General features: G+C 46.6%; 2 protein-coding genes across 5 annotated transcripts in view; both read right to left on the minus strand.

Annotated features, from left to right (window-relative positions):
- Nucleotides 1-12,226: 12,226 nt before the first annotated feature.
- On the minus strand, nt 12,227-49,609 carry LOC140202307 (muscle, skeletal receptor tyrosine-protein kinase-like). 2 transcript variants are annotated; one of them, XM_072267210.1, is made up of 5 exons: nt 49,518-49,609; nt 23,812-24,156; nt 15,703-15,812; nt 13,536-13,651; nt 12,227-12,978 (listed from the first exon to the last, which is right to left on the minus strand). In XM_072267210.1, the coding sequence occupies exons 1-4, from the start codon at nt 49,567-49,569 to the stop codon at nt 13,583-13,585; spliced, it is 576 nt and encodes a 191-aa protein (XP_072123311.1). In that variant the 5' UTR covers nt 49,570-49,609; the 3' UTR covers nt 12,227-12,978; nt 13,536-13,582. The 2 variants fall into 2 exon arrangements, with proteins under 2 accessions (XP_072123311.1, XP_072123310.1); XM_072267209.1 differs by having other exon boundaries at nt 15,555-15,812.
- Nucleotides 49,610-59,234: 9,625 nt separating this feature from the next.
- Nucleotides 59,235-72,089, minus strand: part of LOC140201656 (HEPACAM family member 2-like) — an 18,677-nt gene continuing 5,822 nt past the window's right edge. The window contains exons 3-6 of one of the 3 annotated variants that reach the window (XM_072266107.1): nt 69,969-70,313; nt 68,624-68,893; nt 67,603-67,725; nt 59,235-62,755 (exon numbers count right to left, since the gene is read on the minus strand). In XM_072266107.1, the coding sequence (XP_072122208.1) occupies nt 62,715-62,755; nt 67,603-67,725; nt 68,624-68,893; nt 69,969-70,313 (779 nt within the window). In that variant the 3' untranslated portion in view covers nt 59,235-62,714. Of the gene's footprint in view, nt 67,726-68,623; nt 68,894-69,968; nt 70,314-72,089 lie in introns of all 3 variants that reach the window. The other 2 variants (XM_072266105.1, XM_072266106.1) reach the window with 2 other exon arrangements.

Consider the following 72,089-nt stretch of genomic DNA (forward strand, 5'->3'; position numbering starts at 1 on the left):
GCCGGAAACTTTCGTCAGGACTGAAGAGGGAGGTGGTCAGAGGCCTTCCTCATGTACTGTCTGGGATGTCTCCAGCCCCCTGGTATGAACATATAATTCTCCAGCATCCGGATGTCCCCTCCCCCTCCCTTCCCCTATCTCTGTTTCACTCTGCCCCCTCCCCCAGCTGCCTATCACCTCCCTTATGGTTCCGCCTCCTTCTACTACCCGTTGTGCTTTCACCTATTCCTTCTTCATCTTTCCTGTCTATCCCCTCCCTGCTTCCCCTCCCCCACCTCTTTATCTTTCCCCTTACTGGTTTTTCACCTGGAACCTACCAGCCTTCTCCTTCCCACCCTCCCCCCACCTTCTTTATAGGGCCTCTGCCTCCTCCCTCTTCAGTCCTGATGAAGGGTTCCGGTCCTAAACGTTGACTAATCGTTTCCACGGATGCTGCCCGACCTGCTGAGTTCCTCCAGCGTGTTGTGTGTGTTGCTTTGACTCCAGCATCTGCAGAGTATTTTGTGTTTATAGTTGCATTAGACCACCCAGGGAGGGGCAATGAGGACTGATGATGGCAGGATGCGATGGGGGGAGGGAGGAGAACATTTCAGGTTGTGGGCACAGGACAATCTCGAGTCATTCACCCCTTAGACAACTACACGCTGATCAGCTTTGTGTGCAATCCTTAAATTCAACATGCTATAAACTGTTGGAAAGCAATAAAACTGAAGTCCTTTGACTGCAGGAAAAAGCAGAACTGGAATAACTGCTTCAGATCACCAAAGCAAGTGCATTACCATAAGACCATAAGACAAAGGAGCAGAAGTCGGCCATTCGGCCCATCGAGTCTGCTCCACCATTTTATCATGAGCTGATCCGTTCTCCCATTTAGTCCTACTCTCCCGCCTTCTCAACCTTTCATGCCCTGTCTACTCAGATACCTATCAATCTCTGCCTTAAATACACCCAATGGCTTGGCCTCCACTGCTGCCCATGGCAACAAATTCCATAGATTCACCACCCTCTGACTAAAAAAATTTCTTTGCATTTCTGTTCTGAATGGGCGCCCTTCAATCCTTAAGTCATGCCCTCTCATATTAGACTCCCCCTTCATGGGAAACAACTTTGCACATCCAATCTGTCCATGCCTTTCAACATTCGAAATGTTTCTATGAGGTCTCCCATCATTCTTCTAAACTCCAAGAAATACAGTTCAAGAGCGGACAAACGTTGCTCATATGTTAACCCTCTCATTCCCTGAATCATTCTAGTGAATCTTCTCTGTATCCTTTCCAACGTCAGCACATCCTTTCTTAATTAAGGAGACAAAACTGCCCACAGTACTCCAAGTGAGGTCTTACCAGCGCCTTATAAAGACTCAACATCACATCCCTGCTCCTATACTCTATTCCTCTAGAAGTGAATGCCAACATTGCATTCGCCTTCTTCACCACCAACTCAACCTGGAGGTCAACCTTAAGGGTTAACAGTTCAGAGTTTTGTACAGCATCAGCTTCCCATGAGCTTGTCTTTATTCCTCCAGTATATTTTCATCTCATTGTGGGAGTTTGAGAATACATTGATTGTGGAATGGTATTTCATTAGCAAGTGTCCAAGTCAGAACTGTGATCATCATTCGGGAATCATGAGTGTGGCAACAATCACAACACCAGCCCAAGTTCCTGAAACGTTATACGTGAACATGGTTTTGTGAGAGTGTGAAGAGTGTGAGTGTTATTGTGTTGGTATGTCTGTTTGACGATGTATGCATGCATGTGTATACGCACAACAGATTCTACAAATGGTAAAAATGCAGCCTGACCTCTGTGTGTGTGTGTGTGTGTGTGTGTGTGTACGTGTACGTCAGTATGAGAAAAGTGTTTAATTTTCTGAGTGTTTGTGTGAGTGTCCGTGTATGTACTGTAGGTATAATGTATACAGAAAGGAGGTTCTGTGGTCATGACAGAGACTCCCGGATGGTATGTTGCATAGAAACATAGAAAGTAGGTGCAAGAGTAGGCCATTCAGCCCTTCGAGCCTGCACCGCCAGTCAGTACGATCATGGCTGATCATCCAACTCAGAACCCTGTACCTGCCTTCTCTCCATACCCCCGATCCCTTTAGCCACAAGGGCCATATCTAACTCCCTCTTAAGTCTAGCCAATGAACTGGCCTCAACTGTTTCCTGTGGCAGAGAATTCCACAGATTCACCACTCTCTGTGAAAAAGTTTTTTCTCATCTTGGTCCTAAAAGGTTTCCCCTTTATCCTCAAACTGCGACCCCTCATTCTGGACTTCCCCAACATCGGGAACAATCTTCCTGCATCGAGCCCGTCCAATCCCTTTAGAATTTTATATGTTTCAATCAGGTCCCCCCTCAATCTTCTAAATTCCAGAGAGTGTAAGCCTAGTCGATCCAGTTTTTCATCATATGAAAGTCCTGCCATCCCAGGAATCAATCTGGTGAACCTTCTTTGTACTCCCTCTATGGCAAGAATGTCTTTCCTCAGATTAGGGGACCAAAACTGCACACAATACTCCAGGTGTGCTCTCACCCAGGCCTTGTACAACTCCAGTAGTACCTCCCTGCTCCTGTACTCGAATACCCTTGCTATGAATGCCAGCATACCATTCACCTTTTTCACCGCCTGCTGTATCTGCATGCCCACTTTCAATGACTGGTGTACAATGACACCCAGGTCTCTTTGCACCTCCCCTTTTTCTAATCGGCCATCATTCAGATAATAATCTGTTTTCCTGTTCTTGCCACCAAAGTGGATAACCTCACGTTTTTCCACATTAAATTGCATCTGCCATGAATTTGCCCACTCAGCTAACCTATCCAAGTCACCCTGCATCCTCTTAGCAATCCCCTCATAGCTAACACTGCCGCCCAGCTTCGTGTCATCCGCAAACTTGGAGATGCTCCATTTAATTCCCTCGTCTAAGTCATTAATATATATTGTAAACAACTGGGGTCCCAGCACTGAGCCTTGCGGCACCCCATTACTCGCTGCCTGCCATTCTGAAAAGGTCCCGTTTATTCCCACTCTTTGCTTCCTGTCTGCCAACCAATTCTCTATCCACATCAATACCATACCCCCAATGCCGTGTGCTTTAAGTTTGCACACTAATCTCCTGTGCGGGACCTTGTCAAAAGCCTTTTGAAAATCCAAATATACTACATCCACTGGTTCTCCCCTATCCACTCTACTAGTTGCATCCTCAAAAAATTCTATGAGATTCGTCAGACGTGATTTTCCTTTCACAAATCCATGCTGACTTTGTCTGATGATTTCACTGCTTTCCACATGTTGCCTCCCAGATGCCAGGGTCAGGAATATCTCTGATCATGTGCACAGCATCTTGAAGTGGGAGGGTGATCAGCCAGATGTCATGGTACACATCGGTACCAATGACGTAGGAAGAAAGAGTGAGGAGGTCCTGAAGGGTGAGTATAGAGAGCTTGGTAGGAAGTTGAAAAGCAGGATCTCGAGGGTGGTGATCTCAGGATTGCGACCTGTGCCACGTGCCAGTGAGGATAAGAATAGGATGCTCTGGCAGATGAACACATGGCTGAGGAAGTGGTGTACGGGGCAGGGTTTCAGATTTCATTATCATTGGGACCTCTTCTGGGGCAGGTGGGACCTGTACAAGAGAGATGGGTTACACCTGAACTACAAGGGGACCAATATCCATGCAAGGAGGTTTGTTAGTGCTATTGGGGAGGATTTAAACTGGATTTGCTGGGGGATAGGAACCAGAGTGCCAGAGCAGATAGTGAAGCGGGGGTGAAAATAAATGATGTTAAAAGTTCATGCAAAGTCACAAATAAAAGGGTTGTGTGTGGTGGTAATAATCTTCTAAGGTGTGTCTATTTCAATGCAAGGAGTATTGTCGGAAAGGCTGATGAGCTGAGGGCATGGATTGACACATGGAATTACGACATTATAGCCATTAGTGAAACTTGGCTACAGGAGGGGCAGGACTAGCAGCTTAATGTTCCAGGGTTCCGATGTTTCAGATGTGATAGAGGCCGAGGAATGAAAGGTGGTGGGGTGGCATTGCTAGTCAGGGAAAATATTACAGAAGTGCTCAGGCAGGAGAGATTAGAGGGCTTGTCTACCGAGGCCATATGGGTGGAGCTGAGAAACAGGAAAGGTATGACCACATTAATGGGGTTGTATTATAGACCACCCAATAGTCAGCAAGAGTTGGAGGAGCAAATCTGCAGAGAGACAACAGGCAACTGCAGGAAACTCAAAGTTGTGATACTCAGGGATTTTAATTTTCCACATATTGATTGGGACTCCCATACTGTTAAAGGTCTAGACTGGTTAGAGATGCTAAAATGTGTTCAGAAAAGTTTTCTAAATCAATATATAGAGGTACCAACTAGAGAGGATGCAATATTAGATCTCCTATTAGGAAACGAGATGGGACAGGTGACAGAAGTGTGTGTAGGGAACACTTTGGTTCCAGTGATCATAACACCATTAGTTTCAACTTGATCATGGATAAAGGTAGATCTGGTCCTAGGGCTGAGGTTCTAAACTGGAAAAAGGCCAAATTTGAAGAAATGAGAAAGGATCTAAAAAGTGTGGATTGGTACAGGTTGTTCTCTGGCAAGGATCTGATTGGTAAGTGGAAGGCCTTCAAAGGAGAAATTTTGACAGCGCAGAGTTTGTATGTTCCTGTCAGGATTAAAGACAAAGTGAATAAGAATAAGGAACCTTGGTTCTCTAGGGATATTGGAACTCTGATAAAGAAGAAGAGAGAGGTGTATGACATGTATGGGAAACAGGGCGAAAAATAAGGTGCTTGAGGAGTATAAAAAGTGCAAAAAAAATACTTAAGAAAGAAATCAGGAGGGTTGATAAAATACATGAGGTTGCTTTGGCAGTCAAGGTGAAGGACAATCCAAAGAGCTTCCACAGGTATATTAAGAGCAGAAGGAGAGTAAGGGATAAAATTGGTCCTCTTGAAGATCAGAGTGGTTGCCTGTATATGGAACCAAAAGAAATGGGGAGATCTTAAATGGGTTTTTTGCATCTGTATTTACTAAGGAAACTGGCATGGAATCAATGGAAATAAGGCAAACAAGTAGTGAGGTCATGGAACCTATACAGATTGGAGAGGAGGAGGTGCTTGCTATCTTGAGGCAAATCAGAGTAGATAAATCCCCAAGAGCTGACAGGGTATTCTCTCGGACCTTGAAGGAGACTACTGTTGAAATTGCAGGGGCCCTGGCAGATATATTTAAAATGTCGATATCTACGGGTGAGATGCCGGAGGATTGGAGCATAGCTCATGCTGTTCCGTTGTTTAAAAAAGGCTCTAAAAGTAGTCCAGGAAATTATAGTCCGGCAAATTTGACGTCGGTAGTAGGTAAATTATTGGAAGGAGTACCAAGCGACAGGATCTACAAGTATTTGGATAAACAGGGACTTATTAGGGAGAGTCAACATGGCATTGTGCATGGTGGATCATGTTTAACAAATCTATTCAAGTTTTTTGAGGAGGTTACCAGGAAAGTGGATGAAGGGAAGGCAGTGAATGTTGTCTTCATGGACTTCAGGAAGGCCTTTGACAAGGTCCTGCATGGGAGGTTAGTTAGGAAGATTCAGTCAATAGGTATACATGGTGAGGTGGTAAATTGGATTAGACATTGGCTCAATGGAAGAAGCCAGAGAGTGGTAGTGGAGGATTGCTTCTCTGAGTGGGGCCTGTGACTAGTGGTGTGCCACAGTGATCAGTGCTGGGTCATTTGTTATTTGTCATCTCTCAATGATCTGGATGATAATGCGGTAAATTGGATCAGCAAATTTGCCGATGATACAAAGACTGGAGGTGTAGTGGACAGTGAGGAAGGTTTTCAAAGCTTGCAGAGGGATTTGGACCGGCTGGAAAAATGGGATGAAAGATGGCAGATGGGGTTTAATACAGATAAGTGTGAGGTATTGCACTTTGGAAGGACAAACCAAGGTAGAACATACAGGGTAAATGGTAGAGCACTGAGGAGTGCAGTAGAACAGAGGGATCTGGGAAATCAGATACAAAATTCCCTAAAAGTGGTGTCACAGGTAGATAGAGTCATAAGGAGAGCTTTTGGTACATTGGCCTTTATAAATCAGAGTATTGAGTATAAGAGATGGAATGTTATGGTGAGGTTGTACAAGGTATTTGGTGAGGCTAAATTTGGAGTATTGTGTGCAGTTCTGGTCACCAAATTATAGGAAAGATATTAATAAGTTTGAAAGAGTGCAGAGAAGGTTTACAAGGATGTTGCTGGGACTTGAGAAACTGAGTTACAGAGAAAGGTTGAATAGGTTAGGACTTTAATTCTCTGGAGCGCAGAAGAATGAAGGGAGATTTGATAGAGGTATATCAAATTATGATGGGTATAGATAGAGTGAATGCAAGCAGTCTTTTTCCACTGAGGCTAGGGGAGAAAAAAAACAAAGGACAGGGGTTAATGGTGAAGGAGGAAAAGTTTAAAGGGAACGTTGGGGTGGGCTTCTTCACACAGAGAGTGGTGGGAGTGTGGAATGAGCTGCCAGATGAAGTGATAAATGTGGGCTCACTTTTAACATTTAAGAAAAACCTGGACATGTACATGGATGAGAAGTGTATGGAGGGATATGATCCAGGTGCAGGTTGGTGGGACGAGGCAGAAAAATGGTTCGGCACAGCGAAGAAGGTCCAAAAGGCCTGCTTCTGTGCTGTAATGTTCTATGGTTCTATGGATCTATGGTTCTGTATATGTGCAGTGCTGCCACATATCTTGTGTGTGTGTCTGTGCGTGTGTGTGTGTGTGTGTGTGTGTGTGTGTGTGTGTGTGTGTGTGTGTGTTTGTATGCGTGCATTCACACACTCCCACGATAGTGTTAAAGGGGCATTTAGACAAGCAGATGAACAGGCAGGGAATAGAGGGATATAGATCATGTACAGTCAAGTGGGATTAGTTTGCACTCATGGTTGCACAGACCCTATGGGAAGAAAGGCCTGTTCCTGTTGTACTGTTCTGTATTTCATGTATATGTGCACATGCATACATGTACATATGATTGCATGCATTTCTATGTGTTCTATATACTGTATATACATTCTGAAATTCAATAGACACATATTAGTAAGGTGTGTATGCATTCCTGTGCCATCCCAGCACCTGTGCCAAGCAGCAACACCTGAGATTAGATGAAGTCAGAAACTGGCTGTGCACACTCCCACCAGCTGGAGTGTTTGTGTGCTCCAGTTTCCCCCTGTGGCCCGGAAACAGTGGATGAATGGCTGTTAGAGCTGGCCAGGGTGAGGCTCCAATGAGCAGCTGTTGTGGGAGTTAATGGGTTAATCCTGTGACGGTTAGCCACTCTAACATGGAAGGAGTTCACATATTATACATGAGAGCAGTTTGTGTATTGTACAAGCAGTGTCATTACAACCTTTATCATGCCATGTTTTCGTTTTGCCTTCAAGAGACTGCCTTTTGGCATCCCATCAGTCCCTGAACTCTTTCAGATGAGGATGAACCAAATTTTGGAGGGACTAGAAAGAGTAGTCTGCCACATGGACAATATACTCCTCTTTGGAGGCTCAAGTGAGGAACATGACAAAAGAGTGGAAGCTGCCTTGGAGAAACTGAAACAGGCTGGAATTACCCTGCAGAAAAAGATATGTGAATTTGCAAAGCTGGAGGTGAAGTTCTTTGGCCAGCAGCTGTCCTCAGAGGGAGTGCAACTGGATTCAGACAAACTGGCAGGAGTCCAGCACATAGAACACCCTACAAGCTTATCAGAGACCCACAGTTTCCTTAGCATGGTAAACCAGTTGTAGAAGTTCATTCCAAATGTGACAAAGAAAACAAAGCCGCTATGTAACCTCTTCTCTCAGAGGAATGTTTGGACCTGGGACGCACTACAGGAAGTCATTCTCCTCACTTAAAGCAAAACTTATCCCTCTGCCAACATTGACATTCTTTGATCTAAACAAATCAATCAAGGTCTCAGCAGATGCATCTTTCTTTGCTGTAGGGGGAGTACTCATGCAACACTGTGATGGGATTTGAAAGCTGCTGGCATATGCATCACGAGCACTGACTCCTCCTGAACAGCATTATGGCCAAATCAAACAGGGGATGCTGGCTCTCTTGTGGGCTTGTGAATACTTCAGCTGCTACTTGAAGGCACTAAATTCCTACTTGAAACAGACCACAAACCAGTTGTCAGCCTCCTCAACTCAAAACACTTCGGTGACTTACCTTCTTGTCTACAAATGTCCAGGATGAGGCTGATGTGATACTGTTATGACATGGAACATGTTCCTGGCAAATCTTTCATAACTCCAGATACTCTGTCGAAGATGCTATGCAAAAGTGAATGGATGGAGGCTGACTCTGCCCTCAGCGTCTACTTATCTCAGATACGTGAAAATGTATCTACATCACAGAGTAAAACTTGATAAAGTTCATGTTGAATTGAAAAAGGACCAAATCTGCAGTAAGGTCATGCAATACTGTGAGCATAGATGGCCAGCTGTTCCAAAAACTGTTCACAACCTCAGACGTTACTGGTTTGAAAGAGACGCACTCACCACTCTGATGGTTTGCTGCTAAGGGGCTCCAGACTCATCATTCCTGCTTCTTTGCACACCAAAATCATCAGTCAAAACCACCAAGGACATCAGGCATCAAAAAAACATCACCTAAGAGCAAGGCAATCCTTGTGCTGGCCTGGTCTCAGTACACAGCTGGCAGATTATATAAAGCAATGTGAAGCATGCAGAAAACTGCACACTTATCATGCTCAAACTCTGTCCAACAGAATTCACAGACTTTCCTTTGCAAATTACAGGCACAGACGTTTTCGAGCTGAAAAGAGACAAGTACCTTCACACTGTGGATTACTACTCACAGTATGTTGAGATGTCCAAGCTGTCGTCTACATCCTCAGAAGCAGTTATACAGCACTTGAAAGCTCTGCTTCCTCAGCATGGAATACCAGAGACACTTACAGTGGCATGCAAAAGTTTGGGCACCCCAAGAGATTTGAGTTCTCAAATAACTTTTACCAAGGTCTCAGACCTTAAATAGCTTGTTAGGGCTATGGTTTGTTCACAATCATCATAAGGAAAGGCCAGGTGATGCAAATTTCAAAGCTTTATAAATACCGTGACTCCTCAAACCTTGTCCCAACAATCAGCAGACATGGGCTCCTCTAAACAGCTGCCTAGCACTCTGAAAATAAAAATAATTGATGCCCACAAAGCAGGAGAAGGTTATAAGAAGATAGCAAAGTGTTTTCAGAAAACCGTTTTCTCAGTTCGTAATGTAATTAAGGGATGGCGGTTAACAGGAATGGTGGAGGTCAAGTTGAGGTCTGGAAGACAAAGAAAACTTTCTGAGAGAACTGCTCATAGGATTGATAAGAAAGGCAAATCAAAACCCCCGTTTGACTGCAAATGTCCTTCAGGATAATTTTGTAGACTCTGGAGTGGTGGTGCACTGTTCTACTGTGCAGTGGCACCTGCACAAATATGACCTTCATGGAAGAGTCATCAGAAGAAAGCCTTGCCTGTGTCCTCACCACAAAATTCAGCATCAGAAGTTTGCAAAGGAACATCTGAACAAACCTGATGCATTTTGGAAACAAGTCCTGTGGACTGATAAAGTTAAAATAGAACTTTTTAGCCACAATGAGCAAAGGTATGTTTGGAGAAAAAAGGGTGCAGAATTCCATGAAAAGAACACCACTCCAACTGTTAAGCATGGGGGTGGATCAATCATGCTTTGGGCTTCTGTTGCAGCCAGTGGCATGGGGAATATTTCACTGGTAGAGGGAATGAATTCAATTAAATACCAGCAAATTCTGGAAGCGAACATCACACTGTCTATAAAAAAGATGAAAAGAGGATGGCTTCTCCAACAAGATAATGATCCTGAACACACCACAAAATCCAGAATGGACTACCTCAAGAGGCGCAAGCTCAAGGTTTTGCCATGGACCTCACAGTCCCCCGACGTAAACGTCATCTGTGGATAAACCTCAAAGAGCAGTGCATACAAGATGGCCCAAGAATCTCCCAGAGCTAGAAACCTTTTGCAAGGAAGAATGGGCAAAAATCCCCCAAACAAGAATTGAAAGACTCTTAGCTGGCTACCAAAAGCACTTACAAGCTGTGACACTTACCAAACAGGGTGTTACAAAGGACTGACCATGCAGGGTGCCCAAACTTTTGCTTCAGGCCCTTTTCCTTTTTTGTTATTTTGAAACTGTAAAAGATGGAAATAAAAAACTAATCTTGCTTAAAATATTAAAGAAATGTGTCATCTTTAACTTTATGCCTTTTGGAAATCAGGTCATCTTTTACTCGCTTAGCTATTCACAGCAAAAGAAATTTTGACCGGGGTGCCTAAACTTTTGCATACCATTGTATATCAGACAACGGTCCACAATTCAGCTGCTCACATTTCAAAGGTACTATGGTTTCCAACACAAGACAATCTGTCCACAGTACCCACAGGCAAATTGAGAAGTGGAAAAAGCAGAGCAAAATGTTAAGAATTTCCTACGGAAAGCAAAAAACCCCTACAAAGCACTGCTAAGCTTACTGCTCTACACTTCTTGCGAAAGAAGTCCATAACAGCCGTCAATAGACTGGAGACTGAGAACAAGCCTGCCTGTTCTTCCTTCCATTCTCCAACCTCACTTACCGCACTTAGACAAAGTGAGAAATTTTAAGACAACACGAGAAAACAGAAACAGATCTCAGATAGAGCAAAATCTTTGTCACCTTTCAGCACTAGTGAAGCTGTTTGGAATTCACACCAATCCACCCAACAATAGTCTGGCAGCAAGCAACACAATCGTCTGTGATCAGGACATCACATGGTGAAATCAGACAGAATAAGTGTTCACTTGTGCACTTTGAAAGTCCATGAAAATTAGAGAAAGAAATTGAATCGCCTGACCTTGATGACGAGGACCACTTACCAGAGGTGGATGCACCTGCTCAATAATCTCCATCCGCTCTAACGCTTCCAGGAACCTGTACCAGATATAGCTGTTCATCTGTTCCACTACAGAGATATACTCCATAGCCTAATAGCTTCCAGCTGGTGACCAAATGGGCAGAATAATCCTCTCACTTCACCAGAGTGTTCAGGTAATCAACCCTGACCTCCATTAGATTTAGTATTTTTTTTAAAAAAGAGTTCCAAGTACACCTGGATGCAATGGATAACACGTTAGATGTTAAACATAAGTGGGAATTGGAGGTAAATACCATAATAGAAGAGGAAGAGTGGGAGAGGTTTTGGGTGTCATGGCATAAATGCTTGAATAATCCCAGTTGGAGGGAATTTGCTTGGAAGATAAGGATGGGGTACTTTAAAAACCCGTTAGTAACACCGTTATAAGCAGAAAAAAAACAGCAGACTTTGCTGGAGAGACTGTGGCCTAGTGGGAGATTTTGCACATATATTCTGGGACTGTCCCAAATTAAGGGAATTTTGGTACAAGGTCACAGAGGAAATAAGAAGGATTTTAGATATAAGTACACCCTTTGAACCTAGTCATTTAATTTTAGGCAACCTCCCGCAATCTACATTAGAGAAGAATAAACTATATATGTTAAGAGTTTTGATTCTGATTGCTCACAAAATAACTGTCAACTGGCTTAAATTTCACCCACCCACTTTGGAACAATGGATACAGAGACTGAAAGAAGTGAACTGTATGGAAAATATCACTGCTAGCTTACAACTGAAAATGGACTCTTACTTGGAAAGATGGAACTGTTATAGTGTACCTGGCACAGTGAAAGGCCCATACAGGGGCCTGGTAAAATGTGCGACTTGTTGACTTACTGAGGACTGTGATGTTATCTGAAATAAATATAAATCTACATTGAGGGGGTGATGTAAAGTGTGTAGATCATGTGTATGTTTGTGTTTGTATATAATCGTATGTATGTGCTCTTTGTTTCTTCTTTCGCTTGCTCATACTCTCTTCTACCCCTGGCATTGTTAATATAGGTATTTACCATTGTGCAGTGAACTGTGGACTGATAGCCGATGCCTGTTTGTAGATATGTGTTTGTTCAATAAAGTTCAAAAAGAAAGTTCTAATATTGAAAACAATTCACAAGGTGAGACTGTTCTTAAGAAAAAGGAATTGGTGAATAAAAGGAGGGAAACAAAGTGAGACCAATAAAAACAAAGAGAAAGACAGCTATAATGTTGGCAATTTTTTTATGTTTATGTCAGGAGAATAAGTTATGTTTCATGGTTAATATGACTATAATTTCGGTGACTGTAATTTCAACGCAGTTCTATAGACAAGAAGAACATAGCTAGTTTTTCTCTTTTCTCAACGGGAGATGTTGTGGTAGTTGAAGGATTACTCCTGTGCCAATCAGTTACCCACTACCACATGGGAGGAGTTCACATACTGTACAAGCAGTGTTATCAAAATCATTGAGCTAAGTAACCTGCATGCTGCCATCTGGCTGTCCCTCTCCACACTCTCCTTCATTAACGGAACAGCAGTCAGACACACTTGGACAGCTTCCAGAGAGAGACTCAGCACCCCGAAGGGCCTGATCCAGAGCTATGGCTGGTCACACGCTGAAACAATGATGCTGCTTCTCTCTGTGTTGTCAGTGCCTGAGCCATTGGATACTGTTAGGGTGGTAGTTGCTTTCTCCGTGTGCCCAGTGTTCTGTAGGTAATGCCACATGGAGTTGACTCCATAACTGACCAGCAGCTTATCCCCACAATAAATAACTGTCTAGAGACAGAATATCCACCAGCAACATCTCGCATTGGATGGGCCTCACTCAGAAGCCTCTTCCCTGACATCTGGCACATTGTTTGTCCTCCACCTGGTGTGACGGTGGACACCTCAGATGACACTTCACAAGGAAAACTATTCTTCAGCAGACTGTGGATGAATGTCGACCTTTGGCTTATATCACTGCCCTGTTCCTCCTCTTCTTAACCTACAGAGGAAACAATGAGATAGGTATCACCACGACTCCGGGATCGGATACCCCACCCAACTATTCCCACTCACATTCTATTCAGCCTCCCTCCTCCCCACTCTCGGGAGCCCCACAAAATTCTCTGAGTGCCACCCCTTCGCTCTGGAATCAATGACACTTTCTCACTTCCCTCCGAGAGCAAATGGGCTGAGTGTAGGTTTGCAAGAAAATCGGCATGGACATGTTGGGCAATGGGCCCCTAACTGTACAATGTCACCACTCGTGTTGCACATCCATCTGCATCCAGCCCTGCACCAACATTCACTTCACCACCTTTCCCTTTCCCTACCCCACTCTTCCTCTCTCTCTCTCTCAGACACACACACAATCACTCTTACCTCTTCTCTTTCCTTCCCTCTTTCTCACACTTCTGCTACCTCTCTCCCTCCCTCGTCACCTTCAATCTGTCTCCCACTCTTCCTCACACTTCTGTTACATTCAATGTGGATGTCCATGGGTCACAGGACACTGCAACGCACTGCATGTTCCCTGGGCTCTCAGGAAACTTCACTCACCCACACAAAGATCCCAATGAGCAGCAGCACGAGGAGGACCACCACTATCAGGCAGGCATTGAACTCCCTTCTCCTCGGAACAGGCTTTTGTCGGCAAAATGGAAACTCGTCAGATTCTGAAATGGTAAAGATGACATTTTCAAAAATCTCAGTCACATTCTCGTCCTCACAACAGATTCTGAAGATGCTGGAAATCAAAAGTATCACTTCTTTCCTTCAGCCCTTTTCCTTTTCCAGATATCAGCTCCCAGCTACTCCATCTCCCTTCCCTCAGCAGCCCATCACCTAACACCTGCCAGCATGTACTCCTCCCCCTCGCCCCACCTTCTTGATTCTTCCCCTTTCCTTTCCAGTCCTGGTGAAGGGTCTCAGCCCAAAACATCGGCGCTTTATTCCTCTCTATTGGTGCTGCCTGACTGATGATTTCATCTACTAATTTGTGTGTGTTGCTCATTCTGCTACTGTGCCTTCGTCCTGTTCTCTCACTCTTCACCCCCTTCACAGTGACCGATGAACCTACCCACCACACACATCACTAATATCTGGGTTCCCCGTGGGGAAAGCCAGGCAATCACGGGGAAAAGGTGCATAGACAGCATGAGGCATTGGGATTTAAGCCATTTCTCTGGGAGCGTGAAGCAGTGGTTCTACCTGTTGCACCACTAAGACGCCCTCTAACCCTGTGTTTCAAATGTGACCTTCTGGAGGGAAGAATTACATTGGTCTTGAAGTAGATGAATAGGTCACTATAACTTCTGGCCAAAGGGCCCATTCTGTGCTGTACTATTCTATGGTCTATGTACCTTAGAGCCATCCGTTAGTCTTGCAAGACCATAGATCTGCGCTCTCCAGGGCGCAGGCCTGGGCGGGTTTGTATGGAAGACCAGCAGTTGCCCATGCTGCAAGTCTCCACTCTCCATGCCACTGATGTTGTCCAAGGGAAGGGCATTAGGACCCATACAGCTTGGCACAATGTCGTCGCAGAACAATGTGTGATTAAGTGCCTTGCTCAAAGGCACAACACGTTGCCGCGGCTGGGGCTCGAACTCACGACCTTCAGATCGCTAATCGAATGCATCAACCACTTGGCCACGTGACCACTCTATGTACCTACTGTTGACTCATTTGGAGATTTGGTGAAATACTAACATGGCTGTAGAAGAATTTAAATTAAGTGTGATGTCTATTACTGAATTAAGCAAGTTATCTGATAACCAGGTGTAAACAAATTGAAATTTATGATTTCATTGTGAATGAGGGGATCAATGCTAATGGTGAAGTGAAAAAAGCATTGATAATGTAATGGTGACATGAGGAACACTGATGTGATGTAGAAGTGAGGATATGATGTCACGGTGATGTGAGGATCTGCTGATGATGTAATGGTGATGTGAGGTAAACTGATGATGTAATGGTGATGTGAGCATCCACTAATGATGTAATGATGATACGCTATGTTAATGATGATATAAATTCACTGATTGTAATGATCAGGATCCACTGATGATGTGGTGACATGATGAGCTACTGATGATGTAATGGTGATGAGAAGATCTGCTGATGAGCTAATGGTGATGTGAGGATCCACCGCTGATGTAATGGTGACGTGAAGTGCACATTATATAATGATCTGGGGAAACCACTGATGATGTAATGCCACCATTGGTAGGAGGCGCTGCCTCACGAAGGCAAAATCGATCATCAATGATCCTGGCCATCCAGGCCATGCTTCCGTCCTTCATTGGGCATGGACACCATCAGGTTCAGGAACAATTACTTCCCTTCAACTAATTGGTTCTCGAACCAACCAACACAACCATCATCACTGCCTCAGTATACAACACTGTGACCACTTTGATCACTTTGCCCTAAAATATAACTTTGATTTCATTTTTGTACTAATTTTCTATCCAGCCTCTCTTTACAGATACAACTCTGTTCCTCTCAAAGTGAGCCCAGGCCTGAAATGTTACACCCACAGATCCATTACCAATTTTCCCTTGTTGGGCACTGACGCACCTTGGAGGGAATAGTTGGCAGATGCCACACCAAGCCGGTTCCGCATGAGGCAGGTGTAGATGCCACAGACTGCCGGCAGGCGTGCCAGCAGGGTGAGGTTCTGCCTGTCCTGGGAGAGCAGAGTCCAGGCACCTCCTTCCACACTTACGCCATCCTTACTCCAGTTTAGCTGAGGCTCCGTCCCATTCTCCACCACACAGCTGAGTGAGATAGTATTTTCTGACTGATGTCCCCAGATCTCTGGCCTGGAGAGCGCTTCTGCCCGGCAGGGGGGAAGGGTGAAAAGGACAATTATTTACCAGCACTGGACTCACAATGCACAAGACAGTGAGATATCTCCCCCACTCACAGAATGTGTTGCCATACCTCCCTGACACACACCAGCCCAGCACAGAACAATACCCCTCAACTCAGTCTGGCTCATCCCCACACCAGGGCAGGTAGTGAACTCTCCGCAATGTCAAACTGATTTGTGTATCACTGTCTACATCCTTCCCCATCTCTGTGATCCCTCCATCCCCTACTTCCCTCCCCATCATGTAACACGGCACCCTGTCCCTGTACACCCTCCACCACACAACCCTCCATATTTTGTAACCCCCTTACACCCCTCCCTGTCTCTATAACACCCCATGAGCCCGACACCCTTCCTTGTCTCAGTAACCCATTCCAGCCCCTACATCTCTTCCCATCTCTGTAATGTCCCACAGCGCCTACTCCAACAATATTGAGTCTCTAGTCAGGTTTAGGTACCAAGGAACAAATGAGTTCCTTGAAGAGCGTAGTGGATATTGAGGTGAACTTAACAAGGAAATCAGGAAGGAAAAAGAGAGGATGTGATATTCCAGGCAGATGAAGTAAAGGAGTCTGCTAAAGGATTCCACGGGAACATATATTAGGAGCAAAAGTTTAACTTGGAAGAGAGTAGATCACATTAAGGATCAGAACTGACAGAAAAGTAGTGTATCGGTTAGCATAATGCTATCACATCACGAGCAACCAGGGTTTAATGCCTCTGCTCTCTGTGTAGAGTGTGTACATTCGCCCCGTGAACGCGTGGGTTTCCTCTGGGTGCTCTGGTTTCCTCCCACGTTCCAAAGACATATGGGTTAATGTGTTATTTAGTCACATGGGTGTAACTGGGTGGCGTACTTTTACTGATCTGGAAGGGCCTGTTACAAAGCTGTATCTCCAGAACAAAACATTTGTTTACTATGTGTGGAGTTACAGGAGATGGGCAAGGTATTAAAGGAATAGATGTTGTTTTCATTTATTGTGGAGAAGGTCATGGAAGCCAGGGACATTAGGGGAGTAAATAGGGATGGTGTGGATTCTATTCACATTCCAAACAGGAAGTGCTGGGGGTCTCAAGGGCTGATAAATCCACAGGGTCTGACCAAGTGCCACTCTGGAAAAATAAAGAAGAAATTCTATGGCCTCTGGAAAACATATTTAATTCATTCTAGCCAAGTAAGGTACTAGAAGTTAGAAATATGTCTGTTGTGGTGCCTTGTTTATAAAGGCATGCAAAGACAATACTAGTAACTTCATGTCATTGGTGAGACCAATGACAATGGCAAAACTGCTGGCATTCTCTGAGGAAATAACAGGCAAGGTAGTCAAAGAAGAGTCAGGGGATCTTGCTTACTTGGACTTTCAAAAGGCCTTTGACGAGTGCCAGGCTTGGGACCACTAAACAACATAAGAGCCCATGGTACTATAGGAAAGATACCAGCATGGCAGCGATTGGTTGACTGAAAGGGGGCAAAGAGTGGGGAGCCTTTCTTGGTTGACAGCCAGTCACTAGTTGTGTTCCACAGGGTTCAGTGTTGGGATTGTGCCTGTTTCATATTATTCTTAATGTTCTGAATGAAGGAATTGATGGCTTTGTGACCAAGTTTATAGATGATGCAAAGATAGGTGGAGGGGCAGGTAGCGTTGAGGAAGAAGGGAGCCTGCAAAAGAACTTAGATTAGGAGAATGGCGGAAGAAGTGGGAGGTGGAATGCAGGGTGCAGCATTCCCTTTACGGTTAGCTTGCAGGTTTATTCAGTGGCAAGGAAAGCAAGTGCAGTGTTAGCGTTCACTTCAAAAGGATTAGAATACTAAAGCAAGACGCTATGCTTTATAAAGCTATTGTTGGGCTCTATATCTAAAACTCCATATGCTGGCATTGAAGACAGTCCATTGGAGAGGTTTACGTTATTAATGCTAGGAAAGAGTTAATGTATGAGAAGTGTTTGATCACTCTGGGCCTGTATTCACTGGAGTTTAGAAGAATGAGGAGAGATCTCACTGAAAACTACCAAATGTTGAAAGGCCTGGATAGAGTGGATGTGGGGAGGATGTTTTCTTTGGTGAGAGAGCCATGGACCAGAGTGCACAGCTTCAGAATGAAGTGTGTCTCTTTAGAACAGAGATAAGGAGACATTTCTTCAGGCAGGGGTGGTAAATCTGCAGAATTCTTTGCTACGTACAGCTGTGAAGACTAAGTCATTGGATATACTTAAAGCGGAGGTTGATAAGTTCTTGATTAGTCAGGGCATCAAAGGTTATGGCAAGAAGGCAGGAGAATGCGAATGAGAGGATAATGAATCAAACATAATGAACTGGTTGAATGGCCTGATTATGATTTTATGGTCTTTTGTTCACACTGGGAATATTATTTGCAGTTCTGGTCTCCCAACTATTGAAAGATGTTATTAATCTAGAGAGGGTGCAGAAAACATTCACATGGATAGCACTGGGACTGGGGGGGTGTGAGTTATAAGCAGACACTGGACAGGCTAGGACTGCTTTTCCTGGATTGTAGGAGGCTGAAGGGTGGCATTATAGAGTTTATTATGAAGGACATAGTAAATATATTCATAGTAAGGTCATGAAGGACATAGATAATTTGAATTTTTAGACTCCACTATGTTTCCCCAGGGGTGTGGAGTCTAAATCTTCAGGACAGAGGTTTTCTAACCCAGAGGGTAGTAGGTTTATGAATGGGCTGCAAATGAACATTAACAACATTTAAAAGTCATTGGGAGAGGTGCATGAAAAGATGGGGAGGGACAGGGGTCAAATGCAGGCAACTGGGTATAGCAGGTGGACAACACATTCACCATGGGCCAGTTCGAATGAAGGGTCTGTTATTAAGCTGTATAACTCTGAAGCTCTGCAAGCTCCTCCAGCCCCCACCTCCTTCCCCATCTCCAACTCCAGCACCCTTTATTATCTCTGTAACCCTTCCAGCCCTAAGACTCTTCTAATCTCTGTAAATGCTCCTACCCCAACACCCCACCCCAATACTGTAAACCCCTCCAGCCCTGACACCCTTCACTATCTCACTAACCCCATTCCAGCTCCAAAACCCATACCGCTCTCTGCAACCTCCTCCAGCCCCATACCTAACCATCTCTGTAACTCCATTGAGCCCCAACACCCCTTCCAAATTCTGTAATCCCCTACAGCCCAGAACCCCCCACTATACATACCTCACAATCTCCATAACCCACTCCAAAACCGCTCCCCCTCTCTGCGATCTTCTTCAGCCCCAACACTCCTCCCCATCTCTGTAACCCACTGGCACCGACACCACTCACTATCTCTGTAACCACACCAGCACCTCCCCATTTCTCCCCCTCTATAACATCCTCCACCCCCCACATGCATCCCAATCTCATTAACCCCTCCAGCCCTGACATCACTCCACATTTCTGTAACCCCACCAGCCCCAACACCCTTTCCCAACTCTATAAACCCCCACTAGCCCCAAAATCCCTCCACGTCTCTGTAACCCCACCAGCTCCAACAATCCTTCCCAAGTCTGTAACCTCTCTCTCCTACCCCAACATCACCCCATCTCTGTAACCCCAGCAGCCCCAACACCTCTTCCCAACTCTGTAAACCCACCTCCCCAGCCCCAAAATTCCTCACCATCTCTGTAGCACCCTATACCTTTCAAAAGCCACAGCTCTGCAAACCCTGAGCAATCCTGTCTCTGCAACCACCTCCCTCACTTACACCCCCATCTCTCTCTCTCTGTAAACCCCTCCCTGTCTCTGCAACCACCTCCCTCGCTTACATCCCACCCCATCTCTCTCTCTCTCTCTCTCTCTGTAAACCCCTCCTTCTTTGCAACCACCTCCCTCGCTTACATCCCACCCCATCTCTCTCTCTCTGTAAATCCCTCCGTCTCTGCAACCACCTCCCTCACTTACACCTCACCCCATCTCTCTTTCTCTCTCTCTGTAAACCCCTCCCTGTCTCTGCAACCACCTCCCTCTCCTACACCCCTCCCCATCTGTCTCTGTAAACCCCTCCATGTCTCTGTAACCCCTCCAGCCCTACAGCCCTCTCCATCTCTGTCTCTGTAAGCACTGCCCCAGCAATGTCTCTGTAAACCCCTTGGTCTCTGTAACCCCTTTCAGCCCTACACCCCTTTCCATCTGTATCAGTCAACCCCTCCCTGTCTCTGCAACCCCTTCCAGCCCCATACCCTTCCCTATCTCTGTGTCTGTAAACCGCTCCCCGTCTCTACAACCACCTCCCTCTCCTACACCCCTCCCCATCCCTGTCTCTGTAAGCCCCTCTATGTCTCTGTAGCCCCTCTCACCCTACACCCCTCCCCATCTCTGTCTCTGTAAACCCCTCCGTCTCTGTAACCCGCTCCAGCCCTACACCCCAACCCATCTTTGTCTCTGTAAAACCTTCCCCATCAATGTCTCTGTAAACCCCTACCTGTCTCTGCAGCCCCCTCCAGTCCTGCACCCCTGTCCATCTCTGTCTCTGTAAACACTGCTCCATTGATGTCTCTGTACACCCCTTAGTCTCTGTAACCCCTTTTAGCCCTAGACCCTTCCCTATCTGTATCTGTAAACCTCTCCCTGTCTCTGCAGCCCCCTCCAGCCCTGCACCCCTGTCCATCCCTGTCTCTGTAAACACTGCTCCATTGATGTCTCTGTAAACCCCTTAGTCTCTGTAACCCCTTTTAGCCCTAGACCCCTCCTTATCTGTATCTGTAAACCTCTCCCTGTCTCTGCAGCCCCCTCCAGCCCTACACCCTTCCCCCCCTATCTCTGTAAGCCCCTCCCCACCTCTGCTCTGTAATCCCCCCTTGCCTAGTCCCCTCCCCACCTCTGTCTCTGTAAGCCCCTCCCTGTCTCTATCTCTGTAAGCCCCTCCCCACCTCTGTCTCTGTAATCTCTCCCTTGCCTACTCCCCTCTCCATCTCTGTCTCTGTAATTTTCTCCAGCCCTACACACCCCATCCCCATCTCTGTGTCTGGAAACCCTTACCTATCTCTGTATAGCCCTCCAGCCCTACACTCCTCCCCCATCTTTTTTACACTATCCTACCCCTACAGCTCCCCCTCTCTCTATAATGGCTTGGCCCCAACACCCAACCTGTCTCTGGAGAGATAATTAACTTGATTGGAACTTACAGTAAATCTGTGCTCAACCAGTCATGGTATAAATCTGAATAATAATTCAAGACATCAACAAGGTATTTGCAGAAAAAATGTGTGTCTGAGAGAGACAGATAGACAGAGAGACAGAGACAGCAATGGAAAGAGACTGAGACAGACTAGAAATATAAAAGATGCTGCAGGTGCTGAATCTGGAACAACAATCCCATTGAGGTTGGAGGAGGAATTGAATGCACATCAGCTCTGGCAGTGTTTGCATGCCATTAGTTCCCACAAAGTGAAACCTAACATCATTAATAGTAGTGATGCTTCACTCACAGATGAGCACAATACTTGTTCTGATCACTTTGAAAGGGAGAATAAAACTACAGCTATGAGAAACCCTGCAGCATCCAGGGACCCTGTGTTCTCTGTCTTGGAGACCAATATCAGAATGTTTTTCAAGAGAACGAACCCTTGCAAGGCAGCAGACCCTGCTGGTATACCTGGCAGAGCTCTGGAAACCTGTGCCAACCAACTGGCATGTGTGTTCAAAGACATTTTCAATCTCCCATTGCTACAGTTGGAAGTTCCCATCTGTTTCAAAAAGGCAACAATCATACCAGGAAAAAATGGGTGAGCTGCTTTAATGACTATCAGCCAGTAGCACTCACATCTACAGGGATGGAGTGCTTTGAGAGGTTGGTTATGGCTAGAATCAGCTCCTAAGTAAGGAACTGGAACCGTTGCAATTTGCCATCACCACAGTAGGTTTACAGCAGATGCAATCTCATTGTCTCTTCACGTGACCTTGGATCAACTGGACAATACTAATACTTACATCAGCTGCTATTTATTGACTAAAGCTCAGCACTCATCATACAGGTCTGATCAAAAAGCTCCAAAACCTGGGCCTCTGTACCTCCCTCGACAATGGGATGCTCAGCTTCTTAACCAGAAGACCACAGTCTGTGCAGATCAAAAATAATATTTCCACCTTGCTGATAATCAACACGAGCACAGCTCAAGCATGTGTGCCTAGCCCATTGCCCTACACCCATGAGTGTGTGGCGAGGCACAGCTCAAATGCCGCCTCTAAATTTGCTGACAATATAACTATCATTGGCAGAATTTCAGACAGTGACGAGAAGGTACAGGAGTGAGATGGATCAGTTGGTTAAGTGGTGTTGTAACAACAATCTTGCACTCAACGTTAGTAGGAACAAAGAATTGATTGTGGACTTCAGAAAGGGTAAGACAAGGGTGCATACACCAGTCATCATCAAGAGATCAGTAGTGGAAAGGATAGGCAGTTTCAAATTTCTGGGTGTCAACATTTCCTGGGCCCCACGTATCGATGGAGTTACAAAGAAGGCACAACAGGAATTTGAGGAGATTTAGAATGCCATCAAAGGCACTCGAAAATTTCTACAGATGTACCATGGAGAGTATACTAACTGGCACCATCACCGTCTGGTATTGGTGGGTGAATGGGGGTGGGGGGTGCCAATGCCACGGTTACAGATCCTGCAACCCTCCTGGGTCATAGGAATGCTGTACAGATGGGCACTGTAATGGTTACCTCCATCTCTCATGGTTGTGGGCAAGTGTCTGTGTTGCACCAAAGCTCTCTCTAGTCCACTCTGCAGTGTTCTCTGCCCATTTCTTCCTCTGTCTTCCCCTTCTTCTTTTTCTCCTGCACAGTTCCTTAAGAATTTCTTTGAGTGTCCAGTTGATCTTGTTACGTGGCCATACTATCTCAGTTCCTCTTCTTTACTGTGGACAGTAGATCTTCGTAGTGTCACATGTGCTGGGGTGATGATTCTTTGTACTTAATCTTTTGAGACATGGTCTATATAGAAGATGCCAAGGAACATTCTGAAGCATCTCATTTCTGGTGCTTGGATCTTCTTTTACAGTTCTACTGTCAACGTCCATGTTTCCTGCATGCACTTGTGCTCTCCATCTGCTTGCATGATCTGCATGCATACAAGAAGATGGAGAGCACAAGTGTATGCAGGAGTTTTAATTTGGATCTGAGAGCGATGCTATTGTCTCTCCTGGTTGGTTTTAGTTTAGCCAATGTGGCTGTTGTTTGGGCTGTCCTTGCAAGGACTTCAGGCTTTGATCTTTCTTGGTTAATGCTGACACCAAGATATCTAAACCTTTTGACAGTCTCTAGTTCCTGTCCACTGACAGTGATTTTTGTCATGATTGACTCCTCACTGTTTCTCATCAGCTTGGCTTTCTCTGTGCTGATCTCCATGCCATATGTTGTAGGCGCCCGCTCTATAAAGCTGTCTTCTTTTAAACTCTTCTCGCTGTTCTACCTGGCTGACGTCCACCCGCTTGCGCAGTCGTGCCCCGATCAAACCACTGAAGAAATAACCCTCGGACCAACAGCTCCAGCCTTAGCCAGTAGATGGCGGCAGAGACCGATGAACAATCCTAACTCTCACAATATCTGTGGGGGAAGGAGTACTTCATCTTCCAAATGCGGTTATCTGCCTCCAATACCACCCCTGTTAGAATAGTCCAGGTACCTCAGACTCCTTCTGCACAAAACCTACTCCTAACATTTGTTTAAAACGTTACCCCTCTCACCTGAGATCTATGCCCATGAGCATTACGCATTTCTGCCCTGGGGAAAAAAATCTGATCTTATCTTGTCGTATTTTCCTTCAGCCTCCGCCGCTCCAGCGGAAACAACCCAAGTTTGGCCAACATCCCCCGATAGGTCATGCCCTCCCATCCGGGTAGCATCTGGTGAACCTCGGCCTCCGGAAAGGTGAGGGCTGTGTTACAGGGGCCGCCCGGGATAGAGGGACAGCGGAGTGAACCACGTAATGCGATCCAAACTCACCGTAGAGGAGGACGCGGATGAGCACGATGCGTTCAGTGCCACTACTGGCGATGAGAATAATGCTGTACTCCCCGGTGTCCCAGGCCGTGAAGTTCAGCAGCTGCAGCGAGCCGGAATCTAGGTCGAACTTCACCCGGTCCTTATAGGGGGTGGTGGGGATCATCCCGCGGCCGGAGAAGACGTACTGGAAGACGCGGAGGGTGGTCGCACGGGTCACCTTCAGGGTGACGCTGTGGAGGTCCTGCCAGACGCCCAGGTCGTAGACGGAGCCAAAATCCAGTGAGCTGCCGGCCATCCCGAACAGTGTGCGGTTCACTGAAGCCGGTTCAGCAGCCGCCCACCCACCTGCAGAGTAGGGAGACAGAGGGGTGGGGGTGGAGGTAGAGAGGTCAGATCTGGGACACCAGAGCCATTAACACCTCAGCCTCCCTTCCCACCTACAGGGGCAGAGACCAAGATTAGTGGGTATTCTCAGAGAACGGGTCGCCTACCTAAGATATGGCACTCGCCCTCGTCCTCACCCTCCCCTCACTGTACTCCCTCCTCACCTACAGGGGCAGAGACCAAGAATAGGGGGTATTCTCAGAGAATGGGTCGCCTACCTAAGATACGGCACTCGCCTTCGTCCTCACCCTCCCCTCACTGTACTCCCTCCTCACCTACAGGGGCAGAGACCAAGATTAGGGGGTATTCTCAGAGAATGGGTCGCCTATCTAAGATACGGCACTCGCCCTCGTCCTCACCCAACCCTCACTGTACTCCTTCCTCACGTACAGGGGCAGAGACCAAGAATAGGGGGTATTCTCAGAGAATGGGTCGCCTACCTAAGCTACGGCACTCGCCCTCGCCCTCCCCCTCCCCTCACTGTACTCCCTCCTCACCTACAGGGGCAGAGACCAAGATTAGGGGGTATTCTCAGAGAATGGGTCGCCTATCTAAGATACGGCACTCGCCCTCGTCCTCACCCAACCCTCACTGTACTCCTTCCTCACGTACAGGGGCAGAGACCAAGAATAGGGGGTATTCTCAGAGAATGGGTCGCCTACCTAAGCTACGGCACTCGCCCTCGCCCTCCCCCTCACCTCACTGTACTCGCTCCTCACCTACAGGGGCAGAGACCAAGAATAGGGGGTATTCTCAGAGACTGGGGTGCCTACCTGAGATATGGCACTCATCCTCACCTCACTGTACTCCTTCCTCACCTGCAGGAACTGGAGACAGTGCAGGGTGGGGAGAGCGGGAGGTAGGGTGGGAGAATCAGAGATCAGGACAGCAATCAAGATACAGCTCCCCTCCATTTCATCTCACTGACCTCTCCATGTCTTAACACTCCCTCACCCCTTACCATACTGTCTTACCACCAGGGGGTGGACACAGAGGGGAGTGGAGAGTGCCAATTACCGGAGTACAGCATTCCCTCCTCTCAGCCCCGTTCACCCTCCCTCACTCTTCAACATTCTCTGTTCTCCGTCCTCAATGTCTGTTCCTCTGTCTCTCTTCCCTGCCCTCCCATTTCCTCGAGGACCAGCCTGCTCCGCTATCCAATCCCACAGGCTCCCTACTGGTTGGGCACAGTGCTGAGGGTATGAGGGGACTGCACTGCGCCCACATTCACTGTCATTGGGGGGACTGTTAACCCTGAGTGTCCCAGCAGTGCAGCCAGCCATGCTGCTGCCTTGTGGCCCCCAGGGACCCGGGTGTGACCCTGACCTGTGGAGACGCCAGTGTGGAGTAAGTATGCTCTCCCTGTCACCACGTGGCTTTCTCCTGGGTGCTCTGGTTCCCTCCAGCGTGCAGCATAGAAGCAGGCCCATTGGCCCATCTCATCCATTCTAACCTGAATGCCAATCCACATCAGTCACATTCCACCCATCACCTCCCAGCTTCCTACTTCATCCTCCCTTCCCCAATCACCTGGCCTCACCTATCACCTTTTAGCTTTTACTCCTCCTTTTCCTTTCCCTGCACCTTCTTATTCCAGATTCTTCTCCTTTCTTTTCCAGTCCTAAAATCAGCTCTTTATTCCTCTCCAGAGAAGCTGCCTGACCTGCTGAGTTCCTCCACCATTTTGTAAGTGTTCATTCCACCTGCCTGCATTTGGTCCAAATCTCTCTAAATCTTTCCCATCCACGTACCAGTCTAAGTGTCTTTTAAACGTTGTTAAAGTACCTGCCACACTTCCTCTGGAAGCTCATTCACATACGGACCATCCTCTGGGTGACAGTTGTTTCTTACATCCCCGATAAATCTCTCTCCTCTCGCCTTGTTAGGTTTAGACTCCCCTACCCGAAGAAAGGATTGTGGCCTTATGTTAATCATAATGTTATCAACTCCCACAATGTCACTCCTCAGCCTCCTTCGTTCCGGTGACAGCAACCCCAGCCTACCCAACCTTTCCTTTTAACCACAGCCCTCCATTCCAGACAGCATCCTGGGGAATTCCTTCTGCAGCCTCTCTGTGGATACCATACCCCTCTTGCAGGGTGGTGACCAGAGCAATGCACGGTACTCCGAGTGTGGCCTGACCAGAGTTTGGAGCAGCTGCCATGTGATATCCTACCTGGACCTGTGAAGACAAGTTTACCAGGCGTGTTCTTCACTGCCCTTCCGTCTGTGTCTCCACATTCAGGGGGCTGTGGACTTGCAAGCCAGGGTCACTCTGCACATCAATGCCCCTAAGGTCCCGCCTATTTACTGTGGGTATCGTGGCCTCCAAAACTGAGGGACGTGGATTATAGAATAGTCCAGCATTGGACAGGACATCAGCCTACGATGATGGACTGATTGTGATATCTCTCCTCCTGCATATCATCCATTAACCTCCATTGCCCATCATATTCCTATATCAACATAAAAGAAATCCCTTACGCTTCACAAGACTGCCTAATGTCACTACTACCCCTGGTAACCCAGTCCAGGCTCTCTGTTCTAAAAAAAACCTTCCCTCTTATGTCGCCTTTGCACACTCCCTCTCTAACCTTAACAGTGTGGATTTTGAGTTTTGACTTTACTGCACTGGGGAGAAAGTTCTGACTGCCAATGCCGATGTTCTGATTCTCCCTATCTACACCCTATCTCATGACTTTATAAAACCTCTTTCACGTCTCCCCTCAGCAACTGCCTCCCCAGAGAAAGCAACGCAAGATTGTCCAACCTTTCCTGAAAGCTCAAGCCCTCTAATCCAGGCAATATTCTGGTGAACCTCTTCCACACTCTCCAAAACCCCCACAGCCTTCCTGTGATGGGGCAACCAGAACTTCAAACAATGCCCAAGTGTGATTACCTGAGATTTGTCTGGATGAAATTCCATTTGCCAATGGTCCAGGCCTTTTGCAACTTCTTAAGCTTATACAACCACCTTTCTTATCTACAAACTCCCATAACTTGTGGCTTGTGGTTGGGCGTTATGGTCTCCAAAAAGCAATGCTTCAAGAAGGTGGGCATCCATCACCAAGGACTCTCACATCCAGGGACATGCTCTCTTGTCATTACTGCATCAGGGAGGAGGGACAGGAACCCAAAGGCCCACACACTATGTTTCAAGAACAGCTTCTTCCTCTCTGCTATCTGAGTGGTCCGTGAATCAATGAACACCACCTCAATGTCCTTCTGTGCAATCTTTCTGTACTTCTTGTAACCTATAGTAATTTTTAAATCACACACTGTTACTGCTAAACAATGAATTTCATGACCTACATTGGTGATAATGAAACTAGTTCTGATTCCGATTCCATGTGGCCGGACAGGGGAGTGGGGGAAGAAGATGGCGTGGGTGGGAAAGGGTGGCTGATGGTCCGTAGAGAATCTGTGGCCTCGAAGGGCTTTTCTAGTACTGCTTCATGACAACTGAGCCACTACAGACATCTGACAGTGCAGGAACCACTGCAGATTCCAACATCACCCAGACAATGTGAAAATGATTATGTTGGCTGCGCTGGGGGAAGTTCTGGGCTGGGAGAGAACCAGGCATAATTCGTGGGTTCCTCCCTTCCTGTAAGAAACATGAAGTGAAAGGGGGAGAGTCCCCTGGAAATGTCGGAAACAACATTCCCCCATTTCAAACAAACCCCCTCAGATACCGGAAGTGTCAGAGAAATACAGAAGATTGCTGGAAATAGTCACCGTGTCAGGCAGTGTCTGAGGACAGAGAGAGAGAAAAACACAAAGATCCTTCAAACAACCCAGAGCCCAAATGAAATTTTCCTCTCCATGAAAGTCCTAAACCCCAAACAGTAATCAATGCATCACAGTGACGTCCATCCAGTTAATTCTCTAACCGCAGAAATAAACATAACAAACCACAGCGGGCATTGACAGGGGGTGTCCCTGAAGAATTTCCACCGAGTCCTGTGGAATGTGTTAGTACTTGCAATGGTCCTGGGGAGTGTGTGTATTACAGGAGTCCCAGGGAGTATTCGGTATTTTACATGGGGAGTATTTATACGTATCTTGCCAAGTGTGTCTGTATTTATAGAGGATCCGGGAGTGTGTTAATATTTACAAGTGGTCCCGAGTAGCATGTCTGTATTTACACAGGGGTCCCAGGGAGTGTGCAGTATTTACTGGGTGGTCACATGGAGCCTATTTGTATTTACTGTGGGTCCTCAGTGAGTGCATTAGTGTCTACGGGGACGTGCCAGTATTTACAGAGGAGAATGTTGATATTTACAAGAGGTCTCAGGAAGGGTGTCAGTTTTTACCAGCGTTCCCGGGGAGTGTGTCAGTATCTACAGGGGATCTTGGGGACTGTGTCGGTATTTACTGGGGTTCCTGGGGAAGGTATCGATATTTACTGGAGGTCTCGGGGAGTATGTCTGTATTTACAGGGAGTCCCAGGGAGTGTGTTTCCTGTTTGATGGTGATGCTGTCTAAGTTGCATGCCATCTTGGTCAATGTCTCCCATCCACTACATAATGTACTGGCTGGGCACAGGAGTACATTCAGCCAGAGACTCATTCCACCGAGATGCAACACTGAGCGTCATAGGAAGTCATTCCTGCCTGTGGCCTTCAAACTTTACAACTCCTCCCTTGGAGGGTCAGACACCCTGAGCCAATAGGCTGGTCCTGGACTGATTTTGTAATTTACTGGCATAATTTACATATTACTATTTAACTATTTATGGTTCTATTACTACTTATTATTTATGGAGCAACTGTAATGAAAACCAGTCTCCCTCAGGATTAATAAAGTATAACGATGACTATGATTTAAGGAGGGTACCGAGGAGTGTGTCTGTATTTACAGGGGTCTTGGGGAGTGTGCCTGTATTTACAAGGAGTCTCGTGGAGTGTGTCTGTATTTACAGAGGGTCCCGGGGAGTGTGTCTGTATCTACAGAGGGTTTTGGGGAGTGTGTCTGTATTTACAGGTGATTCCGTGGAGTGTGTCGGTATTTACAGGGGTCCCGGGGAGTTTGTCTGTATTTACAGGGGGTCCCGGGGAGTGTGTCTGTATTTACAGGGTCCCGGGGAGTGTGTCTGTATTTACAGGGGGGTCCCGGGGAGTGTGTCTGTATTTACAGAGGGTCCCGGGGAGTGTGTCTGTATTTACAGGGGTCTTGGGGAGTGTGTCTGTATTTACAGAGGGTCCCGGGGAGTGTGTCTGTATTTACAGGTGTCCGGGGGAGTGTCTCAGTATTTACAGGTGATCCTGGGGAGTGTGTCAGGATTTACAGAGGATCCCAGGGAGTGCGTCGGTATTTACAGGAGTCCCAGGGAGTGTTTCTGTATTTACAGGGGGTCCCGGGGAGTGTGTCTGTATTTACAGAGGGTCCCGGGGAGTGTGTCTGTATTTACAGGTGTCCGGGGGAGTGTCTCAGTATTTACAGGTGATCCTGGGGAGTGTGTCAGGATTTACAGAGGATCCCAGGGAGTGCGTCGGTATTTACAGGAATCCCAGGGAGTGTTTCTGTATTTACAGGGGGTCCCGGGGAGTGTGTCTGTATTTACAGGGGGTCCCGGAGAGTGTGTCAGTACTTACAGGGGGTCCCGGGGAGTGTGTCAGTATTTACAGGGGATCCCGGGGAGTGTGTCAGTATTTACAGGGGATCCCGGGGAGTGTGTCAGTATTTACAGGGGGTCCCGGAGAGTGTGTCAGTACTTACAGGGGGTCCCGGGGAGTGTGTCAGTATTTACAGGGGATCCCGGGGAGTGTGTCAGTATTTACAGGGGATCCCGGGGAGTGTGTCAGTATTTACAGGGGATCCCGGGGAGTGTGCTGGTATTTACAGGGGTCCCGGGAGTGTGTCTGTATTTACAGGGGATCCCAGGGAGTGTGTCGGTATTTACAGGGGTCCCGGGGAGTGTGTCTGTATTTACAGACGGTCCCGGGGAGTGTGTCTGTATTTACAGAGGGTCCCGGGGAGTGTGTCTGTATTTACAGGTGTCCGGGGGAGTGTCTCAGTATTTACAGGTGATCCTGGGGAGTGTGTCAGGATTTACAGAGGATCCCAGGGAGTGCGTCGGTATTTACAGGGTCCCGGGGAGTGTTTCTGTATTTACAGATGGCCACAGGGAGCGTGTTTCTACTTACAGAGGGTCCCGGAGAGTGTGCAGTATTAACAGGGGGTCTCGGAGAGTGAGTTAGTATTTACAAAGTATTCTGTGGAATGTGTTAGTATTTACCGGGGTGGGGTGGGTGTTGCCCTGTGGAGTGTGTCTGTTTTTTCAGGTGCTCCAAGTGAGTGTGTCTGTACTTTCAGAGGGTCTTGCAAAGTGTGTCAGTATTTACAGGGGGATTGCAGGGAGTCTGTCGATATTTATAGGGCATCATCTGAGATTATCTGTATTTACAGGGGATCGCAGGGAGTCTGTCAGTATTTACAGGGGGTCACGTAGGTGTGTCAGTATTTACAGATGGTCATGGGGAGTGTGTCAGTATTGATAGTATGAGCCTACTAGGGGATGAACTACATTGGATTGCGTGTTATCTAGTGAACCGGAGGCAACTAGGGAGCTGAAGGTAAAAGAACCCTTAGGAACCAGTGATCACCAATTGATTGTGTTCAACTTGAAATTTGATAGAGAGAAAGTAAAGTCTGATATAGCAGTATTTCAGTGGAGTAAGGGAAATTACAGTGGTATGAGAGAGGATTTGGCCAAAGTAAATTGGAAGGAGCTGCTGGCAGGGATGTCAGCAGAGCAGCAATGGTGTGTGTTTCTGGGAAAAATGAGGAAGGTGCAGGACATGTGTATTCTAACAATGAAGAAATACTCAAATGGTAAAATTGTACAACCATGGCTGACAAGGGAAGTCATAACTATTGTAAAAGTAAAAGAAAGGTCATACAACAAAGCAAAAATTAGTGAGAAAGATAGATGATTGGAAAGTTTTTAAAAACCTACAGAGAGCAGCTAAAAAAATCATTACAAGGAAAAAATGAAATATGAAAACAAGCTAGCAAATAACACCAAAGTGGATATTAAAAGTTTTTTCAAGTATGTTAAAAATATGAGAGAAATGAGTGGATTTTGGACCACTAGAGAATGAGGCAAGAGAAATAATAATGGGGGACAAGAAGATAGCTGCTGAACTAAATGAGTATTTTGCATCAGTCTTTACTGTGGAATATGCCTGATGTAGTGTGTAAAGGAAGAGAAGTGGGTACAGTTACAAGAGAGAAAGTGCTCCAAAAGCTGAAAGACCTAAAGGTACATAAGTCACCCAGACCAGAGGAACTGCACCCGAGGGTTCTGAAGGAAGTAGCGTTAGAGATTGTGGGTGGGATTTAGAAATGAAAAAAATCATTGGATTCTGGCATGGTGCCAGACAACTGGAAAATTACAAATGTTACTCCACTCTTTAAGAAAGGAGAAAGGCAGTGGAAAGGAAATTATAGACCAGTCAGCCTGATCTCAGTGGTTGGGAAGATGTTACAGCCAATTGTTAAGGATGAGGTGGTGGAGTACTTGGTGACGCAGGACAAGTTAGTACAAAGTCAGCATGACTTCCTTCAGGGAAAATCCTGCCTGATGAACCTGTTGGAATTCTTTGAGGAGGTTACAAGTAGGATAGATAAAGGGGATGCAGTGGATGTTGTATATTTGGACTTTCAGAAGACCTTTGACAAGGTGCCACACATGAGGCTGCTTACCAAGTTAAGAGCCCATGGTATTACAGGAAAGTGACTAACATGGTCAGAGCATTAGCTGATTGGTAGGAGGCAGCAAATGGGAGTAAAAGGATCCTTTTCTTGTTGGCTGCCAGTGACTAGTGGTGTTCCGCAGGGGTCGGAGTTGGGTGTTATGCTGTATATAAATGATTTAGATGATGAAGTAGATGGCTTTGTTGCCAAGTTTGCAGATGATATGAAGATTGGTGGAGGGGCAGGTAGTGTTGAGGAAACAGGTAGAATGCAGAAGGACTTGGACAGATTAGGAGAATGGGCAAGAAAGTGGCAAATGAAATACAATGTCAGAAAATGTATGGTCATGAACTTTGGTAGTAGAAATAAATGTGCGGACTACTTTCTAAACCAGGAGAAAATCAAGACATCTGAGAGGGGCTTGGGAGTCTTTGTGTAGAACACCCTGAAAGTTAACTTGCAAGTTGAGTTGGTGGAGAGGAAGGCAAATGCCAAGTTAGCATTCATTTCAAGAATACAAGAGCAAGGATGTGATGGTGAGGCTTTATATGACATTGGTCAGGCCTCACTTTGAGTATTGTGAACAGTTTTGGGCCCCTCATCTTGGAAAAGATGTGCTGACATTGGAAACAAAGATGATTCCAGGAATGAAAGGGTTGTCATACGAGGTACGTTTGATGGCTCCAGGTCTGCACTCGCTGGAATTCTGAAGGATGAGGGGGGATCTTGTTGAACCCTTTTGAATGTTCAAAAGTCTAGTCAGAGTAGACGTGCAAAGGATGTTTCCCATGGTGGGAGGGTGTAGGACAAGAGGGCACAGCCTCAGGATAGACGGGCGCCCTTTCTAAACAGAGATGTGGAGAAATGTCTTTAGCCAAAGGGGGTGAAATTGTGGGATTTGTTGCCACGGGCAGCTGTGGAGGCCAGGTCGTTGGGTGTATTAAGGCAGAGATTGATAGGTTCTTGATTGGACATGCCATCAAAGATTATGGGGAGAAGGCTGGAAACTGGGGTTGAGGAGGAGATAGAAAATAGGATTAGCAGAGCAGACTCGATGGGCCAGATGGCCTAATTCTGCTCCCTATATCTTATGGTCTAACAGGGGGTCTCGTGGTGTGTGTCTGTATTTGCAGGGGTGTCACGTGGGTGAATCAGTATTTACAGGTGGCCAAGAGGATTGAGTCAGTACATACAGGGTGTCCCGGTGTGTGTGTGTGTGTGTGTCTTTACGGGTGTCCCAGGGAGTGAATCTGTACTTACAGGTAAACACAAAATAATCTGCAGTTGCTGGGGTCAAAACAACACTCACAACATGCTAGAGGAACTCAGCAGGTCAGGCAGCATCCGTGGAAAACATCGGTCGACGTTTCGGGCCGGAACCCTCCGTCAGGACTGTAGAGGGAAGGGGCAGAGGCCCTATAAAGAAGGTGGGGGAGGGTGGGAAGGAGAAGGCTGGTAAGTTCCAGGTGAAAAACCAGTAAGGGGAAAGATAAAGGGCTGGGGGAAGGGAGGCAGGGAGGTGATAGGCAGGAAAGGTGAAGAAAGAATAGGGGAAAACACAATGGGTGGTAGAAGGAGGCGGAACCAAGAGGGAGGAGGTAGGCAGCTGGGGGAGGGGGCACAGAGACATAGGGATAGGGGAAGGGAGGGGGAGGGAATTACCGGAAGTTGGAGAATTCTATGTTCTTACCAAGGGGTTGGAGACTATCTAGACGGTATATGAGGTGTTGCTCCTCCAGTCTGAGTTTAGCCTCATCATGGCAGTAGAGGAGGCCATGTATGGACATATCTGGATGGGAGTGGGAAGCAGAGTTGGAGTGGGTGGCTACTGGGGGATCCTGTCTGTTGTGGCGGACGGAGCAGAGGTGCTCGACGAAGCGGTCCCCCAATCTGCGTCTGGTTTCACCGATGTGGAGGAGGCCGCACCAGGAGCACCGGATGCAATAGATGACCCCAACAAACTCAAACTGCCATTCCCTATTCCCAGTTCCTCCGTCTCCGCCGCATCTGCTCCGAGGATGAGGTTTTCCGTTCCAGGACATCTGGAATGTCCTCTTTCTTTAAGGATCGTGGTTTCCCTTCTGCTGTTATCAATGATGCCCTCACCCGTATCTCCTCCATTTCCCGCACCTTGGCTCTCACCCCATCCTCCCGCCACCACAACAGGGACAGAGTTCCCCTTGTCCTCACCTACCATCCCACTAGCCTCCCGATCCAACACATTATCCTCCACAACTTCTGCCACCTTCAACAGGACCCCATCACTAAGCTCATCTTCCCCTCTCTACCCCTCTCCACCTTCCACAGGGATCAGTCCCTCTGCGACTCCCTGGTCCACATGTCCCTCCCCATGGACCTCCCATCTGGCACTTATCCCTGTAAGCACAAGTGCTACACCTGTCCCTACACCTCCTCTCTTGCCACCATTCAGGACCCCAAACAGTACTTCCAGGTGAGGCAACACTTCACTTGTGAGTCTGTTGGGGTCATCTATTGCATCCGGTGCTCCTGGTGCGGCCTCCTCCACATCGGTGAAACCCGACGCAGGTTGGGGGACCGGCCCGTCGAGCACCTCCGCTCCGTCCGCAAGACAGACAGGATCTCCCAGTAGCCACCCACTTCAACTCTGCGTCCCACTCCCATTCAGATATGTCCATACATGGCCTCCCCTACTGCCATGATGAGGCTAAACTCAGGTTGGAGGAGCAACACCTCATATACCGTCTAGGTAGTCTCCAGCCCCTTGGTATGAACATAGAATTCTCCAACTTCCAGTAATTCCCTCCCCCTCCCTTCCCCTATCCCTATGTCTCTCTGCCCCCTCCCCCAGCTGCCTATCACCTCCCTCATGGTTCCGCCTCCTTCTACTACCCATTGTGCTTTCACCTATTCCTTCTTCATCTTTCCTGTCTATCCCCTCCCTGCTTCCCTTCCCCCACCTCTTTATCTTTCCCCTTACTGGTTTTTCACCTGGAACCTACCAGCCTTCTCCTTCCCACCCTCCCCCCACCTTCTTTATAGGGCCTCTGCCCCTTCCCTCTACAGTCCTGAAACGTTGACCGATCTTTTCCACGGATGCTACCCGACCTGCTAAGTTCCTCCAACGTGTTGTGAGTGTTGCTGTTTTACAGGTGGTCTTGGTGAGTGTGTCTGTACTTATAGAGGGTCTCAGGGAGTGTATCAGTATTTACAGAGGATCATGCGAAGTATGTTGTTATTCACAGGTGGTCTCAGTGAGTGTGTCTGTATTTACAGAGGATCCTGGGGAGCGTGCAGTATCAACAGGAGGTCTCAGTGTACCTGTATTTACAGATGGTCATGGGGTGTGTGTCAGTATTTACAGCGGATCTCAGAGAGTGTGTCAGAATTTACAGGAGAACTCGGGGAGCGCATCGGTCTTTACAGAGGGTCCCGGGGAGTGTGTTAGTATTCACAGTGGGGGCCACATGGAGTGTGTCTTCATTTACAGGGGGTTCGAGTAAGTGTGTTGGTAATTACAAGGTGCCCTACGGAATCTGTTGGTGATTATATTGGATCCTCATGGAGTGTGTTAGGATTAACAGGGGATTCCGAGGAATTTGTCAGTATGTACAGGGGTTTCCGGGGAGCATGTCAATATAGATCTTGTACTGGGGAGTGAGTTGGTATTTACAGGAGGACCCTGGGGAGTGTGTTGTATTTACAGGGGGACCCTGTGTAGTGTGTTTCACATTTTCGGGGGGTCCCGTGTAGTGTGTTAGTAGTTACAGGGGTCTTGGGGAGTGTGTCAGTATTTACAGGGGTTCTCATGGAGTGTATTTCAAGGGTGTTTCAGGGAGTGTGTCAGTATTTACAGGGGATTCCTGGGAGTGATTTTCATATTTTCAGTGGGTCCTGGGTAGTGTGTCAGTATTTACAGGGGGACCCGGTAAGTGTGCCATTATTTACAGGGGTCTTGGGGAGTAAGTCAGTATTTACAGGGTCTCGTGGAGTGTGTTGGTATTTACAGGGGATCTCGAGGAGTGTTGCAGTATTTACAGAAGGTCCCAGGGGGTGTATCAGTATTTACAGAGGATGCTGGGCAGTATGTTGGTATTTATAGGGGATCTCGGGAAGTGTGTTGGTAGTTACAGGGGATCTCAGGGAGTGTGTCAGTATTTACAGAGGATGCTGGGCAGTATGTTGGTATTTATAGGGGATCTCGGGAAATGTGTTAGTAGTTACGCAGGCTCTGGAGGAGTGTGTCTGTTTTTACAGGTGTTCTCAGTGGGAGTGTCTGTACTTACAGAGGGTCTCGGGGTGTGTGTCAGTATTTACAGGGGATCTCAGGGAGTGTGTTAGCATTTACAGGGGGTCTCGGGGAGTGTATCAGAATTTTCAGAGGGTCTCGGAGGTGTGTGGCAGTTTTCACAGTGGGGGTCACATGGAGTGTGTCTCCACTTACAGGAGGTCCCAGTGAATGTGTCGGTAATTATCAGGTGCCCCATGGAATCCGTTGGACCCTCACGGAGTATGTTAGGATTTACAGGGGGTTCCGAGGAATCTGTCAGTATTCACAAACATTCCTGGGGAACATATCGATATATACATAGTACTGGGGAGTGAATTGGTATTCACAGGGGTTCCCAGGGAGCATGTTGATATGTACAGGTGGTCCCGGGGAGTGAGTGGGTATTTACAGGGTTCCCTGGGGAGTGTGTCATATTTACAGGATGTCTCGCATAGCGTGACAGCATTTACCGGGGTGTCAGCGAGCATGTCACTATTTACCAGGGTCCCACGGAGTATGCCTGTATTTACAGGGGGTCCCAGGGAGTGTGTCAGTATTTACAGGAAGTCTCATGCAGTGTGTTGGTATTTACAGAGGATCCCGGTTAGTGTGTGATTATTTATAGGGGGTCCCTGGACTGTGTCAGTATTTACGGAGGGTTTCGGGGAGTGTGTTAGTATTTACAGGGGGTCCCAGGGAACGTGTCTGTATTTGCAGGGGGGAGGGTCATGTAGGTGTGTCAGTATTTACAGGGTGTCCTGGGGAGTGTGTCTGTATTTACAGGGGGTCCAGGGGAGTGTGTCTGTATTTACAGGGTGTCCCGGGGAGTGTGTCTGTATTTACAGGGGGTCCCGGGGAGTGTGTCTGTATTTACAGGGTGTCCCGGGGAGTGTGTCTGTATTTACAGGGGGTCCAGGGGAGTGTGTCTGTATTTACAGGGGGTCTTGGTGTGTCTGTTTTTACAGGGTGTCCCGGGGAGTGCGTCTATATTTACAGGGTGTCCCGGGGAGTGTGTCTGTATTTACAGGGTGTCCCGGGGAGTGTGTCTGTATTTACAGGGTGTCCCGGGGAGTATGTCTGTATTTACAGGGTGTCCCGGGGAGTGTGTCTGTATTTACAGGGGGTCCCGGGGAGTGTGTCTGTATTTACAGGGGGTCTTGGTGTGTCTGTTTTTATTTACAAGTGTTGCAGTGAGATTGACAGTAAGATTTTCCCACTTGGTTGCTTCAGTCCAATACCCTCTTCTGACCCTACTTCTGCATCTCCCTGACCCCTCCTTAAACCCTCTTACTCCACTTCCCCCGAGCTCTTCCTATACCTCCCTCACTCCTCCATACTCTGACCCAACCCCTCACTTGCCCCTTCCAGTTCATTCAGCAGCACCCCCCCCCACTGTGGAATGTGACAAGGTCCCTCGTACGTATCCCACCCGGACAGTGGGCAGAAACAGACACCTTTGGGCCCCTGAGGAACACTCCCCCAACAAACGCCCCCAGCTCAAACCCAGGGAACCATCCGTCCAATCCCAGAGAACCTTTTCCCACACCCAAAAGGTGGAACTGGACCTTCACCTTAAACTGGAGTGTAGCCAGCAATTTTTTTGTTACACCCTTTAACAGCCATTTGATATCTATGTATTGTCACGTCACAGGACATGATTCTTTGATAAATCAGCAGCCCCACCCTTTGTTTACACAGAGACTATGCCGGTGACCTAGAGCAACACACACAAAATTTTGGTGGAACTCAGCAGGTCAGGCAGCAAGGTCTGTATATAGCTCCCATCAGGGTCATTTCATAACTTTACCCACAAATATTCTACTTCTGATGCCATATCACTTCTTTCTGAGGATTTGATTTCACTTTTACCGATATAGACACACCACTCCCTCTGCCTACCCTTTTAATACAACGTGTACCCTTGTCCAGTGGGTGCAGCTATGAGCTTCTTTCAGTGATGCCATAACGTCATACTTGCCAGCCTCTAACTGCACTACAAGATCCGTCTACCGAGTGCATTCAAGTATAATACCTTCAGTCCAGCATTCGTCACCATTATCAATTTTGCTACAATTCTGTTGGAAGTTAAATTCTTATCTCAGTCTAAACTTGCTGTTTTTTTTTAAAATTTATTCCCTTTTACTTATTTCCCCTAGTGAGCTTAGCAGTAAGCTACCATAAATCTCTCCTATAAATCTTCTGTAACCTCTCCTCTGCATTCTGCTTCCCCTTTACATTACCCTCATTTTTTCAAACTGCTGAGCCTACTATTTTGTTTAAAGACACACTTGAACCCATTCCACTGTCTGCAATTTTGCCCTAAGAACTCCCTGTCCTTTCTCACAGTCTCACTACACGCTACATCAATTTGTATACCATCCTCAGCCATATTTCCCTTGCCTCTGCCAAATTAGTTTACATATCCTTCCATTCCCCACTAGTTCACATGTCTGTCTCAATGCCACTTAAAAGCCCCTGTCTTATCGCCTCCACCACCACCCCGGCAGTACATTCCAGACACCTACCACTGTCCTTGTAAAAGAAAACTTTCCCTGCACATCTCCTTCTACCTTACCCCTTCTCACCTTAAATACGTGTCCTCTCGTAGTAGATATTTCTGTCCACTCTATCTGTGCCTCTCATAATCTTACAAACTACCATTAGCTCTTCCCTCAACCTCCAGAGAAAACAGCACAAGCTGACAAGCTGGTTCAACCTCACCTTACATCTCCTGCCCTTTAGTCCAGGCAACATCCCAGTGAACCTCTTCTGCACCCTCTCCAAAACCCTCAGACTCTCTCTGTAACTTAAGAGGTTCTGTAGATGCTGGAAATCTTAGGCAGCGCACAAAAAGTGCTGGAGGAGCAGAACAGGTTAGGCAGCTTCTATAGAGCCGAATACAGTCAACATTTTGGGTCAAGACCCTTCATCCAGTTGGAAAGGATCTTGCCAGACTGTATTCCTTCCTTTTCCCCCAGGCTTTTATTATGGCTTCTATCCCTTTTCTTGCCAGTCCTGATGAAGTGTCTTGGCTGGAAGCATTGCCTGTTTATTGTTTTCCATAAATACTGCCTGACTTGTTAAGTTCCTCTAGCTTTATGTGCATGTTGCCCCCATCCTTCCTGTAATGGGGTGACTAGAACTGTACACTGTACTCTGACCAAAGTTTACAGCCTGTGATATATTGTATACTGTGCAGATAACTAGGTTTTATATGGATTTCATCACTGGCACCTGCCTACCTGCCATACAGAAAGGTGCCTGAAAAGGGCCAGAAACATCATCCCATCCACCCTGAGCATGGACTGTTGTCCCACTCCCATGAGGGAGGAGGCTACGTAGCATCCACACCAGGACCACCAGACTCAAAAACAATTACTTGCCCCAAACAATACAGCTGATCAACACTTCCACTCACTAACCCACCCCTCCACAGGAAGCAGGAAGCATGTTCCCGCTGATGGGTAGTCCAGAACCAGAGGCCATAGTTTAAGAATAAGGGGTAGGCCATTTAGAACAGAGTTGAGGAAAAACTTTTTCACCCAGAGAGTGGTGGATATATGGAATGCTCTGCCCCAGAAGGCTGTGGAGGCCAAGTCTCTGGATGCTTTCAAGAAAGAGATGGATAGAGCTCTTAAAGATAGCGGAATCAAAGGTTATGGGGATAAGGCAGGAAATGGATACTGATTGTGGATGATCAGCCATGATCACAGTGAATGGTGGTGCTGGCTCAAAGGGCCGGATGGCCTACTCCTGCACCTATTGTCTATTGACTATTGAATACACAATCTATTGAAAGGACAGGCAGGTAGGCAGAGGAGGAGGAGTGGCTCTGCAGGTAAAAAATGAAATCAAATCTATAGAAAGAGGTGACATAGGACTGGAAGATGTAGAATCCTTATGGGTAGAATTAAGAAGTGTTGGCGCATGGCCAAGTGGTTAAGACTTTCGTCTAGTGATTTGAAGGTCGCTAGTTTGAGCCTTGGCTGAGGCAGCGTGTGTGTCCTTGAGCAAGGCACTTAACCACACATTGCTCTGCAACGACACCATTGCCAAGCTGTATGGGTCCTAATGTCCTTCCCTTGGACAACATCGGTGGCGTGGAGAGGGGAGGCTTGCAGCATGAGCAACTGCTGGTCTTCCATACAACCTTGCCCAAGCCTGCGCCCTAGAAAACTTCCAAGGCGCAAATCCATTGTCTCACAAGACTAACGGATGCCTATAAGAATTAAGAAACTACAAAGGTAAAAAGACCCTGATTCATTGGGTGTTGGATTAGGTGTTGTGTAGTAAACCAGATTTGATTAGGGAACTTTGGATAAAAGAGCACTTAGGAAACAGTCATCAGAGTATGATAGAATTCACCCAGTAAATTGAGAGGGGGAAGCTAAAGTCAGATGTATCAGTGTTACATTGGAGTAAAGGGAATTACAGAGGCATGAGATAGGAGCTAGCTGTCCAAAGCTGACTGGAAGAGGACATTAGCAGAGATCATGGCAAAGCAAAAATTACTGGAGTTTCTGGTATAGGTATAACCCAAAGAAGAGGAAGTCTTCTCAAGGCTTGACAACCGCGGCTGATAAGGGAAGTCAAAGCCAATATAAAAGCAAAAGAGAGGGCATATAATAGAGCAAAAATCAGTGAGAAGTTAGAGGTTTGAGAACTTTTCAAAAATCAACAGAGGGCAACTATAAAAACCATAATTGGGAAAATAATGAAATATGAAGGTAAGCTGGCCAATAATATTAAAAATGATACCAAAAGTTTTTCAGATATATGGGGAGAAAAAGATATGTGAGGGTAAATATTTGACTGCTGGAAAATAATGCTGGAGAGATAATAACAGGAGACAAGGTGAACAAACTGAATAAGTATTTTGCATCTGTCTTCACTGTGGAAGACACTAGTAGTGTGACAGATGTTCAAGAGTATCAAAGGGCAAACATGAGTGCAGTTGCTATACTAGGGAGAGAGTGCTTGGGAAACTGAAAAGTATGAAATTAGATGAGCCATCTGAACCAGATGGACCGCATACCAGGATTCTAAAAGATGTAGCTGAAGAGATTGCAAAGGCATTAGAAACAATCTTTTAAGAACACTGGATAGCAAATCTTTTTGAAAGTGCGGCTTCCTCAGAAGTATTTTGTGGTTATGATAGCATGCTTGAAGCTGAACACAATTTGAATTTCAGGCTACTAGCATCACATATGAGTTTGGAGAAACAAGAAATCAACTTTCTTTGAATGTAAAGCATTTAATTGCAGTGTTGATGTTTTGCAATAGTTCAACTAAGCTGAAATTGTTTTGTCAATGATTTTTTTGTTTTTACTCAGTGTCTGAGCCTTCCAATGATAATCAGCCACCAATGATGGATTCCTTTTGCCTCGATACTGTTTCTCCATGATGCAATGTCCTGGTGAAACCTTTCACCATGCTCGTCATTGACAGCACCAAGATTTGAAAGGAAGAAGTCTAATTGGGAATACAGAAAATGAGTCCCCAGTGACATTTTGCACTTTATGGTTTTGTGTGCTTGAAGCATGTTGTCAACCAGCTTCGCATAGTTTGGTACTCTGCAGTTGCCAAGAAAATTTTCAACAAAATTACTGTGATTTTCTCCCGTCACACTAGAAGTTCTTCAAGTCACCTGTTTGATTTGTGAAGCAACAAAAATGCCTTCCTTAATCTTAGCATTGGTTATTCTGGGAAACATCTGTGTCAAATTTCAAAATCCTTCACAGAGATTTTTGTGCCTAGTGACAAAAGATTCCATCCTTGCAGTCTTGAATTCAACAGATCCAAGACTCTGACCAGGTCATTAACTCAGATTGAGTTATCAGATGAGGCTCACATGACATGAAGGCTTCAAAATCTGTATCAATATCAGTGTCATTTTCTATTCCTGGCTTGTGCATCATAGCACCTTCATCTGCCTCCTCTGGATTCCATGTCTCTAGTGGCTTCGGTACTGGAAGACTATCATCATGCAGCATAGGTCTCATGGTTGAAGGGAATTTGGGGTATTCAATGGATTTCTTGTTTTTAGCAGAGAACTCAGCCAGACTGGTTAGACAGAAGTAGCATCCTGGCATATGATACTTTTGCACTCTGAGCCAAGCTCTAAGATCGACAGTGCATGTTGTGCAACGAATGTAAGGAATCCAGGTTTCAGCTTGGTCACCGATTTTACATCCAAAATAGAGCGCATAGACTTTCTTAATAGAAGGAGTCATGTTTCGTTTTTGAGATTTAATCGTATACTCGCCACAAATATAACTAAGTATTGTGGTTGTTGCAACATTGGCGTGACATTTTGCTGTCACAAATACTCCTGAAAGCACATAGTGAATGGACTCATTGTGATTGCAAACCGATAGACATGTAAACACAATGCATAGAATGATGTGTGCATGATGCTTTTGTAGCCTTTCTAAAACCTGTTCTGCCATGCAGCATCTGCTCTGCCTAAGCATGCCCAGGCACGCCTGGACAAGATAGAAAACTTTTCAGCTAACATAGTGGGCAAAATTTTAATTGACTTCAATTATGAACTGAAATAAAAATATAGACAATTAATTAAAATGGTGTGTGATAGGGAAATTTCACGATCAGTAGCCCAAAATCCATGGGATACACTCATGGGATGCTGCATACTTGAATTTTCTGAAGGCATATCACAAGGTGCCACACATGAAGCTGCTAAACAAGATAAGAGTCCAGGGTATTACAGGAAAAATACCATCATGGATAGGGTATTGGCTGATTGTCAGGAGGCAAAGAGTGGGAGTAAATGGATCCTATTCAGATTGGCTGCCAGTGACTTATGGTGTTCCATAGGGGTTGGTGTTATGTCTGCTTCCTTTTATGTTGTATGTCAACAATTTGGAAGATGAAATTGATGGCTTTGTAGCCCTGTTGGTGGATGATACAAATATAGGTGGTGGGCAGGTAATGTTGAGAAAGAAAAGAGGCTGCAGAAGGAATTAGACAGATTAGAGGGGTGGGCAAAGAAGTGGCAGATGGAATACAGTATCGACAATTGTAAGGTCATGTACTTCAGTAGAAGGAATAAAGGCATAGACTATTTCCTAAATGGGGAGAAAATTCAAAAATCCAAAAATCCAAGGTGCAAAGGATTTTCGGAGTTCTTGTGCAGGATTCCCTAAAGGTTAACTTGTAGATTGAATCAGTGGTTAGGAAGGCAAATGCAATGTTAACATTAATTTCAAGAGGACCAGAATATACAAACAAGGATATAATGCTGAGGTTGTATAAGGCACTGGTGAGGCATTACTTGGAGTGTTGTAAACAGTTTTGGGCCCCTTATCTAAGAAAGGATGTGCTGAAATTGGAGAGGGTTCAGAGGAGGTTCACAAGAATGACTCCAGGAATGAAATGGTTATCATAGGAGCAGCGATTGAAGGCTGTGGGCCTGTACTCACTGGAATTCAGCAGAATGAGAGGTGTGTGACCTCACTGAACCCTATCAAATGTTGAAAGGCCTAGATAGAGTGGATGTGGAAAGGGTGTTTCCTGTGGTGGGAGTGTCTAAGACCAGAAGACACACCCTCAGAATAGAGGGTCATCCATTTAGAACAGAGATGAGAAGGAATTTCTTTAGCCAGAAGGTAGTGAATAAGTGGAACTCATTGTCACAAGTGGCTGTGGAGGCCAGGTAAATGGGTGCATTTAAAGCTAAGATTGATAGGTTCATGATTAGTCAGGGTGTGAAAGGTTATGGCGTGAAGGCGGGAGAATGGAGTTGAGAGGGAAATGGAGCAGGTGTGATCAGATGACAGAGCAGACTCAATGTGCCAAATGGCCTAATTCTGCTCAAATGTCTTATGGTTTAATGGCCTAAGTTCATTGGGGAAGTAGCAAGCCCGATGTCAATGAGTTCAAGTGCACTGAACACTGAACGGAGACGATGGCCTGGCTGGGTGAGTTGGAGGGAGGAACTAGACGTGCTTTGTTGTTAGAAACATAGAAAACCTCCAGCACAATGCAGGCCCTTCAGCCCACAAAGCTCTGCCGGACATGTCCTTACCTGAGAAATTACCTAAGGTTACCCATAGCCCTCTATTTTTCTGAGCTCCATATACTTGTCCAGCAGTTTCTTAAAAGACCCTGTCGTATCTGCCTTCACCATCATCGCTGGCAGGCCATTCCATGCACTCACCACTCTCTGCATAAAAATCTTACCCCTGATATCTCCTCTGTACCTACTTCCATATATCTAAAACTGTGCCCTCTTGTGCTAGCCATTTCAGCCTTGGGAAAAAGCCTCTGACAATCCACACAATCAATTCCTCTCATCATCTTATACACCTCTAACAGGTTACCTCTCGTCCTCCGTCGCCCCAAGGAAAAAAGGCTGAGTTCATGCAACCTATTCTCTTATGGCATGCTCCCCAATCCAGGCAGCATCCTTGTAAATCTCCTCTGCATATTTCTATGGTTTCCACATCCTTCCTATAGTGATGCGACCAGAACTGAGCACAGTACTCCAAGTGGGGTCTGAGCAGGGTCCTATACAACTGCAACATTACCTCTCAGCTCCTACAATCAATCCCACGATTGACAAAGGTCAATTCACCATATGCTTTCTTAACCACAGGGTCAACCTGCATAGCAGCTTTGAGTGTGCTATGGACTCAGACCCCAAGATCCCTCTGATCCTCCACACTGAAAAGAATCTTACAATTAATGCTATATGAGGGGTGATTGATATGTTCCTGGCCTAAGGTAGAAGGAGTCAATTTTAGAAAACCCAGCACATTTATTTTTCAGCATTGTCCCCTCCTATCATTAGTCCAGCAATCGTGGAGCATACGGATCTGGGACCTCCGGAAAGTGCCCACAGATGGGTGATTGATAAGTTTGTGGCCAAAGGTGGAAGGGGATGAATTAAACAGCTCTCATTCCATTAACATGCAGGTCAACTCTTTGAGTAATTATGCAGAAAGCTTAAAGTTAATAATTCATCTCCTTCCACCTTAGGCCACGTACTTATCAATCATCCCTGATGCATTATTAACTGATGAGTTATTAACTTCAAACTTCCTGCATAATCACTCAGAGAGTTGATCTGCATGTGCATATAGAGAGAGCTGTATAACTCACCTCCTTCTACCTTAGGCCACAAACTTATCAATCACTCCCTCTGTGGACACTTTCTGGAGGTCCAAGATCCGTATGCTCCATGACCGTTGGGCTAAGTTTGTAAATGTAGGAGGGGACTATGTTGAAAAATAAGTGTGCTAGGTTTTCTAAAATTGACTCCTTCTACCTTAGGCCATGAACTTATCAATCACCCCTCGTATTCTGCCATCATATTTGACCTACCAAAATTAACCACCTATATTTGGGTTGAACTCCATTTGCTAACTTCTCAGCCCAGTTTTTCATCCTATCAATGTCCCACTGTAACCTCTGACAGTCCTCCACACTATCCACAACACCTCCAATCTTTGTGTCTTCAGCAAATTTACTAACCCATCCCTCCACTTCTTCATCCAGGTCACTTATAAAAATCACAGAGTAGGGGGTCCCGGAACAGATCCATGAGGCACACCACTGATGACCGACCTCCATGCAGAATATGACCTGTCTATAATCACTCTTTGCCTTCTGTGGGCAAGCCAGTTCTGGATCCACAAAGCAATGTCCCCTTGGATACCACGCCTCCTTACTTTCTCAATAAGCCTTGCATGGGGTACCTTGGCAAATGCTTTGCTCATAAGGCATCACCTGCCTTTCACAAAGCCACGCTGACTATTCCTAATCATATTCTGCCTCTCCAAATATTCATAAATCCTGCCTCTCAGGATCTTCTCCATCAGCTTACTGAAGTAAGATTTACTGGTCTACAATTTCCTGGGCTATCGCTACTCCCTTTCTTGAATAATGGAACAACTTCCGGAACCCTCTAATCCTCTGGAACTTCTTTGCATTGATTATGCAAAGATTATCAGCAGAGGCTCAGCAATCTCCTCCCTCGCCTCCCACAGTAGCCTGGGGTACATCTCACCCAGTCCCGGTGACTTATCCAATTTAATACTTTCCAGAAACCACTGCACATCCTCTTTCTTAATATGTACATGCACAAGCTTGTTGTTTTGTTGTGTGTTGTGTTGTGGCCATGCTATGTTGGAGGCAGAATGTGTGTTAACACTTTTGATCTGCCCCTAGCACAACGTTGGGTGTGTTTGTCGTGAAAACAAATGGCGCATGTGTTGATTTGCATGTGATAAATACATCTCAATTTACTGCCATCAGTGAGGAGGTCCAGGAGTGTGAAGACCCTGAATCGGTGATCCAGGAACAGCTCCTTCCCCTCCACCATGAGATTTCTGAATGGTCCATGAGTCATGAACATGACTTCGTTTGTGCTGTATATGTATTTAGTTTGTAATTGCAGTAATTTCATCTTTGTCCTGTATTGCTGCAGTAAACAGCATATTTCACGTGATAAGCTGGAGATAATGAACCTGACTGTAATTCTGTCAGTCTTCCTCATGCTGTCTGTCTTCACAATCTCTCAAGCTACCACGTTGTCAGGCAGCAGTCATTCACTTCACTAAGCAAGCTGCTGAACTCTGCCTCCCTGCTGAGCCCGAACTCTTTGTGCCCACGTTCCGTGAACTCTGTCCCCACCTGTCAGAGCCTGATTCATTCGTCCGCAATGTGTGCAATAAATAACATTTACACTGAGAATACTGTGTGAATTCCATGCCATGCATACCTTTGACCCTGTCACGCACAGAATGACAATAAGGTTCATTACTGTGATATTTTTAAACTCTTCCAAAAATAATTAACATTGAATATCACTGCATAACAGAGACGGGGAGGGGTGTAGGTGCCAGAGGGGGTCACAGAGATGGGGAGGGGTGTAGGTGCCAGAGGGGGTCACAGAGATGGGGAGGGGTGTAGGGGCCAGAGGGTGTCGCAGATATGGGGAGGGGTGGAGGAGACAGAGGGAGTCACAGAGAAGGGGTGGGTGCAGGGCCTAAGGCAGTTACAGAGACGGGAAGGAGTGTATGGCTGGAGGGCTTACGGAGAAGAGAAGGAGTGTAAGGGCTGGAGAGGATAGCAGAGATGGAGAGGGGTGTAGTGCTTGGAGGTGGGGGGGGGGTCACATAGTCAAGGAGGGGCAGAGGGACCAGAAGGGTTTACAGAGATCGGGAAGGGTGTAGGGACTGGAGGGAATCACAGAGACAAGGATGGATGTAAGGGACAGAGGTTTTTACAGTGATGGGGAGGGTGTAGTAGACTGAGGGGTTTACAGAGACAAGGATGGATGTAAGGGACAGAGGTTTTTACAGTGATGGGGAGGGTGTAGTAGACTGAGGGGTTTACAGAGACAAGGATGGATGTAAGGGACAGAGGTTTTTACAGTGATGGGGAGGGTGTAGTAGACAGAAGGGTTTACAGAGATGGGAAGGGGTGTAGGCTGGAGGGGTCACATAGACTGGGAGGGAATAGAGGATGGATGGTGTTACGAAGACAGGGAGGGTTGTCGGGATAACAGAAACAGGAAGGGGTATAGAGGCTGGAGAAGTTACAGAGAAGGGGAGGGGTGTAGGGATTGGAGTGGGGTCAGAGTCAGAAAGGGGTGTAGGGACTAGAGGGGGTTACAGAGGCATGGAGGGGTGTAGGGCTGGAGGGGATTATAGGGACGAGAACCGATGTAGGAACCAGTGGAGTCACAGAAGTGGGGAGAGGTATGGGGGCCAGAGGGGTTACAGATGCAGATGTGGGTTTAATTTTGGAAATAACGTGTTGAGTTGGGCCCTGTTTTGGCCAGACTGAAGTCAGGTTGGAATGGAGCTCAGAGTCTTGTCCATCTCCCATCCAGTAACACCAGAGCTGGGTGAACCTCCCCAAACGTGACCAGCACCAAACCTCATGTCTGTGCTGACCACGACTCCAGTTTAATCTAATCTCATCTGTCTGCACATAGAATATCTCTCCATTCCTCACTGTTTACGTGCCTGTAGAAAAACGTCACTGTCAATTCTGCCTCCTGCACCACCCTGGCAGGATATTCCAGACACCCACCACTCTGCTTAAAAATAAAACTTGCCCCGCTTATCTCTTTTAAACTTTCCCCCCTCACCTTAAATACATGCCCTGTGGTATCAGACATTTCTTCCCCTGGGGAAAAAAAGTTAGTGGCCATCTACTCTATCTCTCGTAAGCTTATAAACCTCTATCCCTCCGTGAAAGCTATCCAATATTGAAAGGCCTATATAGAGTGGATATGGGGAGGATGTTCCCTATAATGAGGAAGCCAAGGACCAGAGGGCAGAGCCTAAGAATTCAGGGATGTTCCTTTAGAACAGAGATTAGGAGAGTGATGAATCAGAGTAATTCTTTAGCCAGAGAGTGATGAATCAGGGTAATTCATTGCCACAGATGGTGGTGGAGGCTAAATCATCGGGTCAGTTTGAAACAGAGTTTGATGGGTTCCTAGATCACCAGGGAGTCAAAGGTGATGGAGAGAAGGCAAGAGAATGCAGACAAGAGGGAAAATAAATCAGCAATGATTGAATGGAGGAGCTACTCAATGGGCCAAATGGCCCAATTCTGCTCCTAGTCCTTCTCTCAGCCTCTGTCTCTCCAGAGAAAACAACACAACTTTGTTCAACCTCTCCTTACAGCTCATGTCCTCTAATCCAGGCAACATCCTGGTGAACCTCTTCTGCATCTCCAAAGCCCCCAAACCCCTCCTGTAATGGAGCGACCAGAAATGCACACAACACTCCAAATTCAATACAACTGCAACATGAATTCCCGGTTTTTGTACTCAGCCCCAACCGATAAGGCAAGTATACAGTCCGCCTTCCTTAACCGCCACTTTCCGGGAGCTGTGGACTTGCACCCCAAGATCTCTCAGCACCTCATGATCCTGCCACTTACTATATAAAAGTAGAGATTCACATGGTGGGGTGTGAGACATGGAGATCTGCTGCTGCTGCTGCTCTCTGTAATCCAGCACAGATTCAACGGGCTAAATGGTCTCCACTATCACCAGCAAGTTTGTTGGATACAGTTTCCGCAGAGAAGGCGCTTGTCCACAACCAGACAGGTGACTTTGGCATGAAGGCTAAGAGGGGTAGAAGAGATCTCAGAGGGGATTCTCTCACTGGGAGGTGGGCGAGGGGGAGGTTAGAGACTGGACCGTGCTGGCTAAGGGGGTGGGGTGATAGTGCTCATGAGACAGAGAATTACCCAAACCAGTGCTAGAACAGCTAAGTCACAGATGCTGAGAAATGGGACAGGTTTAGGTGGGTCAGTATTGACAGTGGGCTGAAGGGCCTATAGGACTGAACAAGGCAAAAGACACATCTTCAAAGACAAACCTTACCTGTCGAAATCAGTAGTGCAGCCAATATCACAGGATACAACTGGCACAGCATCACGGGTCCTCTAATCGATGATAATCCACAGGCTCACCATCACACCTCTCCCTCCATTTCTCTCTCCCACCTCCTCTTTTTCTTCCTCTCTGCTCCCCCCCTTTCCCTCTCCCCTCTCCGTCTGTCCCTTTCCTCCTCTCTCCTCTCCGCCTTTCCCTCTCTCCCTTCTCCGCCACTCTCCCTCCTCTTCCTCTCTCTCCCACTCTTCCTTCTCCTTCCCTCCCCCTTACTGTCTCCCACTCTCTTTTCCCCCTCTCTCTGCCCCTCCCTCTCTCTCCTCTGTGCTTTTCTCCCTCTTTACTCCTCTCCGCTCTTCCCCTTTTCCACTCTCTCCCTCTTGCCTCTCCACTCTCTCTCACACAGCTTCTCCGGCTCCTATCTTATAATCACTGAAGGCTGAGTAACTCAGACTCTCTATTGTCAATAATATGACTTTAAAAAGAAAATATCTCTTAGTCATACATGATTAAGAGAATAGACTGAATTGAATCTGGGTGTGGGCATGCATTACCTCTGATGCATTTCATCACTTTCTGTGTGATTCAGGCTTCCTGTAGTTTTGCCCATCCACCCTGGAGTAAACCATCCTGTTTACTTCCACCCTCTAATAAACAATCCCTTCCTTCTACAGCAGTGGTTCTTAACCTTTTTTTATGCCATGCACCCCTTTTACAGTCTGGTGAAGCCTATGGACCCCCTCACAGAATAATCTGTTTGAATAAAAAAAGTAAAATACATAGGATTACAAAAGAAACCAATTCAATGCAGTTCTCAAAATATTAAACAAACCCAATTTGCGATTTAGTAATTTATCTGCTTCTTGACTAATGCAATAAGATGATACATTTAAAATAATAGGCAAGTTAAAATTAACGTAGATGTCTAGGTCACAAACACGCGACTTCACCGTTCAGTGGCTGGACGACAACTCGGCGCGTGGCTGCAGGATAGTTGGCCAGCTACGTTGCACAAGTGTCTGCAGGGAGGAAGACTTCGATCACTTTCAATCTAGCGACGTGTCTAGTAACTACCGGAATTTTGCAGTAGTGATGAGTGTGCCGTAAACAATATTTTGAGATATTTGTAATAACTGTAATGTCATATGAAAATATCTGTGATTTCTATAGGTGAGTCAATCACAGGTACTGCTAATACTACCGTGGTTTGTTGCCAACGTTCATCATTGAAGGAAATACTAAATTTCAGTTAGAGGTCAGTGAAAATAAGGGTGTATTTTTTTTCCCCCATCCATGTTCATGGACAGCCTGGAATCCATTCGTGGACCCCAAGTTAAGAACCTCTGATCTTCAGCAACACACCATCTGCTGGACAAAATCAGTGGGTCAAGCAGCATTTCTGGGAGGAAAGGAATTGTTAGCGTTTTGGGTTGATGCGCCTTACTGAAGCACCCCCTCTGTAGCTCTCATAACTTTAGAAACCTCTCTTAGGTCTTCCCTCAGCCTTCGTCGCTCCAGAGAAAACCTGGAACAGTACAGGCTCACAGTGGCAACCCTTTAAACGACTACAAGAAAAGTTTAACCCTTCCCTCCACATAGCCCTACATGTTTCTAACATCCATGTGACTATCTAAGGACTGTTCCGAATGTGTCTGCCTCTATCACCACCCCTGGCAGCACATTTCATCCACCAACCACTCTCTCTTAAAAAAAAAACTACCTCTGACATCTCCCCCCTATACTTTCCTCCAAATACAAAATTATGCCCTTCCATGTCAGCCATTTCCACCCTGGGAAAATTTCTCTGGCTAACCATTCTATCTGTGCCTCTTATTACCTTGTACACCTCTATCAGGTCATTTCTCATCCTCCTTCACTCCAAAGGGAAAAACCCAAACTCGCTCAACCTGTCCTCACAGAACACGCTCTCTAATCCAGGCAGTATCCTGGTAAATCTCCTCTGCATCCTCTCTCAAGCTCCCACATCCGTCCTATAATGAGGTGACCAAAACTGTACATAATATTACAAGGGTGGTCTAATCAGGGCTTTATAGGGCTGCAAAATTATCTAATGGCTCTTGAACTCAGTCCCCCAAAACACGAAAGCCATCACACTATCTGCCTCCTTAGCCCCCCTGTCAAAGCAATCCAAAACTGCCTATCCTTTCATCTCCTCTGCACCCTCTCCAGAGCCTCCACACCCTGGATGGCCAGAGCTGCACACCATACACCAAGCGCGGACTGACCCCTGGAGTATTTAACCCTTTAATACCCACAAACCAATTTTACAAGGGCTCTTTGAACTAGTCAAAGGCTGCTTTGGTGTGTCACCAACACACAGGCGGTGTACAAGAAGGCCCAGAGACACCTCAGCTTCCTAAGGACACTGAGGTCCTTTGGAGTTTGCAGGCTTCTCCTTCATATGTTCTACCAGTCTGTTGTCACCAGTACAATCTTCTATGTGATGGTGTTTTGGGGCAATGGAATCAATGCAGGTGATGCCAACAGACTCAACAAGCTGACTAGAAAGGCTGGCGCTGACATAGGAGTCAAACTGGACACACTGGAGCTGTGGTAGAACAAAGGACCCGACAGAAAATCCTGGCAATTCTGGACAATGTTTCTCACCGTCAGCGTGCCACCTTGGCTGAACAGAGGAGCACTTTTAGTAATACACTAAGACCACTATGCTACTCCATGGAACGCTACATAAGATCATTCTTACCCTTGGTCATTAGGCTCTGTAATGAGTCAACCTATATCCAGGGAAGTGATAACCCCTCCTGTTAGACTGTTTGAGGTAACTTTTTTTAATACTTTCTTACTTCTCTTCTAATAGCATATTTGTATATCGGTGCACTTTTAATGCTACTGTGACACCATAATTTTGTTTGGGATCTATCTATCCACATAGATACTGCCCAACCTGCTGAGAGAGTCTCACCACCTCCCTGTTTCCCTCCCATAGATGCTGCGTGACATGCTGATTGTTTCAGGCAGTGGAGTTTGAACCACAACTCCTGGGTGAAAGGCTTCAGTCCAAAGCTGAGTGAGTAACTGTGTCCAAGAGGGTGTGTCCTGATCTCTAGTTGTACTTTATGGCCATGGTACACTGTACCATGGCACACAGTTGCAGTCAGGTCTCATGTTATCGGGTGATGTCTCAACGGTGATACCCAGCCCTCTGAATGTTGTTTCCAACACAGAAGGTGAAAGGTTTATGGCCAAACAGATTGGATGGACAACCCCAGGAGCTCATGACTTGGATTTGGGGAAGGAGTGCGGGAAGTAAGTTTGGATAGAGCGGGGGACAACCAGAGGAAATGTCTCACTGGGAAACAATAGCGAAAAGCAGCCTTTCAGCCTGTCTATCCTGTCCCAACATTCAACAGAATCCATTTCAAATTTCAAGGTAAATTTATTATCAAAGTACATACCCCAAAATTTAGTTTCTTGTGGACATACTCAATAAATTCATAATAAAATCAATGAACGACCTCACATTCAACTAGCTTGCAAAAGACAACAAACTGTACAAATACAAGAAGAAATAAATGATAAACATGAACTTTGGACTGGATAAAAGCAGAACACTGAACATAAAGAAAGGTGCAATAGAGCTAGTAGAATACAAAACAGAGCAGCAGGATACAACACAACCAATGAATAAATATGAAAGGTATAAGTATCTGGGATATCAACAAGCAAAGCAAATAGATCGTAGTGTGATGAAGGAAAAAATTTAGATAGAATTTACTTCAAGGCTTGAGAAAATATGCCAAGCAGAGCTTCACATTTGTAAAAATATAACAAAGGCAATAAACACTTTTGTGATACCCAAATTAACATATTTTTGCTGTATAATATCTTGTTCTGAAACCAATCTGGAAAATTTACAAAGAAAAATAAGAACTGAAATGACAAATTTCAGAAAACTCTATGTACTTAGATTCTATGTACTCAAATGCACTTGGATTAATTCTGCCTAGGACAGAAGGGGGAAGAGCAATAACAAACATTAAGAATCTACACAACAGGCAGATAAAACTTTTAAGGATATATTTTCATCAACCAGAACAGGAATCAGCACTCCACACACGCATATGCAATTCCGATAAGAAGTATGCATGACTAAACTTAAATCAAAGCACAACCCAGAAAAATGAAGACATTATCACTACTGAAGAAAAAGTTAACCAATGGAAGAGCATGGCCATCCATGGAAAACATCCCCACTATCTGGGTAGACTAGATATCAACAAGCAAGCATTGGACACCTGGCTCAGAATTGAAGACCTCTTCCCAGAAACAGAAGGGTTCCTTGCGGCAATACAGGACCAGGTGGTTAACACAGAAACTTATCAAAAATACATAATAAAAGACCAACAAACTCAAGATGGTGAATGTAAAAAATGCTGAGGAAAACCATGAACAAACCAACATATTACAGGATCCTGCAGTAGTTTAACACAATCTGATTACTTACACAGGCACAATCAAGTGACAAACAGCATTCATCAAAATTTTGCTTTAAACCACAAACTCATAAAAGAAATCATACCTTTCTATAAATACAAGTCTGATCCAGTTTTAGAGTTGGAATACCACAAATTATATAATGTCCGATCCATTATTACAGATAGGACAATCCATATATCTATCTGGACTTAGCAATTGAGGATAAACAGGCAAGAACAACTTACTTCATAGACATCGCCATTCCAAACACACCTAACTTACAGAAATCAATAGGCAAAAAACACCAGAAGTATGCTCAATTAAAAGAGGAAATTGAAAGACTATGGAACATGAACAGGGTACACATTGTCCCGGTAGTAAAATCTACAACTGGTATCACCCCAAAGGCACTACATTAAATAATTAGGGCTACACAGTAATATTTATGTAAATCTTCAACAAGTCGCAATACTAAACATCATTAGAATAGTCCAAAACTTCTGAGCAATTCAGAAGTGAGCATGCTTGGCTATGCCCATACCTGAGGTTTTACCAGGTGGGGATGAGAAAAAATAAATAATAATAGTAACAATAAATAAGCAATAAATATCAACAGTATGAGATGAAAGGTCCTTGAGAGCAAGTCCAGTTCGGTGTGAACAGTTCAGTGATGTGGCAAGCGAAGTTATACTCTCTGGTTCAAGACCCTGATGACTGAAGGGTAATAGCTGTTTCTGAACTTGGTGGTGTGAATCCTGAGGGTCTTGTACCTTCTTCCTGATGGCAGCAGTGAAAAGAGAGCACTGTCTGGGTGGTGTGGGGTCCCTGAAGATGGATGATGCTTTCCAGTGGCAACACTCAATGGGCTCAATGGTTGGGAGGGCTTTACCCATGATGAACTGCGGTGTATACATTACTTTTTGTAAGATTTTCCATTCCAAGCCATGATGCTGCCAGTCAATATACTCTCCTCTGCGCATCCATCAATCTATCTATCGAGGCTTTCTATCCCAGTTCCCCATCACCCTCAATCGATCCCAACCTTTCAAACATTTATCACCGCTCCTTATCTAACTCCATCCCCCCAGCAATCCCTCTTCCACCCCACCTCCAGGGCAGAGAATTCCAAGATTCCCTACCCTTGCCAGAAGTGCCAACCCATCTCACTACATCACCCCCAACCTTGTAATTCTGTCCCCTTGAATGTGACTCTCACACTGGAGGACATCATCTCCACATCGACAAGGGCCCTTGTGGCTGCTCGGAAAGGTGATGTCCCACGGAATCCAGACAGCACTAGTTAGGTGGACTACGAATGAGATCAGAGTTAGGAAGCTGACGAAGGGGTTGAGAGAGGTTAGTGCACAGTAGTATACAGAGGTCAGTGTTAGGACCTTTGTTATTTGTTATTTATATACGTAAATGATATCGATCCAACTGACCAAGGTATAATAATAATAGTTTTTCTACAGGTACTTTTATACAGACAATCTAGTTCAAAGTGCTTTACTATAGAATTGTTAGAGCGATTTTTGGGGTTAGCACATGAAGCAAATAACTTTAACTGATTTCTGCCACTAGCCTTCAGATTAGTACGAATTATGGAATAAATCTAAAACGCAGCTCTGATCAATTGGTTCCTAAGAACCGTGAACCAAATTAAATTGGAAGAACTGACAATGCTGATTTAAATTTGTTACTTGTATGTATTTGGGTATCTGCATTATAGGTGCAAAGAGGGAGGTGTGATGATGGGAAGATCCAGGCATTTGAATTTGTTCCATGTACGAAGGGTGATTGATAAGTTTGTGGCCTAAGGTAGAAGCAGTCCATTTTAGAAAACCTAGCACATTTATTTTTCAACATACTCCCCTTCTACATTTACACACTTAGTCCAGCGGTCGTAGAGCATACGGATCTTGGACCTCCAGAAAGTGTCCACAGCAGGGGTGATTGATAAGTTCGTGGCCTAAGGTAGGCGATGCGTTATACAGCTCTCGTTACATGCACATGCAAGTCAACTCTTTGAGTGATTATGCAGAAAGTTTGAGAGCTGTATAACTCATCTCCTTTTTGCCTTAGGCCATGAACTTATCAATCACCCCTGCTGTGGACACTTTCTGGAGGTCCAAGATCCGTATGCTCCACGACTGCTGGACTGAAGTGTGTAACAGCACATTTGGAAAGCGGTGAAATGATCGGACAAAGTCAGCATGGATTTGTGAAAGGAAAATCATGTCTGACGAATCTCATAGAATTTTTTGAGGATGTAACTAGTAGAGTGGATAGGGGAGAACCAGTGGATGTGGTATATTTGGATTTCAAAAGGCTTTTGACAAGGTCCCACACAGGAGATTAGTGTGCAAACTTAAAGCACACGGTATTGGGGGTAAGGTATTGGTGTGGGTGGAGAATTGGTTAGCAGACAGGAAGCAAAGAGTGGGAATAAACGGGACCTTTTCAGAATGGCAGGCGGTGACTAGTGGGGTACCGCAAGGCTCAGTGCTGGGAACCCAGTTGTTTACAATATAAATTAATGACTTGGATGAGGGAATTAAATGCAGCATCTCCATGTTTGCGGATGACACGAATCTAGGTGGCAGTGTTAGCTGTGAGGAGGATGCTAAGAGGATGCAGGGTGACTTGGATAGGTTGGGTGAGTGGGCAAATTCATGGCAGATGCAATTTAATGTGGATAAATGTGAAGTTATCCACTTTGGTGGCAAAAATAGGAAAACAGATTATTATCTGAATGGTGGCCGATTAGGAAAAGGGGAGGTGCAACGAGACCTGGGTGTCATTATACACCAGTCATTGAAAGTGGGCATGCAGGTACAGCAGGCGGTGAAAAAGGCGAATGGTATGCTGGCATTTATAGCGAGAGGATTCGAGTACAGGAGCAGGGAGGTACTACTGCAGTTGTACAAGGCCTTGGTGAGACCACACCTGGAGTATTGCGTGCAGTTTTGGTCCCCAAATCTGAGGAAAGACATCCTTGCCATAGAGGGAGTACAAAGAAGGTTCACCAGATTGATTCCTGGGATGGCAGGACTTTCATATGAAGAAAGACTAGATGAACTGGGCTTGTACTTGTTGGAATTTAGAAGATTGAGGGGGGATCTGATTGAAACGTATAAGATCCTAAAGGGATTGGACAGGCTAGATGCAGGAAGATTGTTCCCGATGTTGGGGAAGTCCAGAACGAGGGGTCACAGTTTGAGGATAGAGGGGAAGCCTTTTAGGACCGAGATTAGGAAAAACTTCTTCACACAGAGAGTGGTGAATCTGTGGAATTCTCTGCCACAGGAAACAGTTGAGGCCAGTTCATTGGCTATATTTAAGAGGGAGTTAGATATGGCCCTTGTGGCTACGGGGGTCAGGGGGTATGGAGGGAAGGCTGGGGCGGGGTTCTGAGTTGGATGATCAGCCATGATCATAATAAATGGCGGTGCAGGCTCGAAGGGCCGAACGGCCTAATCCTGTACCTATTTTCTATGTTTCTATGTAAACGTAGGAGGGGACTATGTTGAAAAAAAATGTGCTAGATTTTCTGAAATTGACTCCTTCTACCTTAGGCCACGAAATTATCAATCACCCCTCGTAGTTCAAAGGAGCATTGTAAATATGGGCAACATACACAAAACGCTGGAGGAACTCAGCAGGCCAGGCAGCATCTATGGATAAAAGTACAGTGACATTTCGGGCCGAGACCCTTCAGCAGGATCCTGCTGGAGCATCTCGACCCAAAATGCCAACTATACTCTTTTCCATAGATGCTGCCTGGCCTGCTGAGTTCCTCCAGCGTTTTGTGTCTGTTGCTTGGATTTCCAGCATCTGCAGATTTTCTCTCATTTGTGGTTGTAAATATGGAGTAGTTTGAATTGTTTTGAATTTATCTTTGATCTTCAGCACATAAAATCGTGTGTGTTGGGTCAAAAAGACTCCTTGCTCTGAAAGGGTCTGTTTCTCTCCCTATCTCTCGCTATGACTCCAAAGGTTGTGATACTTTGTTGAATAAGGAAACTTCTTCATAGCTACCAGTACTTCTCTCTGGTAACTTCATTCACGCAACAACGGGATAAAGTGCAAACGTGAAAGTAAAAGACAAAAAGATGTTAGTTAAAAGCAAGGCTAAATAAATCGGTTTCAAGCTGGCGTTTAAGCGTCCACTGAGTCTACATCCCTTAATTTTAGGTATTGAATTGCACAGATTAGGAGAATAGTTCAAAAAAGCTGACATGTCAATTATCTTCTGAGAGAGATTGTTTAAATGTAAGAGACCAGCAGAACAAGACGTCAGAGCTCCAGCAGCCTCACCCTGGTTGGTTCCACCAGATCATTACACAGCAGGATCACAAGACCAATCCCTGTCATACCCACTCGCCCACCAGTCTGTTTATTCCCGCTCTTTGCTGGGTCCTGTAAACATTCTGGAAATCAGGAGTCACAGATGAAATGAGCCCTTCGACCCCACACGTGCATGCCAACCAATGTGCTTACCTGAGCTGGTCCCAGCTACCTGCATGAGCCCGTATCCCTCTAAGCTTTCCCTATCCACATACCTGTCCAAATGTCCTGGAAGCATTGTTAATGTACCCGTCTCAACCACCTCCTCTGGCAGCTCATTCTATTTACATACCACCCTCTGGGTGAAACACCTGCCCCTCAGGTCTCTTTTAAGTATTTCCCCTCCTACCTTAAAATGTGCCCTCTAGTTTTAGACTTCCCCTACCCTGGGGAAAAGACTGTGACCATCCATCGTATTCACAGCCCTCATGGTTTTAGAAACCTCAGCCTCTGTTGCCCCAGGGAAAACAGTCCCAGTTTGATCAGTCTCTCCTTATAACTCAAATCCTCCAGTCCCAAGCCTTGCCGAGCCCCCTCCAGATTATTAACATTGAACATAGAAATGTACAGCACATTACAGGCCCTTCAGCCCACAATGTTGTGCTGACCATGTGACCTACTCTAGAAACTGCCTACAATTTCCCTCTATCTTTCTAAGCTCCATGTACTTATCTGAGAGTCTCTTAAAAGACCCTATTGTATCCACCTCTACCACCGTCACTTGGCAATGCATTCCATACACTCTGTGTAAAAAACATTAACATCCTTCCTAGATCTGAGTGAGTAGGACTATACCCTCCTGTTTTAGACTCCCCTACCTTGGGGAGAAAACTGTGACGGTCCACCTTATTTTTGGTGCTCGTGCTTTTTCAAATGTCTACACAGAGGGTTTATGAATAAACATTTGGCTCAATGCACATTTATTACAGATTTAGTATACCTATACAGATTAAACATACAATAAAGATATCTGAAATATATATATGGCTTATAACTTACAATGGCATACACAAGGTGCAGTTAAAGTGCAGGATCAACAATTTAACAATGCAAAGTTAATGCCCGATGACATGTACAAAACAAGCTATCTCAATGTTCTTTTTCCAGGCCTCCCTCCACCTGACTCGAAGAGTCAGCAAACACAGCCCCCACCCAGACTGACTCACAGAGATGTGGGGGGAGGCAATGAGGAGGGACAGCTGTTGAGGATAGAGAGGCACTGAGGAAAGAAGGTGCTCGTGAAGGAAGGGCCATTGGGGACAGAGGGCCGTTGAGGAGCAGCGGGGTGGAGGAGATTGCTGAGGAGATGGGGGCTGAGAAGGGTGCACTGTTGGAGGGATGGGGAGGGTTGAGGGGCCATTAGAAGGGAGGGGAGGGAAAGTGATTAGGGAAGTTGAGGAAGGCGGCATGACGAGTAGGGAGGGATGTTGAGGAGGAGGGTAAGTGAGAAGGTGTGGCAGTCTCAAGGATGAGGCAGCGAAAAGGGAGAGCTAGTGAGTAGGGAGAAGCAATGAGGAGTGAGTGGCAGTGAGGAAAGAGAGGCAGTGAGGACGGAGGGGCTTTGAGGGGGAAGGGACACTGAGAGGGAAGGAGTGATGAGGAGGGAGCACTCATGCAGATATTCCATGCCCTGAGATCTAAAGGAGTTATGTTCCTCCCCAACACTCAATCCTCCTGTTGCCAGCCTCCATCTGGGACGTCCTTGCACTGAGAACCTCCTGCTCCCACTTCTGGCCCATGGGATCTTACTGTGTGTCAATTGGCCCTACTCAGACTGGATAGAACAGTGACCAATCTCAGCCAGTGGAAAGCACTGACCAGGCAGTCAACTCCTCCACCTCCATCTACCAGGCCTGTGACTATCCCATTATTCCTCACACATTGACTCACCTTCCCCAACCCTTTCTGCCCCTGCCACAAGTGGGCTGGGTGGATTAATCGCATCCCCATTCCATATCACCCCACCCAAAAGTAGTCTGTGGCTGAGGGGTGGCAGAAGTGAGAGAGAAGAGCAAATGCAGGGATGGGAATTGATCCAGTGGGCTGAATGGCCTCTCCTTGCCAGTGGGGCCATGCTGTCAGAATCCCATAATCTGCGAGTGCTGGGACCAATACCAAAGGTTAAAGCCCAAATGTCAGTGCGTCCAGAAGTCAGAGAATTAATGCCTGCAAGTCTGTGAGCCCAAAAGCTAAAGGTCAAAGTCCCGAGTGCAGCAAGTCCAAAGGGCAAGGACAGAAGTTGGGCATCTGGACATCGAGGCCCTGCGTCAGCATGTCCAGAAGTCAGTGAACTAATGTCTGTGAATTTGTGAATCTGGGACAGGTATAAACCCCACGCCAGTAAGACAAGGACATGGAGACCCATGAGAGTCCAGAGTTTGAGGCCCCCAGATTGAAGTCCTGTGATCAACAAGCGTTTGGTGCGATAGCTGAAGGGTGAAAGTCGAAGTCAGTAAATCTGGAGGTCAGAAGGTCGATGTTTTTCAGTCTCAGCCAAGGACTGGAGGTTGGATTTCTGGAGGCAGCCTGTCCTCGGATTGCAGGCCTGTCTGTGTGCGCGTGTGAGAGGGAGGGAGGAGAGGACGCTGCTGTTGTTTAGTTTTGAGACGGCTTTTGTGTCGTTGTTGCAGCTTGTGCTGTTCTGCCGAACATCGTGGGCATGTTATGTTGGCATCAGGAAGTGCAGTGACACTTGAAGGCTGTTCCCCAGCACGCCCTTCAGTTGTGCTGCTGGATACACAAACAACACAGGTCTCTGGATGTTTTGATCTACATGTGATGGTTCTGATTCTGAATCTGAAAACCTGGAACAACCCCCACTGTGCTGGGGGATCTCAGCAGGTTGGGCAGCATCCAGGGAGGTTGGAGTGGACAGATGAAACCCTGACTTTCATCCCAGGAGAAGGCTGCTGTCCACTCTTCCCTCCTCAGATACTGCCCGACCCACTGAGTTTCACCAACAGTATGGGGTGAACTCTGGAGGGGAAGGAGGAGGGAAGAATGGAATGGGGTGAGATTCAGTGAGATAGCAGGGAACTCAGTGGGCTGAATGGCCTGCACCTGCGCTACATGGCTCCCTGACTGCTCAATCCCCCCAACTTCCTTCCCACCACTCTGAGCTGGGGATGGTGGATATGGAACCCAGTTCTGATCTCAGCCCTGATTCAGGGTCCTGACATGAGATGCCGGAAGCCTCTTGCTTCCTTCCCACACACTGCCCCACCTGAACTCCTCAGGCAGGTCACATGTGCTTCCCCCCCCCCCACCGCACTTGAGTCCTATTTTCTGCTGTCTCTGGTGTCCCCACTTCAATCTCATTGGTATTTCGCTAACATACCATCAGCCTGAACCACAAGCACTGATGCATGCAGGCAGCTATCACAAACTGGCCCCAGGCAGGAGCCTGGCAGACAAGAAGGAGCCAAGCAGGGCTCCTTTCCCACTGCCAGCTTTCAGCACAGACAGGGCAGTTCCTACCATTCTCTTTGAGCTTCACGTGTGGCTGCCTCTGGCAACCAGATAGAAGTGTTGGAGCCAGGGAAGTGGGGCGTGTCCCGCCCCACTCCCAAACTCCTGCCCTGTGGTTGGGGAATTGGACTATCTTCATCCAGGGAAGTGGGAAGTGTCCCGTCACACTCCTGAACTCCTGCCCTGTCAATGGGGGAAGGGATTATTTCCGCCCAGTATCCTGTCACACTCATGACCTTTAGATGGAGCTAATGTGGCAAATGTTGAGTGTGTGGATTAACTGTGTCCCAACATCCTCCTACCTTCTGCTCTGTAGATCTGGGAAATGTGGCGGATGTTGTGTGCATGGACTAGGGAAGTGCCCCATTACGCTCTTGCAGATGGAGAATTGACTGTAACCACCAGGGAATTAAACATGTTCCATCACATTCCTGACTGGGCGGGTAGGGAGTTGGGAGTAAGACTTCAGGTGCAGGAAGGAGAGTCAAAATCCACAAGATTCACAGTCCATGACCTCGATGTCTATGTGGCTGCTCCAGTGGAGTTTCTGGTCAGTGGTGATCCCCAGTACGGTGACGTTAGGTGACAAGATGGTGGGACCTGACAGAGCCATGCTTCCTGCTTCTGCAGATGGGTCATGCAATGCTCACCATCTCTGTTTAGGTCCAAACCTCCCAAGCATGCATGGCACATGCCCTGTTACCCTGAAGTCGTCGAAGCATTCATGCTTTGGAATAAATAAGTCAAGTAATGTCCTTAAGGCAACGAGTACCATGACTCAGTACAGCTCCATTCTCCCTGGAATCTCTCCAAGCCCCATGGAACACTGCTGGTCCTGGAGCATGGCGGGAACAAGGAGAAGGGCAGCCATGACAGGTTCAGGAGGAAGGGGATCACAGCTGGTGTCTCAAAGCTCTATATCTTCATCCTTGCCTTCTGAAGCGCCTTCTTTCCAACTGCCGGAGAGAGGGACAAGGGGAGAGTTTCAGACTCCATGCCATCATGCCCACTGCCCCACCATCCAACCCAACTACCTCGCAGTACAGCAGTAAAGGCAGCTGCAGGACTTTTCAGCCTATTCAGCCTGCTGTCCCAGTCACCCAGGTCTGCTACTTCCTCTGGCCTATCTTGCTTACCCATGGTGGACAGAGGGTAGAGGCCATTAGGACCTATTAGGTCTATGACTAGCCAATGTACTAGAACCTGTGGCGTGGGGGCGAGATATATCAGTGACCCTGATGTTGATGTAAATGGGTGGGTTATCAGTTTGCAAACAATACAAGAATAGGTGGTGATGTGGTTAATGTAGAAGGATACAGTGGGATATAGAACAGTTACAAATAAGGGCGGAAAATGGTAGATGTTTTAACCTAGCTAAGTGTGTTGTGTTACACTTTGGGAGATCAAATATCAAGGGACAGTACATAATTAAAGGCAGGAACATTAATATGTTAAGGTACGGAGGGATACTAGTCCATAACTCCCTGAAAGTTGCTTCAGGGGTGGATAGAATGATAATGCTTGCCTTTATTAGCCTGAAGACTTTAAGACAGAGGAGCACCATAAGATCATTTCAGCTCATCAAGTCTGTTCCTCAATCTGAACATAGTTGATTTATTCTCCCTCTCAATCCCCATTCTCTTGCCTTCTCCCTGTAACCTTTGATGCCTTTAATAATTAAGTAACTATCAACTTCTGCTTTAAATATCAATAACGTCTTGTCCGCCACAGCCATCTGAAGCCATGACTTCATCACCCTCTGGCCGAGGAAATTCCTCATTATCTCTGTCCTAAAGGAATGCCCTTCTATTCAGAGTCTATGCCTTATGGTCCAAGACTACCCTGCTGGTTGAGTCAGTGAGTTACCGAGTGCAAGAGTCGGGTAGTTCCGTTGCAGCTTTCTGAAACTCTGCTTAGGTTAGGACTATTGCATTCAGTTCTGGTGCCCCATTACTGGATCGATGTGGCATCTGCCGAAAAGATGCAGGACGTTGCCTAGATTAGAGGGCAATGAGCTTGGAGAGGTTGGGGAAACCTGTTTTTTTTTTCCTCTCTCTGGAATGGAGGAAGCTGAGGGGAGACCTGATTTGGTTGGGGGGGCGAGTGGTTATAAAATTATAAGAGACACAGATATGGTGCCAGCCAGTATCTCCCCTCCCCACCCCCATAAGGTCAAAATATCAACACCAAAGGGTGTGGATTTAAGATGAGAGAAGAAAGTTCCATGGAGATGCGTGGGGCAAGTTTTTGTTTTACACAGAGAGTGGTGGATGCCCAGAATGTGCGATATGTGGTGGTAGTGCAGCGTGAGACACCTAAGAGGTTGTTAGACAAGCACATTGAGGTACAAGGAATGGACGGATATGAACCATGTACAGGGTGAGAAGATTTAACTTAGCCTGGAATTGTGGTCAGCACAGATGTCGTTGGCTAAAGAGCCTGCTCCTATACAGGTATCGTTCTGTGATCAATATGCAATTCTGCTATACCGTTCTCACCTCCCACCACCCTCCCCCCTTCGCTTGCTCCATCCCAATCGTTCTTCCCATTCCAGTACATCGCTCACCATTCTCTCTGCTTCCTCATCAGAATCAGGTTTATTACCACAGACATTGATATTAATTCTGGTGCTTAGCAGCAGTACTGTGCAAATACATAAATATTACTATGTTACAAAAGTAAATAAATATTGTTAAAGAGGTAGTGTTCATGGACTACTCGGAATTCTGATGGCAGAGTGCAAGAATCAGGCTCCTCTCACTCCTCCCTGATGGAGTAACGAGACAAGGGCACACCCGGATGGTGAGTGCCCTGACTGATCGGTGCCTCCTCTGGAAGATGCCCGTGACGGTGGGGAGCGGAGCCCGTAATGAGCTGGCTGAGTCTACAACCCTCTGTAGTCTCTTGTGATCGCCTTGCATACCAGGCGGTGAAGCAACCAGTCAGAATATTCCTCAAGATACATCTGTAGAAATTTGCTGGAGTCTCTGGTGATATATCAAATCTCCTGTAATCTCTTCATGAAGTAGAACCACTGATGTGCACTTTCCATAATTACATCAATCTGTTGGGCCCAGGATACATCTTCTGAGATGGTGATGCCCAGAAATTTGAAGCTGCTCACACTTTGTACTGCTGACCCCTCGATGTGGACCGAAGTGTGTTCTCTTGACTTTCCCTTCCTGAAGTCCAGAATCAATTGCTTGGTCTTATTGATGTTGAGCGTAAGGTTCTTGGTCTGACACCACTCAACCAGCTGATTTATCTCATTTCTATACACCTCTTCATTGCCTCTTTGAAATTCTGCCAACAACTGTAGGGTCATCGCCACATTGTTTGAGCTGTGCCTGGCCACACCATCGTGGGTGTAGAGAGAGTAGAGCGGTGAACTAACCACGCAAACTTGAGGTGCATCAGTGATGATTGACTACAAGGAGGAGATGTTATTTACGATCTGCGCTGACTGAAGTCTCTCAGTGAGGATCTAGTTGCAGAGGGAGGTACAGAAGCCCTGATTTTGAAGCTTGTTGATTAGTACTGAGGGGGTGATGGTGTTGAATGCTGAATTGTAATCAATAAACAGCAGCCTGCTGTGGTCCAGGTGCTTCAGAGCAGAGAAGAGCGCCAGCTGAGGCATCCTCCACACAGCAGTTCACGGCGACCTCAGGAGCTCTGTGTAACAAGCAGCACCCTGGGGTGGGGCTCTGTGTGTGAGATTACCACTGACACCTATCAATGATCTTCTGCTGGTTGAACCCATGGCTTCTGGAAAGAGTCCCATTCATCACTCCCTTTTGTGTAGGGCCAGTTGGTACCTTCTCCACAGGGTTGAAATATCAAATACCAGAGGGCATGCATTTAAGGTGAGGGGGCGGGGGGAGTTGAAACAAGATGTGTGGGCAACATTTTTTCCGCCTATAATGTGTTGTCAGGTGTGCTGGTGGAGGCAGATATGATAGAGATGATTAGGAGGCTCTTTGACAAACATATGACTGTGCAGAGATTAGCGGGATATGGAACCTGTACATGCAGAGCTTTAGTAATTTAACTACTTAGGCACAACAGTATCAGCCAAAGGCCAGTATCTGGTCTATACTCTACGTCCTACATCCAATGTTCTAGGCTCGAGGCTCTACGCTCTATGCTCTAGGCTGCATGGTCTATATGCCCTATATGGTCTATGCTATATATTCTCGATGCTCTAGGTTCCATGTTCTAGGGTTTATGGTCTATGCACTATATGCTCTATGGTTTATAATCAATACTATATATAGTCTAGGCTCTATGCCCCTAGCCTCTATACTCTATGATCTATGTTCTAACCTCTATACTCTATGCTCTAGACTCTGTGGTCTATTCTTGAGTCTCTATATGCTCTATGCTCTATGTTCTATTCTCTAAGCCCTAAGCTCTATGCTCTAGGTTTGTCTCTAAAGTGTATATGCTCTATGGTCGAGGCTCTGTGGTCGATATGCTCTATATGGTCTATGGCGTGTATACTCTATGTTCCCAGTTCACAGGTTCTGCATTCTACGGTCTATGCTTTAAGTTCCATTTCAAGGACAAAAAAATTTAACAGGCCATTCAGCACCTGGAGCCTATTGTCCCAGTCATCAAGCTTCTGATTGTTCTTTGATACCTCTTCTCCACCCTGCCTCTGGACTCCTTAATACCCTTCAAACCGTCAACATCAACCAGTGAGCTCCATGACCATGAGGTAATTGCCTCTGGGTAATGATATCACTCCACATTTTCATCCCAAATTACCGATCTCTCATTCTGTAATCGGGACCCATGGTCCTAGACTGCCCAGCAAATGGAAACCCCTCCTCCCATCTTATTTAATTTTTTTCTATTTAAATGAGATCCTGTTCCAAACTGGTGAGGCCCTGGAGAGTGTTGTAGAAGAGAAGTACTCAGGATTATGGGTATGGGTCCCTGAATGTGGCATTATAGGTAGACAAGAAGGTGAAGGTGATAAAGGCATGCTAGCCTTTATCAGTCAGGGCTCTGAGTACAGGAATTGGGACATTATAATGGAATTGTGCAAATTGGTGAGCCCATACTTGGAATATTGTGTTAATATTGAATCATCGTTCTACAGGAAAAAGGTTATAGAACTGGGAAGAGCGTTTAATGCTGTGTTTCTCTGTGAGGATGTTGGCAGGACTCGTGGGACTGAGATATGGAGAAAGGTGAAGTGGGTTGGGATTTTATTCCCTAGAATATAGGAGACTGAGAGGGGCTGACCTTTTACAGGTGCGTAAAACCATCACGGACATAGACTGGGTAATGATTGCCGTCATTCTTCCCGGGGTTGAGAAACGAAGAGCTGGAAGGCACAAGTGGAGCGAAGAGGGCGGAGACGTATTGAGGACCAGAGGGTGAATGTGGAATGAGTTGCCAGAGGAAGCAGCTGAGGCAGGGACTTTGGGACATTTACAAGGTACGTGAACAGGTACATGGATAGGAAAGGTTTAGGGGGATATGGGCCAAACGTAGTTAGATGGGACTGGCTTCGATGAAAATCATGGTCGGCACGTACTGGTTGGCCAAAGGGCCTGTTTCCATATTGTGATTCTAACTGCAGGAAATCCTGCCCTCTTCTCACGGGATGAGAAAATGTCCCGGGAATCCAGCCAGTGAACCTTCTCCCTCCCTCCCTCTGTGACAGGTCCATCCTTCCTGAAACAGAGAGACCAGACCGGGACATCACATCAGGGGTCCTGTGCACAAGAATGGAGTCTGCCTCCTGCCCACACCTGGGAACATTTCCCAGAACACCAGGTTAGTGGGAGCTCACCTCCAATGGAAAAGAACAGCAGAACAACCCCCAGCAGGAAACACAGGAGGACCGGACTGAGGAGCAGGAACCGGAGCCGCTCTGGCATGTCCTGGGTCTGACACACTGGCACATCAGAGGAGGCTGCAGGAAGCAGATGTACAGCAGTCAGTTGGGTCACTGGGGACAGATAGTTCCCACAGTCTCACATACTCGCACAGATAGAGACACATCCATACAGACACACACTTACACAGTGACAGACAGACACACAGCTAGACACAGACATACACAGCAACAGACAGGTGAGGTGTTGGAGCCAGAGGGTGTCACAGAGATGGGGAGGGGTTTGACATTGCTCCCTCTGATCTGTGCGAGTACACGGCCACGCAGCAACTGAAATGCTCCCGTGCACATATCCTTTGTTGCCACGCAGCTGGAACTGGACGCAGCCAGACAAAGTTGCCATACAAACGTGAAAGATTTTCTTTGCTGTATTGTATTTCATTTTATCTGTCTATTCATAAATAAAATCAAAAATATGTGATTTTTCAATTTTCATTCTAAATAATCATAGTATGCATATTACAAACATTGAAGATGTAATGCAGTTTTCAGGCCATATAAAAAATCTTCCTGCTCAAAGAAATGGCTGGTCCGCACAGTTCTAAAAAATTGTCAGAGGAAACATTGGGTGTAGGGGCCGAAGGGGATCACGGAGATGGGGAAGGTTGTAGGGACTGGATAGGGTCACAGAGATAGGGAGGGATGTAGAGGCCAGAAGGGGTCTCGCAGATCGGGAGAGGTGGGGTGAATTACGGAGACGGGGAGGAATCACAGAGATGGGGAGGGATGTAGGGGCCAGAAGGGGTTACAGAGACGGGAGGGTGTAGAGATGAAAGGGAGTTACAGCAAGACAGGGTAAATGTGTGAAACAGGGCGACAGAGGGGACATGCGCAGACAGATAGTGAGAGAGAGAGAGAGAGAGAGAGAGAGAGAAAGAGAAAGAAAGAAAGAAAGAGAGACAGGTGACCTTCCTACCTGTCAGGTTGAGGCTGAGGCTTTGCGAGTTTATTGTGTTCCAGACCTTACAGGTGTAGGTACCACAGTCCTCCCAGCCCAGCTCAGGCAGCACCAGGTCCTGGCCCATGTCCCACTGCACCACCCAGCCCCTCGCCGTAATGTTCTGGCCATCTTTGGACCAGGCGAACTGCAGCTTGCTCCCTGCCACCACCGAGCACTTGAGTGTCACGTTCTGCTGAGGGGACGTCCTGTTGGGGTACAGGGAAACGATGATCCCTGAAACTGGCTCTGAAAAAAGAAGAGACAAGGGTCAGACCTCCTCAAGCCTGCCAGCTCCCACCACTGTCCCATCCATGAGAAATCCCAGATCATCACAGGCATTCCATGTGGGAATGGCGTGTCATCGAGAGTCCAGAATTATGACTGAAAACCCTACTCCCATGAGTCTACAGAGAGAAGCTCTCTTCATGTAGCCCCATCACACACTGCCTGGGTCAGACACAGAGTTAGACTATCTCCACACTGTCCCACCACACACTCCAAGGGTGAGGAAGGTGAAGCTCCTTCCCAGTACTCCATCCATTATATATGGCCAGACCTCTCCCTCACCTTGTGCCTTACCCTCTCCCTCCTCTTCCTCATGGGGCCACTCATCTCCCTCCCTTCACTTCCTCTACCCGTCCCCTCTCTCCCACTCAATGGGACCCTAACATTAACCCTAACACAATCTCACCTTCACCAACAAATGGCCCCATCACTCTCTCTTCCTCATGGTTGAAGAGGATCCCTTCCCTCCTTCTTCCTCCCCCCTTCCTCCCCATTCATCTCCCTTTCATCCTCATTCTCACTTGCCCTCATATGGAGCAGCCTCTAACCCTTCCTCTCCCCTCACCCTCTTGACTCTCCCTCCCTCTTCTCCTGCTCACTCTCCCGCTGGCACTATCCCTTTCCCAGTCCAACTCCCCCTCTCTTAACCCTGCCCTACTCCCTGACTCCCTACCCTCTAACTCCCTCTATCCCTCCCAACTTCCTCACCCTCCCTTCTCCTCCTTCTTACTGTCCTCTTTCCCCTTCCCTTCCCCCTGTTCCCACTACCCATCTCCTTCTTCCACACCCTTGCCTCCCCTCCACTCATCCCATTGCCCTTCCCTTTCTCCCCCTAACCTTCCCTCCCCAAGACTCCTCCCTTCTGCTCCCTCTCCCACTCACACTGTCCCCCCGTCACTCACCCTCTCTCTCCTTCTCCCTCTGCACTCCCCTTCTCTGTGTTCCCTTGACCCTCCTCTTCCCCTCTTTCCACTGACCCTCCCTTTTCCTCTCTCCCCCATCCCCTTCCCCCTCCCCTCCCCTCGAGTTGACCCACCGTACACAGCCACGCGTGCCTGTGCCTTGACCTCGGTGCCATCCACGGCAGTGACGGTGATGTGGTAGAGGCCGCGGTCACTCTCGGTGAAGCGGGCTATGCAGAGGGAGCCGGTGGTGCTGTTGAATTGGACGCGGTGCTGGTATGGTGCAGAGGGGAGGGTGGTGTTCCTGCTGGCAATGTACTGCAGGATCCGCGTGGGATAGTCCTTATCCACCCGCCACGTGATGCTGTGCAGGCGCTCAGAGACCCCGAGCTGGTACTCGGCCTTCAGCTCCACCGCCTGGCCCACCAGTCCCCACACCAGTTCCTCGCTCAGCCTCACCTCCAGGCAATAGGTCGGGGCTGCAACAGAAAGACATCAGGAACAGTCAGCTGGTCCCAGTGCACTCCACCCCAGAGCCTTCCCCACAACACAGCTGGACTTCCTGGACCTCCACAGGAACAGACGAAGTGAAGAGAAGTGTGGGTGCTGAGAGATGGGAAGAGGGAGTGGTGAGGTGTAGGTGGACCAGATGGACCGGTTCTGTGGGTCCCACTAAGGAACCTTCACTTGACTTCCTGCAATAGAACATCATTGTACACAGGCATGACCCAGGTTCAGGTCAATCCCACTGCGGCAGGGGGTAGAACTGCTGTCTCCCGGTCCCAGAGACCTCAGTTCGACCCGCCTCTGCATACACACATACCTGGTGTGTGTGTGTGCGCCTCTCTATAAGTCTGTGCGGTTCAATGTGTACATGTCTGTGAGTAATGTATGTTTTTGCATGTTTGCGTGTGCATTAGTATGTGACTTTATGAATCAGTGTGTGTGTGTGTATGTGTGCGCACACGTGCACGTGACTATGCACCTGTGTTTGTGTCTGTATATGTGTCTCTATGTGAGTGAGTGTATCTGTGAGTCTGCATCTGTGTGTGTGTGTGTGTGGGTGGAGTTGGTGCCTTCTTGCTGAGACCCTGTGGGCTTCCCTCACGGTCTCCAGTTCCATCCCACATCTAAATGACATGTGGGGTCAGTGGGTAAATCAGCCACTGTAAATTGTCCCCCATGGTGTTATAGGTGAGAGGTAGAAAGTGGAGTAGGTGGGTGGGTGTTGGTACAGACGTGGATGTGCTGGAACAGATTAGGTGTAGGATTAGTGTCAGCTTTCTCCCTAGAGGGAGAGGAGTCTACAACTAGATACAGGATGAAAGGGGAAAATGTAATGAGAATCTGAACTCTAATTTTGGGTTGATCCCCACTGAGAGATACCCTCTCTGATCCTTTCATCAAGCAACAAATGCCAGCTATCTACAACTGAACCATCCAAAACACCCTTGTGCCCCATCAGCAGAAGCCCAGATTTGAAGGGCACATGTAGAACCCAGGGACCCCTGCCACAGGATGCCTGAACTTGCTGGCGTACAGAAGAATGAAAGGGGTTTTCATTGAAAACTACCAAATATTGAAAGGCCTAGATAGTGTGGATGTTTTCTATAATAGGGGAGTCTAGGTCCCAAGGGCACAACATCAGAATACAAGGACATTCCTCTGGACAGAGATGAGGAAGATTTTTCTTTACCCAAAATCTGTAGAATTCATTGCCACAGTTAACTGTGGAGGCCAAGTCACTGGGTATACTTAAAGCTGAGGTCGATAGGTCCTTGATTAATTAGTGTGTCAAAGGTTACAGAGAGAAGGCAGGAGAATATGGTTGAGAGAAATAATAAATCAGATATGATCAAATGTCAGGGTAGATTCAATGGGCTGAATGGTTTAATTCTGATCCTATTTCTTATGGCCCAATTCACTTTGGGGATTTGGGCAGGGATGTCTGGTCCAGCATATGGCTGTACTTCCTTAAATACCCTGCACCAGTGGCCATTCCCAAGGGCACTGGAGTGTCACCACCCCCCCCCCCCCCCCATCCACCTCTGTACTGGCCTAGAGTCATGTACAGGAGGGTTATTGGGGGAGGGGTGGAAGGCAAATAGCTTTGCACTAAGGTGCCAGGCGAATCCCTTTTGCAAAGGTGCAGATTGACTGAATATGCAGTTTAAATGGTTCAGCATGGACTAGATGGGCTGAAGAGCCTGTTTCTGTGCTGCACTTTTCTATTACTCTATTCAATATCTCCCTCA

The sequence above is a fragment of the Mobula birostris genome, chromosome 8 (genome assembly GCF_030028105.1).
Source record: "Mobula birostris isolate sMobBir1 chromosome 8, sMobBir1.hap1, whole genome shotgun sequence".
NCBI lineage: Eukaryota > Metazoa > Chordata > Chondrichthyes > Myliobatiformes > Myliobatidae > Mobula > Mobula birostris.

Coding starts and splice junctions, on each gene's coding strand:
- LOC140202307 (XM_072267209.1), bottom strand. CDS start 49,569: ATGCTGTGCCAGTTGTATCCTGTGATATTGGCTGCACTACTGATTTCG. Junction 15,813..23,811: donor CATCCGCGTCCTCCTCTACG/GTGAGTTTGGAT, acceptor CCTGCCGGGCAG/AAGCGCTCTCCAGGCCAGAG. Junction 12,979..13,535: donor TCATTGGGATCTTTGTGTGG/GTGAGTGAAGTT, acceptor TTTCCTCTGTAG/GTTAAGAAGAGGAGGAACAG.